Source organism: Alosa sapidissima, chromosome 5, assembly GCF_018492685.1.
Source record: "Alosa sapidissima isolate fAloSap1 chromosome 5, fAloSap1.pri, whole genome shotgun sequence".
NCBI classification, from domain to species: Eukaryota; Metazoa; Chordata; class Actinopteri; order Clupeiformes; family Clupeidae; genus Alosa; species Alosa sapidissima.
In genome coordinates this window covers 23,494,083-23,566,171 of record NC_055961.1, presented here as the reverse complement: position 1 = coordinate 23,566,171, position 72,089 = coordinate 23,494,083, and the positions used below count along the sequence as shown (strand labels likewise).

The window sequence follows — 72,089 nt, the reverse complement described above, 5'->3', positions numbered from 1 at the left end:
CAAGAGGTGGATTTTCCACATCACATTAGTGGTTGTTTTCTTGGCAACATACCACCTTATGGTATTTATCCTGGTTTGAGCCTGTACTTTGATATGGGCTAAACAAATTCTTATAGAATTCAGAGTTGCAACCTTCAGTAACAAAGTTTACTCTGTTTTGACAGAGAAATTACACTTTTTTTGTTTGTAAGTGAAAAATCCTGGTATCTTGTGGCAACCTAATCGGCTACAGAAATGTCTTTAAGAAATGCAGCTGAATTACAGCACACTGGGTTATTGCACTTGTCTGCGACATCCTGCATGCCACTGCCTCCACCCACTGGATGCTCAAGTGAATTACAATAAGTTGTAGGCCAGCTTATTGCCATAAACATTGACCTTACGATGCAAACATCATACTTCATTGGATTATACCTAATGATTAACTGAGAGAGATTTACGGAGAAGAGTTGGTGCTGTCCGTGGTGCTGAAGTACGACTACATCCCGCAAAACGCTGGAGGTTCATGCTGTTGACACAATTGAACTGGAACTAAATATAGTTTGTTTGTTTAATCTGATTTTTATTGAATAGCTTCAGCTCTCTCCATTAGTACCTTTGCAGTGTGTCCCACATGTTATCGTCTAAAAGTTCCTCCACCCTATGTCTCTGAAATAAAAGAATAACAGGGCTAATGTGGGGAAAGCTGAATTTGCAACATGATGAGTTTTGTGTATATTGTGTTGTGACACAGACACAGTAGCCTAAGCCAGTGGTTTTCAAAGTGGGGGCCGGGGACCCCTGGGGGGCCGCGAGGGGGTGCCAGGGGGGCCTCAGCAAGTTGGAAGGAAAAATAAAAGGAACAAATAAATACATTTGAAAATTTAAAATATACCTATTACTATGAGGGTTGTTATACAATGTCATTACAATATTGTGTCGCATATCTGGACATTATATTTTCCATGATAATGACTGAATAATAGTAGAGCGATAGCTCTCATATAGCAGAAAGCCCCAAATACAATTTTTACACACTGTATGCTCTATCGCGAAGTGCTTGTGGCTAAAATAATTATTAGGATTAGCTTAATGTATTTTTACATTTGCCGTAGTATTGTCGATGGGTTTAATAACACATTAAGGGGGTCCTTGGCCAGAACCTAGTGGTATTTGGGGGGCCTTGTCGTGGAAAAGTTTGGGAACCCCTGGCCTAGGCTACATTAATAATCCCCACAAGCAGTCGAAACGTATCAAAATGTAGTGCAGGTGTAGTTAGTTGAGTTGCGCGGCCCACCTCAGCCATCACAAAGACATCGCTGAAGCGTGTTGGGGCCCCTCTCAGAGGTAAAAGGTTCTCCAAGCTTATGGCTCCCCAAGCAGTCGGCTGGTAGCAGACCAACAGGTTGATTTCTTTAGCCTGTGTGAGAGGCCACACATACGAATTATAATTAAAAGGATAAACAGTCGACGTGTGAAAACAGCGAAATCGTTGAAAAAGTGAGCACTAGTAGCCTACCTTAACTTGCTGCCTGCGGAGTTTCGACATATGCATTCTGCTCAGTGCTTCCGCTGCTTTCAGCTGGCAGGTAATGGAGTCTCCCACTTTTTTCTCCGCCTCAAGTGCATTGCTAACAGGGACCTCTTTCGTTTTAAGCGAAGTTAACCGAGCACACACCCGCTGCCTCGACGCATCTATTTCATTTTGGATTTCTTTTGGTGGCTCCTCGTAAGCCATGTATCGCGCTCTTTGCTGCGGACACATTTTACGGATCTCACCTGGTGTAGCTTTATTCCGATTTCTGTAGGCAAATGCGTTATTTGTACGGCCAGAATCGCCCATATCACTTCATGTACGCTTATTTTATTATTTAGAAATAAGAATATTTTGCATTCGTTATCATTGTGGGAACGGCTAACTTTTCAGTGCAGCAAGTCCATATGACGCATTATGTTTATTATTGCGTAGTCTCTTGAAATTCAGCCGGCCTCACACTAGGCTACACACTACAAATGATCTTCTTCAGATCTTCAGAGATAACAGTGGATCTATAGTTTGAGTTTGAGTTTATTCACAATACCACTTCAAACATTACAATAAACCAGTATAGGTACAAAGACAGACGGGTAGAGTCTGGATAGGGGATAGCCTACAGATATTTCGTAGGTCTGACTGCAGGTCTCTCACTAGGCCAGGGGTTCCTAACCTTTTTTGGCAGGTGACCCTATTGATGATGTCAGAAAACGTTGGCGACCCCAATCCTTCACAACATAAGAGAGAGAGTATCTCATCTCTGCTGTAACAGCGGTATTTCCCCCAAATGTCCTAGCAAGCTTATTTGTTTGTTTGACTAACTCGCCTGGTTGTTTGGCATACCTTGAAGCAATCAAAGTAACAAAGTTGTGTTGCTGCTTTGAAGCAATCAAGCATTATTACCCATGATGATCTCATGCGGGATGTCTAAATTTAGGCTGATTCCTTTGGAAACCAATGGCTTACGCCTTACAGTATCAAGCGGACTTAAACTGTCATATCGTGGCGAAAAGTTGTAATAACATTCACGCAGCTCCATGAGTCAAGGAAAGCGCGAATGAAGTAGCCACTTCTAAATGGGACCCACTACACAGTAGCTTAAGGTGTTTTGCTAAAGCAGCCATAATGAAATGAAGGTGTCATTGTTTGGATACTTCACACACACGTGCTTTTTAATTTCACAGACTACAACTACCAAGCTGTAATCAAAGCACATCGATTCCCCTCTCACACCCTGCACGCACTTAAAACAAAATAAACAGGCGTCTCAGTCTCACGGATGTATAGGCAAAACTGTATCAGACCGGTGTAACGTTGGTAAATCTTCCATTGCACAGAATGATTTTGTAGCACGTGCAATAAATGACAGTCGAAAGATACAAACAGTGCTGCTATACATTTGCTTGGTATAACCGCATTTATAGTTTTCTACAAATGCAATAAATCAAATGCCTCCATCACTCAACCAACGCTAACGGTAACATTACCTAGGTCCTTATTGATATTACAAGATTAACGTACCTGCAGTAAAAACCAAGCATGTCCGATAAACATCCTCAGATTTATTTCGGCTTCAAGAAGAAATGGGAATTACACTTCATGTGAACATAGTCCTATCCTTATTAGATGTTCGCTGCGGTAAATTACAGTCCTTGTAGGAAGCGTCCATTGTTTTTTCCAACCCACTTTTAACTTCCAACAAAATTACGTCTCACTGCAACAATGCGCCATCTAGTGGACAAACGACTACTTCTCGCCAATACTGAAAATGCAGCCATGATGATGATGATGAATATTTATTTTGGCTTTCTTTTAATCCTACTGATTTTCATTTTTTCCGGGGGGGGGCAAATCACAAATGAGTGATTATGAGCCAGGTTGATGTGGGCCCTTGAGACCAACATACCATAAAAGATTCACAGAGAACTGTGTCTGCCCTACCCTCCTTTCGGGGGGTCCAGTCCAGCGGGGGGGCTGCAGATGAAAACGAAAAATGACGGTTCCATGCTATCCATGTGGGGGTACATGCCCACCAAGTTTTGTGTACCCCGGTCTTTCAGTGTCCCGGGAATCCTTGTTGGTGTACGTCACTAAATGTACACATAAATTATTTTATTGTAAGGCCCCCCATGAACGAAAGTACACAAAACTTGGCATGCATTCAGAGGGTGTCATAATGATCCTACACTTTTAATTTCGTGCAGTTTTGACCTTGTCAGCCAGAGATATTGAGATGAAAACACCTAATTTTTTGCTTTTTAATTTTTAACTAGGTGGCGCTATACATGAAATAAGTGGTAATGGGATGGGTTGACATGCCCCCTTAAGACCAACATACAAAAAAAAAGGTGGACCTCCTAGGCCCTACGGTTCTCGAGATATTCACAGAAAACTGTCTCCGGCCACCTACAGGCCAGTTGGTGTATAGTAACATAAATTAATTTATTGTGTGGCCCCCCATGAACGGAATTCCACAAAACTTGGCGTGCATACAGAGGGTGTCATAATGATCCTACACTTCCAATTTCGTGCAGTTTTGACTATGTTAGGTCACAGATACCTTCAATTACACCACCTCATTTTTACTTTTTTGTGTTTAACTAGGTGGCGCTATACATGAAATGAGTGGTTATGGAATGGGTTGACATGGCCCCTTGAGATCAACATACAAAAAAAAAATGGTCCTCCTAAACCCTACGGTTTTCGAGATATTCACAGAAAACTGTCTGCCCTACCCTCCTTTCGGGGGGTCCAATTCAGCGGGGGGGCTACAGATCAAAACGAAAAACGATGGTTCCATGCTATCCATGTGGGGTTACATGTCCACCAAGTTTCGTGTACCCCGGTCTTTCAGTGTCCCGGGAATCATTGACGGAAATTTGGGCATGCGAAAAAGAAAAAAAAAAAAGAAAAAAAATCTGACTAAACCTATATGACCGCCGCTTCGCTGCGCGGCGGTCATAATTAAATTTATTAAATGGAGGTTTTTATTATTAAGGTGGAAAAAATCTAAACCTACATGGTCCTGTGTAGAAGTGTTTGCCCACCTGTTCTCAATCAAGAAATCACTTAAATAGGACCTGCATGACAAAGTGAAGTAGACCAAAAGATCCTCAAAAGCTAGACATCATGCTGAGATCCAAAGAAATTCAGGAACAAATGTTACTCCAGTAAAAGTAAAAGTCCTCCTTTTACATTTCCACTTGAGGGGAAGTACAAAAGTACTTGCCTTCAAATTTACTTTAAGTATCAAAAGTAAAAGTCCTGAAATGTATTCTGACTAGCCAATCCAATCCAATCCACTTTATTTATATAGCACATTTTAAACAAACACAAGGTTCCCAAAGTGCTGTACAGCAAGATAAGAAACACATTAAGACACCACAGAAGCACAATAATAGGATAAAGTATTACAATTAAAAGAGATAAAAACTAACTAAAATAAAAGTAAAAAATAAAAGTAAAAATACATAAAAACTAAAATAAAAGTAAAAAGAGATAAAAACTAAAATAAAAGTAAAAGTAAAAAGTAAGTTGACTAATACAGTTGCATTTACTATTGTTGAAATGATTCAGCACAGACATAGGCATTCATTGAGCCTTTCTCCTCCATTCAAGGACAAAATCAGCTAATAATTGTTGTATGTAGAAAGAACTAAAAACAAACTGATGTGATATCTTATCTTAGATACTTCAAAGTAACCACATTTTTCTTTGTTGAATGAATTACACTTTCGGACCAAATCAAGATGTTCCCTTTTGTGTTTAATAGTGTCAGATTGTCTATCATTGTCTATCATTTGCTCGATGGCGTCAAGAGGCTAGTTATGGTAACATCAATATTGTAAAAAGGGGTCAACAAGGTACAGTAAATAGTGGATATGACAATAACATAGGTTAGACAGCACCATTATGTAAAGCCTAGCTCGCTTAATAGAAAATATACATGTAAGTACACATGTATTTGGACAGTCTTTTTTCCAAAAGGAACTTCAGCTGTACTTCAGCTGTCACAAAATGTAGTGGAGTAAAAAGTAAGATATTTGGCCTCAAAATGTACTGGAGTAAAAGTAAAAAGTTTAACAACGGATGGCGTAAGCCCATGTAAAGTGAACGAGCTGCGTCTCCAGCACTGCATTCAATGCAAGCGTGTGTAGGCATCATTTCATAGCATTTTTCTCATTTTATAGTGAGGTAATTGGTTATTTATTTTGCAGATATTATGTTTCTATTGCTAATAATCGACTTGTTTCCTGAAAATAGACAGTCAAATTAACACTTTCAAAACATAAATTTGATCAAATTCCTTGTCTTTTCTTTTTCGTGTGGAAAAGGAAAAAACTTGGCAATAAAATTATTCTAATTCTGATTCTGATCCTCATCATCTCTGAGGACCTCTCTTGGACCCTCGTCACCTCTACCCTGATCAAGAAGGCTCACCAGCATCTCTTCTTACTGAGGAGACTAAAGAAGGTCCACCTGTCTCCTTAGATCCTGGTGAACTTCTACCGCTGCACCATCGAGAGCATCCTCACCAACTATGTGACATTATGGTATGGCAACTGCTCTGCCTCCGACCGGAAAGCACTGCAGAGGGTGGCGAAAACTGCCCAACGCATCTTCGGTTCCTCACTCCCCTCCATTGAGGCCATCCAGGGCAAGTGATGCTTGCGTAAGGTGCCCATCAAAGACTGTTCTCACCTCAACCACATTTTGTTATCTCTGTGCTTGTACTCTGCACAATGACAAAAAAGTTCAATCTAATCTAATCTAATCTAATCTAATCTAATCTTTGACTGACGTGTTCAAAACTGTATGAAATTTGAAGTGTATGATCCTTATGACACCCTCTGAGTGCTTGCCAAATTTCATGGAATTACGTTCTTTGGGGGCCATACAATAAATTAATTTATGTGTACATAAATGCGCACACACACACACAGACACAGATGCACATGCGCACATAGTCTTTGAAACAATGAAGAAGACAAAGAATGCTACAAGACAACCAGACATTCCCTGACCCAAACACACAGTCACACACATACTCTCACACACACACACCCATGCACACACACACACACACGCATGCATGCACACACATAAAAACACAGGCACCCACACACAGACACACACACACACATGCACGCATGCATACACACACACAGGAACACACACACTCACATGCGCACACACACACACACACACATAAAGACACACGCATAAAAACACAGGCACCCACATGCAGGCACACACATACATATGCACGCATGCATACGCACACAGGAACGCACACACTCACATGCAAACACACACACACATAAAGACACACATGCATGCACGCACGCACACCCACATGCACACATATAAACACACACTCACACACACTCACACACAACCACAGACACACACGCACGCATTCACACACACACACACACACACACACACACACACACACCATCACCCCCCCCCCACACACACACACACACACTACACACTCACAAGCGAACACACACACACACTCTTTTACATACACAAAAGTTGCAAGAGTAGGGGATGGAGTAGGAGATGGAGACAAATTTATTTTGCATTTGGCGTGATTTATTTTTAGTTTTTATTTATTTCATTTTATTTATTTTTACAGAGATAATGTGCAGGACAGAGCGGCGGTCATATTTTGTACCACTATGCGTTACATCTAGTTGTTATTATTACTAATATGCTTAAAATAGACTTTTTCAACTTTTTTGATAACTGTTCATTTTACTGTAACTATTGTAATGTTCATATTCTGTAAATTGCTTTGGACAAAAGCGTCTGCAAAATACTATAACTATTACCAAAAATCTTTAAGCGTAGCGCTCTAGAATCTTTGCTTTAACTATATACAAAAGTGACTACTAAGTAAAAGTAAATAAAAGGATACACATGCAATGCAAGATACACATGCATTTTCAAGACATGGAGGTGGAGGTGGTGTTTTTACACATGTTTTGGGAACACAGAACTGTAATCGCTCCAGGGTAAAGGACAGTTTTTTGTATTATTATTATTCATGCAAAACCTTCTGTTACTGTAAACACAGAGCCATAGCTGCAATGGAGCCATTGGAGTTGCACAGAACTGCACTGGAGCCACTTTGCATCTTCTACATGACTCTGGTTCAGTATGGGAGATTCTATCAGTGGATTTAAATCAATACAAGTGGAGTTCTAGAATGTGCCTATTGGAATCTTGGAACATTCTTACTGTGCAAAGTAGAATACTGAGGTAGAACACTCAATCAGTTTGACCTGGCTACACCAGAGATAACACTGAGAGAGCTTTCTGCTGGCAATTTGACACATTCATCAATTCACCTGTTTTAATAATTACTTGTTATTGTTAATCCTGTGTTTTATCGACTACTACTGGAGGAGGAGGAGTTTATTTTTGGTACCTTTAGACCAAGCTGAGGCCGATTTCAGTTGCTGAAGATGGAGGTGAGGGGAGAGCACGGTTGCTTCATGGAAGCCATAAGAGTCTGCTTAGCCACCATTCGAGACCGGATCAGACAAAGGAGAACAAGACAGAGGACCAAAAACTATAGGATCAGTCGAAACTCGGCCATGGAGAAATGGAGAAAAGGGAAGAAGTCACCGGTACTGAATTCTGGGATGAACACCAAAGTGTATAAGCCAAAGCACGCGGCTAAAGTCACACCTGCTAACATGGACACTGCTCAGGGAAGGAGGCAGGAGGAAGATGGAGCTCCTGGAAAACTCCAGGACAGAATGAAGGCTTCTCTGCAGGCTTTTCAAGAGCGGCGCAAGCCATACTGGGTGCTCCAGAGAGGGTGGAGAGAAAAAACCCTGGATCAAACTAACAGGGTGGACTCTAAGGCCAGAGAGGATCTCCAGCCTGGAGAACCAGCTAGTGAGAACGCAAACATCGAGGACACTGAGGCTGGAGAGGATCTTCAGCCTGACGAACAAGCAAGACTGCAAATACCTAACACTGATAATTCATGCCCATAGTTGTCTTTTTATGGAAATATTATAGACTATAAACTGCTAAGTCACGCCCACAGTTAACCTTTTTCAAACTGTTTCTAAAAGGCTGGGTTGTTGCTAATGGCGAGATGTGGCAGAAAATGGCCCAAGATGGTCCTGTTGTCTGCAACATTCCCATCATGAACTGTAAGTAAAGATTTTAGGAATTATGAGTACATTTGTAGTGACAATTTAAAGTTGCTACAATTTATAGGGCCAGTTTCCCATACACAGATTTAGTCTAAACCTAGACTAAATGCCCATTTTTAATGGATATCTTCATTTGCAATAGACTGTGTTCATTCCACCTTGTCTTTTGATCGTACAGCACTTTAATGGCACTCTAAGCGATGCCACAAGTTTTTTAGGCTAAAACATTTTATGTCACTTACTGCAAACATCACCTAACCAACTAGCTGTCTGTGTCCTGAAATCACTGTAAACAAACGCGATCTCTGTGGACAGCCCAGGCTCCGGCAACAAAAACAACCTGGGCAAACCTAGCCCATAAAAACATAACAAACTGTTCCAGCAAATCACAGAAGAGATGCATGTTTAGGAGAGTTTCAATTGAACGGGAGCAGCATGGGAGGGAGGGGGATGAAGTAGCTACTGATGTTTTGTTTGAAAGTCAACAGAAGTGACATTACCCAGCATCGCTTAGAGCCCCTTTAATAAACTGCTGCTTTTAAATGTGATTTACAAATAAATTGAAATTAACAGTGACATTGACAAAAAATGCTGAATGTTGAATGGTGTTGCCTGTTGACTTGAGTGTTTTATTGTTTTTGTCACAGCTGACCAGGGCTCCAGTTACCCTGTCCCAGCTGAAAGGTCCCTTGACACCCAAGCCAGAGAGGATGTTCAGCCTGATGAACCAGCAAGTAAGACCGCAAATAGCATAGACTTCAAACTACTGATTCATGCCCAGTTAACTTTGTATGGGAATAGAGTAGATATAACTGCTAATTCATGCCCACAGTTAACCTTTTTCAAACCTTCTCTAACAGACTGGGTTGTGGCTAATGCTCAGATGTGGCAGAAAATGGCCCAAGATGGCCCTGTCATCTACACAATGCCCTTCATGAAGTTAAAGTTCCTTTGAAGATACAATTTAGTTGTCAGAATTCATAGGGCCAGTTTCGAGTACAGGGAGTAACCTTAGACCTAGTCTAAAAACCGATTTTCACTGGAAATCTTCATTGTATAGGACTATGTTCAATCCATCTTGTTTTTGGTCATACAGCACTTTGAACAGCTGCTGTTGTTTATACATGTGCTTTACAAATAAACTGACATTAATTGTGACATTGAACAAATGGGTGAATGTTGAATGGTACAACTTGTTTGACTTGAGTGTGTCATTGTTGTTGTCCCAGTTGAAGGGCTCCTTGTCACTCAGGCTGGAGAGGAGCTTCAGGCTGATGAACAAGATTTTTACCCTGATGAACCAGCAAGTAAGACAAATATCATCAACCTAAAACTGTTAACTTGTGCCCACCGTTCACTTTTTATGGGAATGGCATAGACCATTAACTGCTATTTCATGCCAGAGATAACATTTGTCAAACTTTTTGTAACAGGCTGGGTTGTGGCTAATGGCCAGATATATGGCAGAACATGGCCCAACAAGATGGTCCTGTTGTCTGAAAAATGGCCATCATGTACTGTAAGTTAAACACTTATAGTTGTTATAATTAATAGGGCCAGTTTCCCATACGGGGAGTAAGCTTAATCCTAACTAAATGTAAATTTTCAAAGGAGATCTTCATTGTATACTGTAGGTCTATCTTGCTTTTGATTGTACAGCACTTTGGTTAACTGCAGCTGTTGTTTTAAAATATGCTTAATAAATAAATTGACATTAATAGTGACATTGACAAAAATGGGTGAATGTGTACTGCCTGTCTTGAGTGTGATATTTTTATTTTCATTATAAATCAGCACACTATTCAAATTGAGGAGGAATACATTAAAGGTGCAGTCTGTGACTCTGATCATCTATTACTCCGTCAAATTCAGTGAGCTGCATCTCTAACACTCCATTCTGTGTGTGTACTGTGCTCCCAACATACTGTTCAGACACAGTCCTGGCTCTGCAAACGGGAAATAAAACAAAGTAGCTTGAATTGAGACATACACTATTCCTGCCCATACAACAACCTCACCAGAATCAGACTAGCCTGACGAGCCAGACCCACATTAAAATGTAGGGTCTAGGGACTCACCGTTTGCAGTACTCAGTCCGAGGGGCGGGATAATCGGTTGTCTTTCAAATTCCCTCTGCACGCAATAGGATAGTGCTACAACTCATGAGTCCCATGCGTTTTCCCTCCAGCGGAGCTAGTTGGCTAGTAGTAAACTTTTGCCAACTTAAAAAAAAGCTTAACTCGTGTCACGCTGTTTGCCAACAGTAACATCCATCTTCTTTGTTTTCAAGTAGCGGGGAATTCAGGACGAACCGTTTCAACTCTGCCATCAATCATTATGTTAAGCCCACCTAACGACTTTATACACGATGTGATTGGCCCTATCAAAGTTTAATTTTTCCAGCTCGCAAGCCAATTGAGAGTTGCTAGACTAGCCCAGGCAGCAAATTAAATTTGCTGCCGCTAGGGTGCGTCTAGATTTCTAGAACTTGAGTACGGACTAAAGTAAAACAACTCTGATTCTGATCAGCAATGAATTGATACAACCTATATCCTGATGGTTTTATCCACAGAGGATCCTGGAAGAAGGCCCTTCCAAATCTATATAGGACTCCATCCTAAATTACTGTGGACAGCCAAGAAATGGTTCAGCTAGTCAGCTACTATTCTTAAACTGTTCAGCTGCCCTTCAACTGAGCATTTCATTGGTATTCTACATCAAATAAATATATTGCATACTTTACTGGATGAAGCTGTCTTGGTGTGGGTTTGAGTGTGCATGTGTGTATGTGTGCCTGAGTGAGAGAGAAAGAGATTCTGTGATTGGCAGAGTGATCAACGCAACGTTTCCAAGCACAACACACACAGAACAGACTCTCTCAGAATCAAACTAGGAGCCTATCACCTTACTTACTTACTTTTTTGGTCCACTGGGTACAAATGTGTCTTATCTGCAGGGCTTCTGCAGGTTTCAAGGAGTTCAATTTAAGAGTTTTTAAGGCCATTTCAGGACTATCATTTCCCAGAATTATTATCAAAGTCAATACATTTGAACTTCTATAAAGCTACAAGGTTTTTATGTTATCAGTTCCACTTAAATATTGTTATAATCATAGGCCTATTACACTGTGACTGCACTGTGTAAACTTTTCTAGACTTTTTAATAGAGATGCACCGATATGGAAGTTTGGGGCCGATAATAATAACTGATATTTATTGGTTTGTTGTGGCAAATACCGATACGATAACCGATATACTGTATTACAGCATACCACCTAAGACGGACAGAACTCATAATAGGCCTGTCCTCAATAGTACAGCAGCAAAACTAGTCATCAAAATAGCAGTAGGTGTGATTACTTTAAGATTAACATGACATCAGTCAGTGAGGGAGTGTCTGCGGCCAGCTTGATACTGAATAGAGATAAACAGATAAGTTGGGGAAAAGCTGGTGACCAAATCAGAGTCTGTGATGAGATGTCTGTTTAAAACAGGTAGCCTAATACTAACCTTGTCCAAACCTTAGAACCCCTGTGTCCATGTAGTCCCAACAGAACAGATTGGCCACAAATCATGTCTTAGATTTTAAAATGATTAAACACTCAGAAGATCCTTTAAAGATGCTTGAAAGTTACACTACATTAACACTGATTTCTGAGTAGGAAAATGAAATGAAGAAAACATTTCACAAAGAATACACTGACAATGATAGAATGCTGTTGTGCTTTGTTTATGTTACCAAAAGATGTATTCATAAATGACTCGAGTCCCACATGCTTTACACAATGGGCTTTTGCTCCATGGGTTCAGTGTTCATTCATTCAATACCAATACACAGACCTCAACTCCATTAAAAAACAAATACAAAAACATGTGTGTGTGTGTACGGGAATGTGTGTGTGTGTGTGTGTGTGTGTGTGTGTGTGTGTGTGTGTGTGTGTGTGTGTGTTAGTCTTTGTAGCTTACAGAGTTGGCATAGTGTGATCGTCTTGTCAAATAGTTGAATCACATTAGCACTTAATCACTCATTTTCCGAAATGATTAATTATTGATGTATATCATTTCCTTTTTGGCTGTTGATCTGCACATCAAATTATGGACATCAGTATGTGTGTGTTGACATTTCCTCCGAGTTCCCCTGTAGATTCCCAGCCCCGTCTCTCCTCTGGTGTGTGGTATTGCTCTTGGCTTCACAAAGTCCTCCAGCCTCTTCATAGGGGTGTTGGGGAGCCTGATCGGGGTCCCAATGAAGAAATTTAGAATTAGAACATCTAGCTTTAGTAGATGTATTACATCAGGGATTCCCAAACTGTGGTACGTGTACCACCGGTGGTACGTGAGCTGCCACTAGGGGGTACGCGAGATGAAAAGGGCAATGGCGGACAGGTGTAAAATGAAAATTTTAAATCTTTTGTAATTAATTCATGAATAAATACATCATTTCGAATCAGGTCATAATGATATGGAAACATGAAATTAAAGGATATCATTTATAAACTCTGTATGTGTTCATCAAAAAAAGGGCAGCTTATTAAACATGACGCCTGGAATAGCTAATAGAATGCGTTACTTTTTAATGCGTTGGATGGTCCGTGGTGGGAAAGTTTTGCGGATATAACAGGTTTTTGATAACAGTATAACAGTAAACTAGGCTTTACATTTAACAAACTAAAGGTAGCCTAAGTTTAGCCTTTCTAGGCTGTATAGCCTATGTTGTCCAAACGAATACATCTTTGTCAGGCATTGTTGTAGGCCTATTATAAGATATTGTATGTGGATGTAGTTAGGCTACTATGCAGGCTACTTTTCATAACTTTTTAACTGACCAAATGCACACACCTAAAACCGGGAAACGGACAAATATTGTCGGGGGCGGGTTATAGAATGCGTTCGTACGTTTTTATGTGTTTATGTGCCGGATGGTGGGGGTTTGGGAACCGCTGTATTACATAATAAATTCATGGAACCATGCCATCACCTGTGTTAGAGTGTATCGGCTCCAGTGTATCATATAATAGGCACACTATGCAAGATTTTCACCTTTATGAAGCCAATTTGATGGTAAACGAACTTGTAATAGGCAAATCGTTCACCTAACATAGCTATACAGCATAGACGTAGCGAGTCCCTACCGAGAAAACCAGCCATGCAACTTCCAAGAGTGCGCCAGGGAGCTCTAAACTCGCCAAAAATACCTAAACCTGCATAGTATACCTTTTAGACCCAGGTGAGTCTTCAGTATTAAAAATGGATGAAGGTGACACTGATCTCAAAGTTTTCTTTGAGACCAGTGTGAAGGTGGATGTAAGTGTCCCAGCTGTCTGCTGTCTATCTGATTTACCAAATACAATTATGCTGCTCGTACTGTCTTGGTACAGTAGGGCCCATTATTTCTCAGCCAGAGTTCTTGTTGACACTAACATTCTTTAGATCATGAATGCAGACAATACAATCCCCTTATTACTGTAAACACTCTCCCCACACCTCTCTCTCTTGATCTCACTCATTCATTCGTTCCCTGGGTACCACTCACCACTCTCAGATGGGAAGACAGTGCGCAGCTGTTCGATCACCTGCTCCAAGTTGTAAGTCGTGTCTGTCTGCTGTTGTTCATAGTCTGTGGACAATCATTCCAAAGGGCAAAACATGGCCAATTCACCAGACCATTTATCAGGTTTAATAGCATAACAGAGGCATACTACTTTCCCCCCAAAATATACTGTACAAATAGAGTGTATGGTTGAAGGATAGGCATTCGTAGATGACAGTATTAAAGTTGCATGAGAAAATGACACACACACACACACACACACAATTTGTATCTTTCTCTTGTTCACAAACATTCTCTGTCTCTCTCTCTCTCACACACACACACACACACACTCATCATCATAATATTGTGCATGCATGTCTGCTTCCCTCTACTCTACTGTACCTGCCAGCGTCCCTCCAGCAGAGGTGCCTTTGCTTGGCTGTGTGCCCAGACGCTCTCTCCTGAGTGAGGGGGACTGAAGCGCTGACTGGCTGCCTGATGACACACTGTCCTCTGAGTCGTCCCTGGGCTTTGGGGGAGAGAGACTCTCAGAGTCAGAGCCAGTAGTACAATACAATAAAGTAATTTGGATCCACTCATGGTGAGCATCAGTCATACATCAGAGTCTCTGTTAGCCCCACCTCAGGACCCTGCTCATTTACTAACGAGAAAGCAGTTCATTATGCAATTCACACACAGAAAAATCATTCTACAGTATATAATTCTCAGATATAACTTCTCAATAGAAAAAAAGTTTCTTTAACTTTTAATCAATAACGTTCTTTTTGAGAATAAGCCTAACTTTAGTTTTGATTCAGTTTGGTTCATCTTGTTATTCAGAGATCCCCCTTCAGCAGCAGGCATTACTTCTCCATATATATATTTAAAAAATCAGGTTTTTTCTTAAAACTCTGGTGAAATGATTAGTTTGTCTTCCATGTCTATAGATGTTTGTCCGAGCTGTTGTTTTTATCTAAAAGTTTTACTTGTCTGCATTCCCTTCCTAACTGAGAGCGCCCCCCAGTGGCCTACCTTGAGCAGTAGTGTCCTGAGTCTGTGCAGCTGAGACTCCAGCTGCTGGTTGTGCTCCTCCAGGATCTGCATGCGTGTCTCCAGTCGGCCCCTGTGCTGCCTCAGGACCCTCGCCTCGGCCAGCAGCATCTCATCCTGACCCCCAGACGACCCTCCAGGGGATCCTCCTGACCCCGACGAGCTCTCCCCTCCGCCAACGTGATGAGCTGCCTGGGCAGCCTCGGCATGCTGCCATCTGAGGCGCCGGTACTCCCTCTGCAGGATTCTAAGGGAACAGCAGCTGGTAGATAAGTGCCACTGCATGTGGCAACAGAGCAGTAGCAGCTGTAATACTACACATTTTATTACCTGACCCATTTATTTTCCTTGCTTTGTGGGTCAAGACTTTGACATAATGAAATTACAAATTGGTTCTAGCACAGAAAAGAATCCTGGAGTGTCTCATCACCTGTTTTGGTCCTCCAGGATGGCGAGGGTTTGTTGGAGCTCCTCGTGGGTCTCCCTGCCGGTGTAGCCGAGGAGGTGGGGATGCTCCATCTCTGACCCGGAGCCCAGTGGGTACTGGTCCTCATCACTGAGGGGCATACGGACACTCAGAATCAGTCCAGGGGTGATGGAATACAATAACACATAGAATTAATAGAGTTTATAATCTGATGTAAAAGCAGCTCTAGAAACACAGCAGAGAATGAAAATTACATAGCAGAGGAAAACCCCCCCAATCAGACTCAGGATATAATCAGTATTTTATCACTGTATCCTTTGTTTACCAGAGGAGGCATCTAATGTAGCAGACATTTTGGAGAGGGAAAATCATTCCCTGGATTATAATTGTATGGCATTCTGTTTCTTGTTGTTGTTTAGTTTCAGGGCTACGGGGAAATTGCTTACATAAATAGAATTAAAACATGAGGCATATTTTAAGGCATGCCAGAATTACTGAAGGGCCTGCAGTGACATGTTTTGATCTGACTGATGTGCTTGATCGGACGTAATAAAACACAGCTGCATACAACAGACTCCTCTGATCTCTCACACTCTCAACAATGTGTATAAAAGAGCAGGCTATTCCATATCACACATACACTTCACAATATCATTCCCCTCATTTAGCATTCATTTAAGCCAGTAATTAACACTACAACAGTCAATTTTTACCAATGTGGATGTTTCTGACATGCTAACCATGGCAAATAATGCAGGTAATTAACAGGTGTTTAATGTGACGTTTAATTCATTGTCTACTTAACATATACACACTACATGCAATTGCCTAAGACTAAAATTCATGGGTTGTTGACGTTAAGTAAAAAATCAGACAATGCTGATTACAGTGTTGTTGGTGGGGTAGCTACTTGCTTTGATAGGAATGGGTAAAGTGACATTTGTACTCTGTACTCACAGGCTGTGGTTGAAGAAAGAGCAGTTTTGGTTTTCCATCTGAGCCAGCCTGAAGGAGAGCGAATGGGAGAAAACACTCAGTGGAAACACCATGCTCCTCACTGTCATGTCAAACATGTTTAATAACTGTTCAAATATACAGTACATGAAGAGAGCAAGAGAAGATATGGCTCAACTTCAATGGGAAGAACAAGATTACATTATTGGTGGGGGGGCTGTGGAGCAACTGATTAGAGTGTCCGTACCATATTCAGGTTCGAGTCCGACCCAGGGCATTACGTGATCCCACCCCATCTGTCCTACTTGCTTCCTGTCACTCTCCCCACTGTCCTATCTAATTAAAGGCATAGAAAAACCCAATATTCATATATATATATATATATATATATATATACACACAGTTAGGAACAAAATTATTCATACCCCCAGCAAATATTGATTTAATGTTAATGTAATTTTTCTCTTGACCAATATGTTTGTTCTGACTGAAAATTACACTGCCAAAAGGGCTACAAAAGGTTGTAAGACAAGCGTTTTCATCTTTCACAAACATATTGGTCAAGAGAAAATCAACAATAAATCAATATTTGCCAGGGGTATGAATACTTTTGTTCCTAACTGTATACGTTAATCATGGTGGCAAAGACATTGCTAGTCCTAACATTAGTGAAAGAGGGAGTACAGTACAGTACAAATATAGTCCTGTGATGTCCAAGGAGGAGTAATAGACAACTCACTTAGTTATGAGCATAATATTCAGGAGAATATCATCTCAGAATGTTTGATGCTAACTCAAACCCATATATGTCTTTAGTATGTTATCCCTTATGAGTGTAAGTATTTTCAGTCTTATACCAGAAAGCGGTCACAATGGGTCAGAATGAAATGTTAATTATCATTATGAAATTAATAAATGTACCTCATTAAGTTAAAGCATATTTAAGTTAATTAAGCTATGAGGGAGCTATTGGCTAAACTAATGGGTGACATATTTTTACATGACGCCCCTTAGCACAGTAAAAAAAAAGGCAAAAGGCTGCATTAATATTAATGAAGTCACAGCTCCACTTGTGTAGCACTTTTCTAGATGCCCACAGCTATGTACAGTACATACATCATAAGAGGCTCACCAACACCAGTGAACAGCAGCCATTCCTCAGTCTATATGGCTCTCACAGACAGAAAATAAAAGCACTCTCAATGTCTAACCGACTCCTCAGATGCCCACCCCTACTTTAGCCATGGGTGAGTGGCAGTGACTCTCTCTGTGTCTGTGCCAGTCCCCAGGCTGGTGCCGCTCTGCCGGACACTGATCTGAGCTGGCGTGCCCGCTGTGCCCGCTGGTCAGACAGCGGTGGCGGTGGGGGTGAGGTCCACGCAGAGCGCTCAGTGGGGCACCGCTTGCTCTAACCTCCTGTCGCCTTCTATTGCGTCCAGTCCGACTCTGCGTGTGCCTTCAGATCATTTTCACAGCTTGTGTGCCAGCTGAGGCATGCTTTATGACAGGACCCAGGCTGTGAGTGTTACATGAGATAGACAGTAACATTGAACTGTGGGACGGGGAGAAGAGGCTTCAAACCAACCTGCTGGCAAAGTGCTCAATTCTGGAGTGTGTGTCTGCATGAGGGAGCTTTGGGGAAGACATGGGTCTGGAGAGAAACAGAAAGAAGTAGACACAGACAGAGTGGGTTTAAAGGTGTGGAGATACATCTAATATACATTCCCATATACAAAGCTTACTGAAGAACATAAATCTGAGTGAAAGCATCTACACCTGGGAGATATAACCAAAGATCCTTGATTACTAGCTCCGCTTTAACCCTCTCTGATATACAGTAACTGTACCCCCGCTTCAGCACCATGGACAGCACCAGCACACCCAGTTATTGCTTGTATGGGGTGACTTTCTCTCTGTCTATGTATGTGTGTACCTACAGAGTAAACTCATACCAAATATCTGTGTATTTATTTTAAATTGTGGACTCAAATAAAGGCGTAATGTGTGTGTGTGTGTGTGTGTGTATGTATGTATGTGTGTGCATTTGTGTGTCTTACGTGCTTTCCCTCTCTGACCCCAAAGAGGACTGCACGGGGAGGTATCCTCGCTGTGGGTGTCTGCTGAAGTACTGCTTCGACCGAAACTTGTTCTTCAGAGTCTCTGCAAAGTCCCGCATCTTCTCTCCCGATGTGCTCTGAGTGACCACACAGGATGGCAACACACACTGGTGTTTAGACGCTTTCTGTTTGGCTCATGTACATATTATGCTCTCTGACTAGATATAGATGATGCTAAAAATACTATTGCATTGTATTGTATTGTAGATGTACTTTCACGTTTCATGTAATGTGATTTCACAGTTGTGTACTGCCCTATGATTGGCTTATGCAGAATCTTACAGGAGTGTAGTACTCAATGATTGGATAATGCGGAGTCTTGCCCTTGAGTGCCCGGCCAGACAGGAAGCAGGACTGGCAGATGTCCACATTAAACTGCTTTAGGCTGCGGTACCTATGGACACACACACACACACACACACACACAGCATTCCAAACACTGCAGTCCATCTAATAACATTATTCATAAATGTTCATCTCATAACAGACCATATAGGGGGTTTTCACTTGTATATACTGTATATTACACTAGATTTTTGTTTTATCACATATCTCTTACTTAGTCCAAGTGACAATCTCTGATGACTCTGAGCAGCTTAGTCTAAATAGCTACAAAGTTAGAGACAAACACTGTGCATCTTAATGATGGAGCCGTCTAGTTCCTGGTGTTTGGCTCTGACTCACAGTGACACACACACACACACACACACACACACACACACACACACACACACACACACCTGAATCCCTGTATGGGGCTCTGCTTGCAGACGTAGCATCGGGCCTGGTGCTGCGTGATCTCAGCCTGGGCCACGCGCTGCAGCAGAGGCAACCAGACCACAGACTGTGGCTCCAGCCCCATCCACTCCAGGAAGTCCGACAGCCCCACCGACGGCTTGCCTGGGACCTGCAGAGAGACCCATCATTTATCATCCAATTTCAGGGCATGTGATATTTTGGTGTAATTCTTCAGTGTGATCCATTTCACAGGAGGTCCAGTGTTTCTTAGAACTTATAACACAAGTCTGAGTATGCATATGCATATGCAGAGAGTGAAGATTATCATAATAAGGGACCGTACAGCTAAGACACACAAACACCACCAACATGGTGCATCAACTTGCAAACTTTCATCTTTTCAAAGACATCTTTGCCATGCAAATATTTCATACAATCAGTCAATTGGCACATGCTCTATCATTTGCTTTAATGCTTACCCCCCCCCCCCCCACACACACACACAGACACACACACACAAAAACACACACACACACACACACTCTCTCTCTCTCTCTTCCTACCAACGTAATCAGGATATTTTTCTGGTCTGACAGCTGACTAAGGCAAGACCAAAGCTGGCCTGTCATGTGATGGACACCTCAATAGTGACACTAAGCCATTTATTAGTGAATCATTCTGCTATAATTATGCCACTTTAATGGACTGCAACTGTCAAAGGGGAGTACTCTTCCTCTTCAAAGCTTTCATCATATGATAGAAAGAAAGCAATCTCAACTGCTTTACTCAAGAGATCCCAAGAAGTCCTTTATTTACAAGAACATTTCTTTTGACCTCTAGTTTTGCTATTAACGTCATAGGCAGATTTATGCCTGAAACCTTGGCTTGACCCAGTCACAGCAGGACACTTAAGATCTGACAGGCTGCCAGAGTGCTGTGACTCCGGCATTCCTTCTAAATCGTTGCAGTTCCACACACTAGGTGGCAGTGTGGAACATAATGTCTGGAAGAGGGCATACCTCATATGATTTCACACATGGATCTGTTCCAGAACCACTTAGAAAAAAGTTGTTCTCTCTCTCGTGTTTGTGTGTGTGTGTGTGTGTGTGCGCGTGTGTCCTGCACATAACAACCCCCCCCCCCCCCCCCCACACACACACACAGTTGTTCTCTCTCACCATACGGAAGCAGCTGGCCACACTAGGTTCCACGTTGCTCCCACCAAACGCTGCCACTTCTCCCAGCTGCCGCGGGATCAGCATAAGCTCGGTCAGGAGTGCCGCCAGGTGAGCACCATCACTGCGCCCGTCCCCACCACACACCTGCTGGAACAGGTCTGGAGCACAGTGGGGCCACGCTGGGGTTAAAGATGACCACGTCATACAGGTATACTGACTTAAAGTTCTTTGGGTTAAAGTAAAATAAAGTGGCTGTAAGCTGAATGTTTTTGAATAGAATCAGATGTTATGGCCTCTTTTTGCTCAATGGCAGTGACAGATTTCTCCCGGCTTTAAACAATAACAAACTATGAATAAAAAATTAAATCAAATAAAAAGGGTTTGGGCATTTTCCCCCTCTCTTTCTTTTTACTATTTACTTTATTCTCTATCAAACAGTCATCCACTTACATTTACATTTTTCTTTGATATCAGCATTACACAAGCACACCAGGCCAGTCTTGAAAGACAAAACGCGCAGCTTCCCTAGTCGGCCACTAGAGGGAGAGGGAAGTGAATAAAACAAGATCTACTTTCAGTAAACATGAAAAATGTGCATACTTTTGCCTGACACAAGCACACACACCATATTACAACAACATATGCAACATATTTGAGCGTGAATGACAACCCATCCAGGTGTTAGGCCTGAGGCTTTGCGCTAGGTGATTTAGGTGGAACAAATCATATGTAACAAACACATATGCTCACAAAATGAAATGAGCATGCAGTCATGCATCACATTGTCATTAAGATGAATAAAGACTCACATTAACAGAATCTTATACACACACAGCCAGGACATGTACACACACAGACAGCCACACAGATGCTTTGTGAAACACATTGCCTTTCTCTCTCTGTTACACTCTGTCTGTCAACCTCTTTATCTCCTCTGTTCCTTTACTGTCTCCGAAAGACACAGAAACACAAACAAACACAAACACACAAACACGCGCACACACACACACACACACACACACACACACACACACACACACACACACACACACACTAGCCTCTAGTGGCCAGTGATTGATCTAGATGTAGTTGAGGCCTGAGGTTTGATATGATCCCTGCCATATTCATCAGTGCAGGACAAATATTATTCAATGTGATGGCTTACTCAGAGTGAGAAACTAGAAACACATAGGGATACAGTGTGTGTCTGAGCATGCAAGTGTATACGCCTGTTAGCTTGTGCTATGTACATGCGTGCGTGCGTGCGTGCGTGCGTGCGTGCGTGCGTGCATGCATGTGTGTGTGTGTGTGTACATGCATGTGAGTGTGTAGGTCTGTGTAATGTGTTCGTCAGCACATGAGAGGCAGCAAGCCAGGGGAAGGGCAGGAAGATCAGAAGACAAGCCACAGCATCACTTTAAAAAGACAGAGAGAGCAAAAACACAGACAGCAGAGGCACGGAGAGCAGAGCCGCGGTGAGCCGCCCTTGTCTACCTGTCATAGACGTTGAGCAGCCAGTTCAGACACATGTCCACACAGAGCGGGATGTTCAGCTGCTGCTGGCTCTCCTCTTCCTGCTGATCGTACAGGGCGCCCAGAGTGTGGATGACCTCCAACACGTCCATGAGCTCTGAGCCAGTGACCTCTGCACTACCCGTCACGTCAATGATCAGATCCTGGGGCTCCGACTTAGGACACACAGCGGCAACAAAGCTGAGCTTCATCTGGTCCACTGACACATGTAGAGAACCAGGGAGGGACACAAAGACAAAGACAGGTTGTGAGGGTTAATAGGAAGACTGGTTGAGTTAGAGATGAAGTCTATCTCCACTATTTGAGGGAAAATTTTGGTTGACAGAGTTCAATATCTTCTGTGACTGTGTTGGTTTGTGTGTGTGTGTGTGTGTGTGTGTGTGTGTGTGTGAGGAGAGCAAGGTAATCCTCACGTTTTAAAGCCTTCTGCACTCGCCTCAGCTTCATTGCAGTTCTGTAGGCAGAGAAACGGATGTGGTTCAGATTAGCTACAGGAAAAAATAGGAAGAGAGAAAAAAGATGAGAGGGAAAGGAAGAAAAAGAGAGAGAGAGAGGTTAATGCAGTGTTATATGCCTCTAATAAAATGGCTGAAGGCAGCAAACACAGAAGATGATGGCCATGAACATACAATTTGGAAATCTGTCACATCCAAGACCGCTCTTGGGCAGAGTGACTGTAACTGCTTGTTACAGTTAACTACAATGCAGTGTGCTGTACTCTTAGCTCTTACGAAGTCATTTATTTATGGTAAGAGCTTATTGTCACAATGTATGGGTAAAAGCTGGAATTTGAATATTGAATGAAACTGCTTTATATTCAATATGATGCTCAAACGCCAACATATGGATAGTCTTTGTCATGTCCATCATGAGGAAAGACCAAGTACCATGTGCACATTTTCATCTTTGCTTATCATGCAATAAGTTCAATGTATAAAATTATATGCTTCCCAGGACTGTAGACTATAGCAAAAATCAAGTGTTTTACAGCAACCCCTGCCAGACCCTATTTCAAAACAAGAGTGTCAGACATGTGGCAGCTTTCTTACCCATAGCCTGATAGAGCTCTGTCATCTTTGGGTGGTCCCAGCTGGTGGTCTGGGCTTCATGGCTGTGAGAGATTAAACAAATATAGATGGACAGACAGAGGGACAGGGAAACATACAGACAGACAGGCAGACAGACACAGTATAGGAATAAGAGATATGATTAAAAAAATGAGAGCTTAATTCAATTCAGACTGAGACTAAGAGCCATGCACTTGGCTTTTTTTCTTCATAGTATAACAGTGTCCTCAGGCAGGTCTGAGTGCTGTATGTGGTAAACACAGGAAGGCTTTCACACAGAGGGCAAAAGCAGTTAAATCAAAATGCTATTTCTGGGAAGCATGCCACTATACAACAGCAGTTCATTTTATCATGTCTCTCTCTCTTTCTCTGTGTGGTGTGTGTCTGTGTGTGTCTCTCTCTCTGTGTGTATGTGTCTCACATGCATGTGCTCATACTGACTTGATGTAGTATGGGACTCTGTTGGGTGATATGGCTCGTTCCCATGGTCTTTGCACTGATCCTGGAGAATGATTTATCAATGAAAAGGATGGGTTAAATTAAACAGCAGATAACGTTTGTTATGGTAAACATATGTTTACATGTAAACATATGTTTACATGGTAAATTCCCAGACATACATTGTGTACCACATAACATAACCAAGTTTAGAAAATCAATACTCACTGATGTCCCTGTTTAGTAAGTGTATATAGATCTTTCTTAAGGGGGTTGTGCTAATGTTAATACACCATGCACTTAAAATAAAAAAAAGTAATTGACCTGGACTTTTGAGTACACAGTTTCATAAAATGTCAGAGAAAGGAGATGGGAGAATCAACAAAATCTATTTATGCATCATTAAAGGCATTAGTTCATGGAAAATCAGTGTCTATGCCTTTTTATTTGTATTATTCAGAACACACAGTGGAAAACATGGATTTAGGCAGTCTCTCACCCGAGAGAAAGTGCTGGGATTTTGGACCAAAGCTTCTGTGAGCATCCTGCAAGTCCCTCAGTCTGACATCTATGGAGTCCTGCAGAATGACATCAATGTTTAAGGTACATAATGCAGAGCATTACTACATTTGACATTTCAGTCATTAATGTAAAGCTGCACTGAAATGTCACACAAAGTGGAATGTATCAAAAGTTGGAACAAGGTTTTTTTCACTTGTTTCTTTGCAGTTGATTTATGTTAGACATATTTAGTTTTAAAGCATGTCAGAACTATTTGGCAGTGTTCATTTACTGTAAATGTGAGCCTAAATGTTTTTAAATTGATCAAGTAGCCTACAAATTGCCAGTGTAGATCAACAAAATTGATTAATACTCATGCAAAGTCATACAAAAATACAAAGAGCACACATTTTAACTAAAATGTATTTATTTGAAAATATATTACCATACAAGATTTTCCATCAAAGTCAAGTCAAAATATTAATACAGGCCTAGATCTATCTCATCCTGCTCTCCCTATAAAAAAAGATGTTAATAAAAATAAGCAGGCAATTGGTAATCAAGACGTGTCACTGTCTGACTCGTACGCCGACTCGTCCTCATAATCAGATGAGTATTCTGGGTCTGACTCGGAGGGTGACGCCTGCCGAATGCTATGGTCTCTCCTGCATAGGGAGGTGGGACAGCACACGGTGGGCAGGGTCAGGTGGATTTTGGCATACGGGTAGTTTGGCAGGTGAAGTGGGACAGATATCTGGGAGAGGTCCAAGCCGTTGGGGTCAGGGCGCCGTGGGACCTGAGTGCGACCCTGCAGCGTGAAGGAGTTGTGCCTCTGCCTCACCCCCTTCCTTGACAAAGCACGGTTCAGGAGGTTAAGGGTGGGCGTGCTTGGGCGGGTGGACTCCTCCCAGCGGCTGGGGTTGGCAGAGGTGGGCTCGGAGGAGATGGGCATGAGCCAGTTGTGGTGCTTGAACGATTTTGGGTTCTCCTCTAGTGGTGCCGTGAGCCCAGCCCTTTGGCCCCTGTCACCCCTCAGCCTGCACATACATGGGCTGGCTGGCTGCTGCTGGTACCCCTCAAACGAGCACGGCTTAAGACGGGGCAGCAGGACATCCCTTACCACCGTTCCCATCCTCCAGGGCGGTCGTCTCATCCGAATACTTTCAAGTAATAGATCTCTCCTGCCAGCCTTTGGTTGGGTCATCACTGCAGTCTTAACCTGCTGCCCTTTGGTTCCAAACGGTCTGATTGTAGTTGAAGACGCAGAAGCATCAGAACACATCCTCAATGGCCTGTGGCTTAGATTAACAGATTGAAGTGTCTTCAAGGGTCCTCTCAGAGCCTGCAAACTGCTTTCTTTTACCAATGGCCTGGAGAAAGTTCTCTTCACAGTGGATGCCTGCCTTTTGTCAGCTTTCTCAAATTCACAAGCTAACACTCTATTGCTAGCCAGTTTAGACACATGTACTTGAGAGTTAGCAGAGGTTTCAGCGTTAGGGAGCCTTGTTCTGGTGAGAGATTCTGTTGCTGATTTTGTAATAGGCGCTAAGGAAATCCGGTTGGTTGCTTTGGTCACAGTTTTCTGAGAGGATTTCTTTTCTGGCACTTCTTTTTCCTGAGGTGCGGGCTTAGAATCAGCACTACTCTTCCCGTTATTCCCCATTCCATTCATTGTTTAAATGAATGTATTTTCTAAAACGGAAAAGAATACGTATCGCATTAAAATCACAACACAATTAATAGCAGAACGGCAAGCTTCCAACTAGTGCAGTTTTGTTTATTTATTTATTTCAAAGAATACGAACTGGCTACAACCTAACGTCTTGGTTCAGACTTACCTATCCGTGACTGTCTGAAAGTTGAAATGTTCATCACCGTTACGATATACCTGGATCTGTGTCAAATAGACGTTGCGTTTTCATAATCATCATTGATGCATCAGTTCATGACAATGCGATATATTTTGCACTTAAGTAAAACGGAAGATGCCGCGTTGACAGTCTTCTGAGAGATTTAGAATGCTAAATACAAGCGAGCAGTGGAAATTATTATGACGTTGAGACATACAAGAGCGCAGAACTCTCTAGAACCTTTGCTTAGGGACTTAACGGGGTAACCCAAGTCGAACGTGTTAGCAAAGCAAATTCAAATTTGCTAGCAGGTTCGTCTGGGTTATTTGGAGCTGACCGTGGTGCTGAAAATGTGAACTTGTCTGTGGCGACACTATGGTATTGATTCATAATATCCAGCTATAAACTTTCACCTCGTAGTTTATAGGCTACCAAATGCATTGTGAAATTTGTCAGATGTGAACACAAAAAAAGTAAAGGATAGGCTGATTGCACTTTTGACTTCTCTGTGAATTTTGGTGCTTACCTTTTAAATTGACTAACAGTAGCCTACCCCATGGCATAGTAATTAACATACAGTTAGACTCATACGTTTTTGAACCCATGCTAAAGTTGACTACAAAGAGGAATATAAAATCATCTTTTGGAAATTAATGCCTTAGGTTAAAAAATTTGAAAATATCCAACCTTTAAGGACACCAATTTTCTCTGTGAATAATGTATCGTAAATAAATAAATGTTTTTCCTTAAAATATAGGGATCATAAGTATTCACACCCCTATGTTAAATTCCCATAGAGGCAGGCCAGTTATTTCATGTATCCAGGATACTATGCATCCTGATAAAGTTCCCTAGGCCTTTGTAATTAAAATAGCCCCACATCAACCCTTCACCATATCTCACGATTGGCATGGGGTACTTGTCATAAGATTATCTCTCAATGCAAATCAAACCAGCTATTAGGCTAACTGAAATAAAACCATGCCAATTTCTAGGTATGGTGAAGGGTATGTGATGATGTGTCCTTAAAGGTTGGATATTTCCTCGTTTTTTTACTTAAGACATTAAGATCAATTTCCAAAAGATGATCTAATATTCCTAACTTTAGCATGGGTTCATAAACTTATAAGCCTAACTGTATATTGCATTGGCTATGGCATTTCCTTTGGCTGACCAAATTTTTGAATGTCACTGTATGTCATCTTAACCTCAAATACACAGTGATTAAACTCTCGCTTACTTTAACATGCCTTAAAAGGCTCATAAAATATTTGATTCAAACACACACACACACGCGCACACACACGCGCACACACACACACACACACACACACACACACGTTTGAGGCCACTCTCGCAAAAGTAGATAACTGTGTTAGCTAGGGTGGACCCATCACGGGAAGTAAACATGTTTCCCTGGGGCCATTGCAGTATATCCGTCATGTGGTGAGGTATTCAAAGAGAAGTGTCTGCCATTTAGTGTATGTAATGGATGTGTTGTGCATTCAGCTGTATCTGGAATTAGCTATGATTTAGTTGTATAACCTCATTGGCTGAACAAACTATGGATGGAAACTTACTCAGAGAGTGTTCAGAGGGTAAAGTGCTGGTGCAAGTAGCACAGGTTTTTGTGAGTAAGCTACCAATGCGTTGCTTTAGATCATATACTGTAGAGATGAATGGAGAATGGACGATCTGGGCTTTTGAGAAGTGTATACAGTACATGCATGCATTGAAGATTGAATTTCACTTAACAGTTAACATGTTTCTCCTTTAAGAGTACTGCATGTAGGGCAGGAAGAGTTTTGAAATACAGCTGCTTGCGGCAACCTTGTTGGGAGTGGGGTGGGGGGTGATGTCACCTGTAGTAATCTCCACTGGTCGTTGAGGCACTGCAGGACCTGGGTGTTTTCAGGGGACAGCTTCACCCCCGACACGCTGAGCAGCTGGGCCTGCTCGTTGGCCCGCCTCACTCCCTCACCCACGGGCACCAGCTCCTCTTCAAACAGCTATGCAGAAAACAGGAAGGACACCATGGACGCCTCCAGAAAGTGACGGTCATAGGCCCCCCCTCTAAGGAGACACTTCATAGGCCCCTCTGGGGAGTGTGTCATGACCACTTTCAAGAATAAACTCTGGTTAGGCTCCCACTGGATAGAACTGTCTTTGAGGTTCTGTGTTTTTCTAAGGCTGCATTAAGGCTGGTTCATTGTACTACACTTTTCAAACATGGAATACATTTTCACACCTACAGTAAAAAACATCTGCTGTCTAATTCCGGGTGAAATTCATAAGATTCCTAAAATACAAGGATTTTCTAGACGTATAAAGACTAGAATTCCCTCTCGAACTGAACTATATATAAAAAAAACTACAATGTTTGCAATGAATAAAAGACAACAAGTCAACTAACCCTTATGGCATCGATATGGTCCTGAAGGGCATCCACCAGAAGTTCCCCCAGGGGTTCCCAGGCCTCCTGCACCCCCAGTGCCTCCTCCAGCTCCACAGCCAGGGAGCTCATGGAGACCTGCAGGTCCTCCACTTGGGTCAGCGCTGCATCCAGACGTCTCTCCCGCGCTGAGCACCGCTCCATCACCTGCTCCCAGAGCGCCCCCACCACGCCGGACTGCTGCCACACGCGCTGGACCTCCGTCTGCTCAGGGTCCCCCTCTACAGAATATCAGTTCACATTCACATACACAGACTTAGGGCTCTATCTTGGCGATCAGACACGGATGGTCAGAGGTGCAAACTTTAAAGACACTGGGCTCTATTTTGACGATCAGAAACGCGATGCAAAGCCCAATGCAAAGCTTATTCTTATTTTACATCCAGTCAGTGGTGGATTTTGCGCCATGCGCTTCACTATTATTGAGCCTCGCGCCCAGCGGTGTGGCAGAAGGTGTGTTCTGGCGCATATAAAGCACAGCTGGCGAAAGGCGCATATAAAGCACAGCTGAAGATGCACTGTCACGAGATGCAAGCAGCAAATCCTCTGCAGGATAAATATCCTTAGGATTTTTATTCAGCAATTTGAACAATTTTGGGGTAAGTGTTGCTTTTTCCATAAAAGCACTGGGTATCAATCTACAGTATATGTCTGCTCCCTGGGTATCAATTCTCTGTCCTTAGCATTGTTTACACTTTGGTCTATGAGCTGAGCTGCAGGAGCATTCAGTTCATTGTCAAGACACAGAATCACGCAAAATCTACAAAAAAGATATTTATTGGAGGGATGGTAAATTTATTGTTGAAGACAGAGAACCAGGGCTGGAGAAATACTCTGGAACCAGAGTGGAGAAATAGCCCAAGGATGCAAATCAGTGTGACATACTGTATATGTTTGTTGGTTGTGCTGCATGCACATTTGCGATTGGGGCTTTCAGCAGAAGATAAAGGTTGGTACTAGTCTGGGGGAGTGTGGTCAGTGATTACTTTTCATCATATGAACATGTCATTGTGATAATGAGCAGCATACTACCACCACCATTACCAATGGTTGACTGCTTTTACACGTGCTTTCATCAGACATTATAATACATCTGCCAATTATGATAAGGACAGAACAGAACAAAAAAAAGAACAGGGTTTTGGACCCAATCAAAGAGGTTCAGCTAATTAACAAAGTGAAAAGAAAAGATTCCTTTAATTGCAGATGACAATGTAGAATGTACTCTCCTTTTTGATCCTAAATGAGTGAATCCCTTGTGGTTAGAGGGAGTCTGGAGGTATTGTGTCTTAGTTCTCTACCATGGTTGTTGAATGCCTCCTCTGAGTCCGGCATGGAACACTGTGACAAGAACTCCTGGGCCGACTCCAATACAGAGTAGATGAACGGACCTCTGGACTTCACTTCTTCAACAAAGAGCTTTGGAAAAGTAGGACCAGGGAGTTACACACAGAATCCAAGCAACTAAAGTACATTAGTTTCAACTAAAGCCAAAGCCAAGCGAAGCACAGCAAAACATAAAACAAAATGGAGCCGGTTGAATTAACTATAGCATCCTCATTTCCAAAAAACTTGAATACATTGGATGACAGATCAGAATACAACATAGAAATTAGCTTAAACGCTGAGGAAGAACAATTGCAGTAACATATGCGATTTATTTTCAGTAGCTATAGAAGCACATATTTATGTATACAGCCGTGGCCTACTGGTTAGCGCTTCTGACTTGTAACCGACCAGTAGGCACAGCTGAAGTGCCCTTGAGCAAGGCACCTAACCCCTCACTGCTCCCCGAGCGCCGCTGTTGTTGCAGGCAGCTCACTGCACCGGGATTAGTGTGTGCTTCACCTCACTGTGTGTTCACTGTGTGCTGAGTGTGTTTCACTAATTCACGGATTGGGATAAATGCAGAGACCACGGGATTAAAAGAGTATATATATACATACTTACAAAAAGGTATCACAGTATCTATTTCCCTTGTCTCCAAATAAGCTAAGAAACCTCTATTTTTGAGACTGCGATAGATTTCAGAGTTCATAGTTGTTTGATAGGGGGAGTCTGAAAGCCATGTAATTGAAACTCAAGCAATTACATCTTTTGTCTTGTATCCTAATCAAATTAGAAACCCCAGTGAACTGGCAAATGTGGCCAAAAGCAATGGAGGGAGGGAAAATATTCACATGCTGTATTGTCCTGATCAAATTAGCCACGATTGGTCCTGACTTGCGACTCGCAACGTTCCCACAGGGGTTAACTCCTGCGATCAGCTCAGCTCTGTTTTTTTGGGTCACATGAAGGATGTGTGGGTTGCGGCTTCAGCAGAGGGAGGGGGGCAATGGGGGTGACTGGATATTAAATGAATTTCATACTACCGATACAAAGAAGGGTAGTTTTACAATCTCATAAAAGTACACAAGGCTACAGGATCTTCACATGGTCTGTGTTCATAGAACATCATATTTCCAAGCACAGTGGCATTTACAATTGATGAATATTTATTTTTTTACTGAAAAAATATGATTAACAAGTGGCAGTGAGGTACATGATAGCATGCCTTACCTAGGCTGTGGAATTTACATGGTGGTAACATGCTTAGTTACATGCCAATGACAAATCACAGTTGTTTACTTTTACATTATATTTATTCTTAAATGATATATATATATATATATATATATATATATATATATATATATATATATATATGTTCTGTTCGTGTTCAAACATATGTAGCGTACAGTGCCAGTCACACATTGTGGTCGTCACACTGGAGGCAGCAGTATGCATCAGGCAGTCTGTATCACTTTGTGGATGTGTCGTCTAAGCCTGAGTCCAACACTGACAAGACGTGTTCAACTGGCTCACAACAAACTTTGAACCGATATCTGACAGCATCATTACACTTTGAGTGCTGGGTGGGCAAGTTCAGAGTATACTGACACTGTGTCACATTTAGCATCATATCAGTAAACAGTGGTTTATGTATTCCATGTATTTGGCTCCTTTCAGTAACAGGTGGTTTAGCTCACCTGGTCGCCTTCTCTCTGCTGTCGCAGCGATGCTCCATTGCCCCCCAGTTGCAGAGGCTTGGCCAGCTCCTCCTCCTTAAGTGAGAGCCAGGTGACGGTGTCTTGAAGAGTGTGCTGAAGGCAGGAGCTGTACTCACAGTCCTCACACAAGGACCTACGTACGAGAGCAGAGGTGAAAGAGTGGATGGGACTATCTCAGTGTGTGTGTGTGTGTGTGTGTGTGTGTGTTATGGCTGGTGCACATATGGTATGTTGAGTGTTCAGGCATGTCCCATAGCTACCCCCTTCCATTTGTCAAACCGCACACCCATCACCCATCACCCATCACTCTAGAACCCAGCATTCTAGAATTCTTCTTTGCCTCTGCATCACCCATCTTACCCCCAACATCAACATCTCAAACAGGCTGGGTCTCCAGGGTAGGCGCGATGCGAACATCTCTGAGACTGAAGAGAGGATGGAATGGAACATTTCTAGTGCTGCTCTGGCACAGATATGAAGCGATTCTGGGCCAGCTCCATCACAGAATCGGCTGTTCTCAGGGTGGTGGCATGGTAACAAGCATGAAAACGGGAACACTTCAAATCATCTGCTAATGGTGGCCTCAGGGGTAGCCTGAACCCTCATTCCTCTCTCTCTCTCTCTCTCATGCAGTTTGTCATCATTCATGCCTCGGCGTCTTGATGATGACGTCGGTTAATGATAATAACACTCTCCATCATGGTGCAGCGGTGCACACAAAGAAAGGGCATAAACTGCCACGCCACAGCATTGTGTCACATAGAGAAAACAGCGCCAATTTCATCGAAGCAGCGATGCTTTGCGGTACAACCTTGTAACAAACGCTCTCTAATGCTTTCGAAAGCGAGGGCTACAATACGCATCAAAAAGGTGCGGGGCGACTATTCCATTACACTATGCAGGCAATCAAAGTAGTGGACATGCGTTAAATCAGTGGTCTTCAAAGTGGGGGCTGGGGCCCCCTGGGGGGCCTCAGCAAGTTGGAAGGAAAAATAAAAGGAACAAATAAATACATTTGAAAATTTAAAATATACCTATTACTATGAGGGTTGTTATACAATGTCATTATAATATTGTGTCGCATATCTGGACATTATATTTTCCATGATAATGACTGAATAATAGTAGAGCGATAGCTCTCATATAGCAGAAAGCCCCAAATACAATTTTTACACACTGTATGCTCTATCGCGAAGTGCTTGTGGCTAAAATAATTATTAGGATTAGCTTAATGTATTTTTACATTTGCCGTAGTATTGTCGATGGGTTTAATAAGGGGGTCCTTGGCCAGAACCTAGTGGTATTTGAGGGGCCTTGTCGTGGAAAAGTTTGGGAACCCCTGTGTTAAATAACCAAAAAAAATACAAACATGGATCGTCCTAGCAATAACCCCAGGAAGTTTTACCAAACACAGTTGAATTACACAAGGACACAAACGTTAAACCTCCGTGCTTTATAGAATTATTGTACCGGCAGGAATCTACAGTAGGCCCGCTCCATTCATTCACCCATAAACAAAACAAGGTGCGCGCATCGCGCCAGCAACCCCAAAATCCCCACAAAACAACCCACAAAACAATTTGTCCAGTATATTGTCCAATAGGTCAAGACCGTGGAATAACTAAATGTCCGAGCAAACAAAACAATGTCCTTTTAGGAAGTGGCAGCCTCTCCGCGAACGCAAAAAAATAAGGAAGGACACGGCGGTCCGGTTTTAAAAACCCCGCGTCTCACCAGCCTGTCCTTGTTGGCAAACGTCCGTCCAGATTAGTAATCCCCATATAGAAAAAATAGGCAAAGTACCCAACAATGTCCTTTAGAACAAAAAAGGGTAATCCGAGACCGTGCGACGATACTCCACACTCACGTAGTCCAACATGTCAAACACATAGGCCTGTTCGCGCTGCCCCTACCTAACGTGATAGCAGAACATAAGAAAACTTTGAACCTGTCCCACGAACGCCTCCCATTGATTGACAGGCCAATTGATGGGAGTTCCTCATTATCAGTGTGAAAATCAGTCCTATACCCATGTGTTTACTTCATTTCTGGTATCCTATCTAATGGACTCACATAATTACTATTATACAAACAGTAACATTCAAAACCATACAATGAGTACATGCTCAAAATAAAACACATAATTTTAATGGGTGACCATTACATTCCACCCCCCTCCCCCCCCAGCCGGCGGCATATCTGGACCAAAGAAGGGTTTCATGTCCACCACATTGACTGTGTCTACTTTTGAATTATCAGACACCCAGCGCACATGGTAGTTTACTGGACCTAATCTTTTTTCTACCTTAGCAGGTCCCGACAAGTGCAAGTGCAAGTTTGCAAGTTTGGCGGAAAATTTGACAGCTGCTTTCGACAGTGGGTGCGCCCTAAGCCAGACCAGATCACCGACCATAAAGTGTACATCCCTATGGCATGCATTGTAGTATCTGGCTTGTCTGGTTTTGGGTAAACCTGCATGTCGCTGAACCTCTTGATGAATGTTTTGCTGTCTGTGAAGTGTTGTGTATGCAGGTGAGGTAGGTGTTGGTGTTTTGGAGATGAGACGCTCAAATGGCCCCTTAATGCTACGCCCTAGCGCCAACAAGGCTGGTGTCACCCCAGTTGTCTCAAGTGTGGCGCTGTTAATGGCCAGGCGGAATTCTGAGAGCCACCTGTCCCAATTTTTTATGGTGCTGCTCCACAAAAGATGCTATCATGGTTTTCATGGTTCTATTCACCCTTTCAGTCATGTTCGTCTGAGGGTGGTACGCTGTTGACAACTTTTGCATAACCCCCCATGACTCACACAGAGAGGACATGACTTGACTGGTGAACTGAGGTCCACGATCCGATACCATGTAGGCAGGCACTCCCCACCTAGTGAAGACTTCATCCTTCAGGATTTTACAGACCCGTGGAGTCTTCGCATCTTTCATTGGGAACAACTCCACCCACTTGGTGTAATAATCCACGACAACCATGAGCATTGTGTTCCGGGCCTTACTGAGTGGGAATGGACCCATGAAATATACTCCAATCATCTCACCAGGAATCTGGACGTTCGTCTGTTGTAATTGGCCAGCAGGTCTTTCGTTTGTTGCTTTATACTGCTGGCATTTCTGACACGAGCGGACATGATCCCACACATCTTTTCGTATAGATGGCCACCAGGCCACCTCCAAGATCCTGAGGAGGGTCTTCATCCTTCCAAGATGGCCTCCGAGAGGACTGTTATGAAAGTAAGCAAGGAACTCTGGCACCATCTTGCTTGGGACCACCAGCTGGTAGTTAAATCCAGTGTATTGGGATGGCACTCCACGATACAGAACTCCCTGCTGGTCTTGATAGTGGACTCGGCCTGGGCTGGTTCTTGGTTCTTCTTGCCTCAGCTCTTCACAGACAGGATCTGTCTGCTGTGCTTCTTCAATCTCCTGTAGAGTTGTTGGCAGTTCAGCCCAGTGTGTCTTGGCTACAGCAATTTACATGTCCCCTGCAGGTGAGCGGGACAGGGCGTCGGGGACAACGTTGCAATACCCTTTCTTGTAATGGACGTGGAATGAAAAAGGCTGCAATCTCAAGGTCCACCGTGTCCAGCCTGGATGAGGTTTTTGGGCAGTTAAAAACCCAGGAAAGAGCACTGTGATCAGTGAAGACATCAAAAGTGCTTCCCTCTAAATAATGCCTCCACTTCTCCACTGCCCACACTACAGCCAGACATTCTTTTTCTGCTGTGGAGTACCTCACTTCTGCATCCTTTAGCGCCCTAGATGCATATGCAATTGCCCTTTCTTCACCATCAACATTCTGGGTGAGAATGGCACCCAACCCCACATCACTCGCGTCAGTGTGCACCTGAAATGGATGATGGATGTGGGGATGCGCCAGGACAGGCGGAGCCTGCAAAGCCAGCTTAAGCTGCTCAAATGCTGCTTGGCAGTCTGCGGTCCAGTTCCAAGCAACCGCTTTCTTTTTCAGCTGGTTCATCGGAGCAGACACATCAGCCAGATTCGGGATGAATTTATGATACCAGCCCACAAGCCCCAGGAATCTTTGCAATGACTTCAAGTCGGTTGGTGCTGGATAATTGCTAATAGCTTCCACTTTAGAGGAATCTACCTCAACTCCCTTGCCTGACACAACATGTCCCAGAAATTTTAACTGGGTCTGCAACAGGTGGCACTTCTTGATATTGAGAGTGAGATGAGCTTGGTGGAGCTTTTGGAACACTGCCTCCAGGTCACTAAGGTGCTGTTCTAGGGACCTTGAAAAGATGACTATGTCATCGATATAAACAAAGCAAATTGTTCCTCTTAGCTCTCCTAAGACATGTTCCATGAGTCGCTGGAAGGTGGCGCCGGCGTTACGCAAACCAAATGGCATGACTTTGAAATGATACAGGCCCATGTGTGTTATCACCGCGGTCTTCCGCTTGCTGTCTTCATCCATCTCTACCTGCCAGTATCCGCTTTGCAAGTCCAATGAACTAAAGACACTTGCACCCTGCATGGACTCTAGGATTTCATGCACAATTAAGAGGCATCGGATACGCATCATGGTGGGTTTTGGCATTTAACTTGCGAAAGTCGACACAGAATCTATAAGAGCCGTCTTTTTTGATGCTTTTCTGATGCTTGAGGACATTAGTGACACCTTTGGTCTCTGTCCAGACTGAAGACCATCTCTGCAGCAATGGTCTCACTACTTCTGGCTGCATTTCCAGCAGTGGGGTGATGTTTGAGTTAATGTCTGTGGCCTCCGTGACAGCAAGATAAAAGTGGACTCCTGGCCCATCTTGGCCCCATTGAAGAGCGTCCCGGGACTTCCGTGTGAACTTATGTTCTTTGCCACCGGGCAAACTGAACTTTCCCATATGCGACTTCAAAACCATCTGACTGGCACATAAGAAGTCCAAACCCAGCAACAGTGGCATATACAGGTGCTTATCATCCAGGACAAATACAGCGGCAGAAAGTTGCAAGTCATGCAGCCGAAAGAGCAATGTTGTTCTCCCAATAGCAGTACTCTCCTGTCCATTTGCCATAACAAACCTCTGACCTAAGCCTGTGCTTAATGGCTCAGCTTTCTTTTTTATCTTTTCCCACAGGCTTCTTCTCATAAGTGTGAAGGTGCATCCTGTGTCTACAACAGCATCTCCTACAATGCCTCTAACCTCCACAAGAACCACCAGCAGATCTGGCATGCCTTGAACCACAGCTAGATCTGCATCCCTGCTCTTTTCAGGCCCCTTTTTTGCAGTTTTTTGGATTTTTTTGTCCGGCGGGCTGGCCTGCTGCACACGTGTCCAATATTCTTTTGTGTTACTCCACTCCCTCTCTATTAAAGACCCAAGCTTTACAAGTTGTTCCACTGTCCGAACAATGCCTCGTAATCCACTGGCTAGCCGTGGGTTACAAGCATTCAAAATACGCCGCACAATTTCCTCTTCCGGCATATCAGAGCGCAACTTAAGATACAAGGCCCGATAATCATATGAGAAATCTGGCACTGTGATGGGGTTGCACCATGGTCCGTAACTGCTCTTCAATTTCTGATTGATAATCAGAAGACAGAAAGGCTACCAGGAATGCTTCCTTGAATTCAGCCCAGTTTGTAATGTTTGAACGAGTAGCGACCCACCAACTATGTGCTGAGCCTGTTAAGTGCGCAAATAAGTTCAATGTCACTCAATGGTCTCAGAGACAAAAAGTTTTCACATTGCTCTACGAACTCTGTGGCATCCACTGAGCTGGATTTTCCTGGCGTGCCAAACTGGGAAACTCAAGGTGGATGGGCGGTTTACTGCAGACAGGCTGAAGGCCTAAGTTCATGCCATCGGCATCACCCACTGTGAAAGGCGTGGAGAAAGACGTGGGTCGCCAGGACAACCGTGATTTATTTATCATTTTCGTAATCTGCTCATGCCACATTTGGTCCCGCCGTTGTAACAAATCACCTTCTTCAAGTACATCTGTAACTACCTGATGCTCACTAATCATGTTGAATGTTATGTTGTATGTTGTGTATGTTAATGTTTAGCAGACAATGTGTAGAGTATTGCAGTGTTTAACTACAAACAAAAATTATTGTATAGTAAATTCTTAACAAACATGTACACTTTTCATATGCCTATGAAAACGTTGCATGGAAAAACAAAATAAAGTCTTAATAGTTCCCCATACGGGCCACCACTATGTAACAAACGCTCTCTAATGCTTTCGAAAGCGAGGGCTACAATACGCATCAAAAAGTGCGGAGCGACTATTCCATTACACTATGCAGGCAATCAAAGTAGTGGACATGCGTTAAATAACAAAAAAAAAACAAATACAAACATGGCACGTCCTAGCAATAACCCCAGGAAGTTTTACCAAACACGGTTGAATCACACAAGGACACAAACGTTAAACGTCCGTGCTTTATAGAATTATTGTACCGGCAGGAATCTACAGTAGGCCCGCTCCATTCATTCACTCATAAACAAAACAAGGTGCGCGCATCGCGCCAGCAACCCCAAAATCCCCACAAAACAACCCACAAAACAATTTGTCCAGTATATTGTCCAATAGGTCAAGACCGTGGAATAACTAAATGTCCGAGCAAACAAAACAATGTCCTTTTAGGAAGTGGCAGCCTCTCCGCGAACGCAAAAAAATAAGGAAGGACACGGCGGTCCGGTTTTAAAAACCCCGCGTCTCACCAGCCTGTCCTTGTTGGCAAACGTCCGTCCAGATTAGTAATCCCCATATAGAAAAAAAAGGCAAAGTATCCAACAATGTCCTTTAGAACAAAAAAGGGTAATCCGAGACCGTGCGACGATACTCCACACTCACGTAGTCCAACATGTCAAACACATAGGCCTGTTCGCGCTGCCCCTACCTAACGTGATAGCAGAACATAAGAAAACTTTGAACCTGTCCCACGAACGCCTCCCATTGATTGACAGGCCAATTGATGGGAGTTCCTCATTATCAGTGTGAAAATCAGTCCTATACCCATGTGTTTACTTCATTTCTGGTATCCTATCTAATGTTCATGACTCACATAATTACTATTATACAAACAGTAACATTCAAAACCATACAATGAGTACATGCTCAAAATAAAACACATAATTTTAATGGGTGACCATTACAACCTGACTCAAAAATGAATATGCCAGGGCAACATTATACCCCAGGAGCAAACACCCAGATACCAGTGCATGTGATCCTGAAATCACACCCACCAGTCAACGCAAGTCACTGTAGAACAAGGCACAATGCAACATGGTAGACTTCGAGGATTCTTGGCAAAGTAAAGAATTCCACCAACTTGCATGGCCCCACATGTCCAAACCTCTTTCCAAAATCTATGGCTTAGAATATTTATGTATGAACACAGTTGGTGCACAGGAGGATTCCCTTATCATCTACCTTGAGCACCAACGATTTCCTCTCTTGTGTGTACATCCTACAGCAAATTCAAATCCCCACAACTCCACTTCCAATGTCACTGATTCCGACAGATACAGTACGCCCGACACTTCTGCTTTTTATCTGGTGGTGGAGTTGACCGGACATCTGAGGTTTCAGACGTTACCAATTTATCATCATCCATCGCGTCTGGCCTCTGAAAAAACTTTTTAAGGCTAGTCTGCCTGGGCCTGGCCATGTTTGAACCGCCTCACTCATTTGTTCGTTGTTTAACATGGACGTTTTAAGCGTGAGCTTCCTATTTGAAATGCAGCATAGGGTATGCGTGTTGTTTAATAGCTTACTTTTCAAACGGTAGAGCCTGTTCATTTAGCCAGAGGACGTATAATATAGGCTTACATATTAAGGCTTATTCTCAAATTCAGATTGCGTTAGGGGACGGGATCATTAGCCAATTTCAATCGGACAATTTGACCGGAGAGATTTAATTTTGTCGGACATTTCATTTTTTTTCCGGCCAATGTCCGGTAATTACGGACAACGGAAACCCTGGTATAGAGGAGATTTATTTCCCTTTACACCTCCATTCCATACATACATACATTAATCTACCTACAGCTCTCCCATGCATTTGGAATTGAACGTACAGTATAAGCATACCACACACAACTATTGAAAAATGCTTTCCTGTCTGTGACCAATTAAAACGCATTTGTATTCATTTATTCCTCGTGCCTTGTGCTGCACATCTTATGGACATGATTACATTGTTAATGTGTCCGCCTGCAGCTACTTAATGCAGATACGCTCACACACTGTACCATGGCCTGCCGCACAGCGCCAACAAAACACACCTCTTTATATCTCCCCAACAATGAAACAGCAGCCCCCCTACTATATGAACAGACCAGCATCAGCATCTTACAGTGATGTGTCTGACAGCACAGACTCTACTCTACAGCGTTCACTCTTTGCGTCTCGGGAGCGGAGCTGGCATGGAGAGGCATAAGATTACACAACAGATTTGCGTTCTCAGCCGTGACCAGCCGAGGAGAAGCGAAAACCAGATGGTGGATGACATGGCACTGAACCACCGAGGCAAGTCAAGCAAGGGAGAAAAAAAAAAAAAAACACAACAAAATGAAACAATCATCTCACCGGTCCATGGTCATATATATTTGTACAAACACCATGAGCCGAGAGCCGCCAATGACGATGATATAATTTGAGGGAAGGGGGCAGTAATTAGGGAGAACTGATAGAGTAGGTGCACATGTTTTTTTGTGCCTGGTGCACATTTAGTGCGAAAGGGGCTGTCTGTGTGTGTGTGTGTGTGTGTGTGTGTGTGTGTGTGTGTGTGTGTGTGTGTGTGTGTGTGTGTGCATGCAAATGTGTTAGTGTGTGTCTTTCTGCCTGTATGTGTGTATGAGAGAGAAAGAGAGAGAGAGAGATATAGAGAGAGAGAAAGAAAGAGATTTAAAAAGATTGTGAGTGTGTCTGTGTGTCTGTGTGTGAATGTAAAAATGTGTATGTACAGTACACAATGTCTGTGTGGACACTTGTGTTGAATATGGTACAGTATGTAAAACAGAAGCTTTGACATGTTTCATCTATAGGAAGACTCTGGTAATTACACGCCGTGTGCTTCCGCATCACTGATTTTACCTACCCTTTTAATTAACCCACATACAGGGCATCAATTCCTAAGGACCTATTTATTTCTCTCTCTCTCTCTCTCTCTCTCTATCTCTCTCTCTCTCTACCTCCTCTCTGTTGTGGTCTTTCATGCATTCATAAAAAAAACATGGTAACATGGCATTCATACATTCTGATATTTCACTTTGATGCCTGTAATATTGTACGTACTGTATATACTTGAACACACATGCGCACACGCACACGCACACACACACACACACACACACACACACACACACACACACACACACACACTTCTATTCCATTCTAAATGCACATTACATATTCATGCTTATCATCATGGTTTATTAACATGCAATGTGTTACATTAACTTCTGTACATGTGCATTACATGTGAATACAGCTACCTTTACATTGTAGAGTGCCTTTAAGTTCTCTTTTGATGCAGAAGTCTGTAATTGTCACATATGGCAAGTAACTGTATATTTATCCTTTTGAATCCTTCAGAGACTATAGCAAATAGGTGCATACATATGTATGAATGTTTGTACTTGGTCAATCAATGCTTTGTTATGTATTGAATGCTAATCATGTCATATTTTTCTTGATGACAGGGTTGTTGTAATTGCATGATGAGAAAACAATAGGGTTTCGTCATGGAGTGCTTCTACAGTCTATATTTACAAGGGTAAGATACAGAATTGACGTACCCTCAGTTTAAGGAGGAAAGCAAAATGCCCCTCAGATTAATTTGTTCTTGTGCTTTGCGTTCCCAAAATCAAATTAATTTGCTTGCTTTCAGTGCTGTTTAGTGTTGTTTACTTAAAGAGCTTTATGGCTGTTCAAGCAAATTGTTGTTATCACTGATTACATTATTGAGCCTAATGTGATGCACACATTAACTGAAGCCATGGTGTCTCCCTACCAAAATACACAGGGTGAAGGAAGACTTGCTCAAAGCACAGCTAAATACAAACTGATATGGAATCATTGGAAAGAAACGTTTAATTTGGACCACTTTGATATTTCAGCCACAGTGCCCTCCAATTAAGTAAATAAAATAAAAAATCAACTAGCTTTCTAATACATTCCATCCAAAACACTACTTTGTTTTTTTATGTTTATTTATTTATTTACAACTTGTTTGTAAACAGTTTACCTTTCTTCCACAGTGGACTCACTGGTATTCAGGCTGCCTCCACAGCCTTGGCAAGGTTCCCAATATCGCTTCTCGAGCTGCCCATTCAGCTGCCCGTCAGAAAAGCTGCTGCTCCGGCTCCACTCCCGTTCCTCCGACCTCCGCACATGCTCACTGTGAGGAGAGGAGAGCCATCCAACTGCTGAGAGAGAGGTGGAGAAAGATACATACAGTAGAGATGGAGAAAGATACATAGAGATGGAGAATGATACAGTACATAGAGATGGAGAAAGATACATAGAGATGGAGAATGATACAGTACATAGAGATGGAGAAAGATACATAGAGATGGAGAAAGATACAGTACATAGAGATGGAGAAAGATACATAGAGATGGAGAAAGATACATAGAGATGGAGAAAGATACAGTACATAGAGATGGAGAAAGATACATAGAGATGGAGAATGATACAGTACATAGAGATGGAGAAAGATACATAGAGATGGAGAAAGATACAGTACATAGAGATGGAGAAAGATACATAGAGATGGAGAAAGATACAGTACATAGAGATGGAGAAAGATACATAGAGATGGAGAAAGATACATAGAGATGGAGAAAGATACAGTACATAGAGATGGAGAAAGATACATAGAGATGGAGAAAGATACAGTACATAGAGATGGAGAAAGATACATAGAGATGGAGAAAGATACAGTACATAGAGATGGAGAAAGATACATAGAGATGGAGAAAGATACAGTACATAGAGATGGAGAAAGATACATAGAGATGGAGAAAGATACAGTACATAGAGATGGAGAAAGATACATAGAGATGGAGAAAGATACAGTACATAGAGATGGAGAAAGATACATAGAGATGGAGAAAGATACAGTACATAGAGATGGAGAAAGATACATAGAGATGGAGAAAGGGAGAGAAAGGAAAAGTGAGTGTCTGGTTTTCACTTTTAGGATTCTCTGCAGGCATACTCACATCACCAAATAAAAACAGGGACTGGAAATAGAGAGGTAGAGAGAAAGACAGAGAGAGAAAGGTAGAGGAAATATATGTGTATATGTGTGTGTGTGTGTGTGTGTGTGTGTGTGTGTGTGTGTGTGTGTGTGTGTGTGTGTGTGTGTGTGTGTGTGTGTGTGTAAGACTGAGAGAGAGAGAGGTGGAGGGGGGTTGGTAAGAAGGAGATGAGGGATGACAGAAAATATGTCCACTGGATAAATGTGTATTAATTCTGACTGACAACTTGGCCTATTCCATGAAATCTCTTCTGTCGTGTGTCAGCGATGATGAAGGGGTTAATAATTGCTCTCTGGTGCCAACAGTGTAATTGCCAGCCGAACACTAAATAGCTGGAAATATCCGAGCCAAGACTGATTTTCAAGTAAGCATAGAAAATATGTTGTGTTAATCATTAAGTGAAACAATGAAAAGATACAACATTTTTTCTAATACTTTTGTACTCTTCCTCATATTGATTAGGCACATCTAAATTGTCATTCACCAATAGAAATCTTTTCATCCAATACACAGTAGACAACATGTCATACATTTATGTACGTATGCTGAATATATACTTTGCAGATATGTGGCATGATATAAAGTAGACTAGAGTATTATGTATAATTTATCTAGACCTATTTTGCATCACTCAAGTTGAATTATAAGAATATACTGTAGGCTATGGGCCTGGTGTGGTTTTTCCTCTGGGAGAAACCAATCATACTCAGTTAGACTCCATAGTAAAAGAGTCAGAGTGCCTTTACTAAGCAGCCCCACTTACAGGAGATGGAGTTGATGTCTCTACCATTCTCGATATTGCTTGACGAATATGTCAGTTTATGTTTGGATTGCTTTGCATTATCCCTCTAAACTACAAAACACCAATTTAACTGTTAATTAATGAATAAACTGAGAGAAGAGACACAGAGAACACATGCCATTTGGCATGTTGGCCCACATTTCCATAAGGTGGATTCAAATATGCCTTGTATAATATAAACGGCACACATGCATCACCTTACGAGTGCCAGATATTTGATGCAAAAACACCAGGAATAGACGTTAACATCTGTATATTCTGTAATGTTCATCAGAGCGTCTTTTATTTTGGAAGCTGTGACAAGACTCTCTGCTCTATCTCGCCAGAGATCTACTCTCATCATATAATAGTGTTGGGCTTTGAAGGGAAGAGCACACTTTAGATGTGTTACAGCGGCATTGGCATTTATGAATGCATTTATGTTCCCCAACAGTATTGGAACAGGGGAAATAAGAAAGCGTCTGTCTTATTCATGAGAACATTAGCACCACCATGTGCTTCCTCGGCCCTCCACGGACCTGGCTTTCAAAGAAACGCGGCCACCATGGGAGTCCAGTATCTGAACTGTCTCAGCCAGAAAGAGACGTGTGAGAGGCTGTCACATGCACATGCACACACACACACACACACACACACACACACACACACACACACACACACACACACACACACACACCATGTCATCATCCTCTCTTGTCTGAGTGTGTGAACTCTCTTTGTGCTTCTGTCACAATTCAACAAACTGGTGTCAGACACTGAAGCTGTACAGAAAGAAAGTTTTCTGCCATTTGAAGCACACTCCCCCTTTATGACAACAGCTGGATGAGCCCATATCTCTCAACCAGTCGGTCTTTAACTAAATGACCCTGAACATGAACTAATCCTGAATATAGTTTTTTTTATTGACAAGCTATATCAGTGGAGTCACTCTTTATGACTGTGCTCTTCTGCAAGTCTCCAACATCAAATTAATCTCTCATTCCCTGAGCAGTTCCACAAGCATTTGCAGCTCTTTGCCACATCTGGGAATCACTGAAGTGAAAATATTCAGAGTAACATTCACTTTTACTGGACTCACATTAGCCAGAGCTGCAGACACACAGCGGCTAACTCTGCACTGATCCGGCCCACAGCTGGTCCAGCTTCACACCATGTCTGCAGTCTGGCACTGAGTCGACTACAGGCTCAGCTGCTATCGAGGAGAGCTTGTGTGAGTCTCCTTGTGTCTCTTTAATGCCGTTGTATTCTACTGCCATTGCATTCTATTCACATTTGCAAGCAGCATGCACACACAGATCTGGCCTTAAACTAGTGCAGGTCATAGAGCCAGATCCGTTCCAGTCTTAGTGGCGATCTGAGTGAGCAGGTAATAGCAAGTGTACTTCACCATGGTCAAATTCTCCAAGCATTAGCAATGGATAATGCTTACATTGGCTTACATAAGGCATGAAATGAGCTAAATATACTCTGTTCTAATGTGTCAACATGATGAATGAATAATTCACAGCTACAATTCAAAGTTGGTACCTATAGGTTTACACAGTAAATTAGTCGCACAGCGCCCTTGTGAATGCTGCTGCATAAGACCACTTCCATGTCACATTTTTTATTCTGTCTCTCCCTCTCTACTTCTGTGTCTTTTCCCTTTCCGCCTGTTTCGGGAGAAGAGTGCATCTCTTAAATAATCATCTGCACCAAACGGAAATGAGTAATGTGCTTAGCCAAGTGGATCATCTCATTAATCTTGTGTTTCAGGCAGAGAGGAGTGCAAACAGACACCTCTGTTTCTGAAAACCAACACGTGGCAGAATTATGCATACAAACACTGACACACACAAAGACAGACACACACACACACAGACAGACACACAGACAGACACAGACACACACACACACACACACACACACACACACACACACACACGCGCACACACACATACAGTATGCACACAGATATACACCCGCACACAAACACAGGTACACAGTCACAAACACATGTATGCACATACACACTTGTATACATTAAATTCATATTCACATGAACCTGAGCAATAGTGTGCATGAGCTCAAGCATAATATATGCTGACACAACTACCACATGCATAAGCTAGGAGACAATAAGTGAATCTGAGTAGAGAGACATTCCTGAAGCCATTTCAGTTTTGTAAATTCGATTGAACTCTCAAGCACTTTCTCTTGTTTAACTGCAATTGGAAATATGATGTGGCAGCACACACAAATAAACAAAGGCGTGTGTCACGGATGACTAACAACATCAATAACAAACAACATAACAAAAAAAATAGTTTTCACCCACAATAATCTCCAGATCCATACCAAAGCTAGTCACTTTAAGAGTAATAAGAGTAATGCACAGCACTTTCTTGAGTCTGTGTGCTCCAAGCCGGGATTAAACCATTGACCTTGGCACTGGCTGCACCATGCTCATGCTTGACAAGGCGCGCCACTCACCCCCCCTGCTCCTGCCATCGCTCCATGGTGCCCGCTGGTGTGCCCTGTGCTTCATGCCCGCCTCCTCCACATGGTTGGCAGTACACGGGCATCTGTGCGTCTGCTGCAAAGGCAAGGAGATGGAGGCATGGTCAGTCCAAAGTGTTGATGTTGTGTTTGATGCAACATCCGAATGTGGAGGCTTTTGCTGTATTTACAGAGGGGATGTGAAAAGTGAGATGAGAGATGAAACCATGGAGACAGATCTCATACTCAGTCTTATGCTCTCTCAGTTATTTATTAGACACACATTAAACAAACTTAAAATGAATGCATCAATGAATAAACTGTTATTATCTACGTTGTTCCATTATTCTCATTAAGTCTAGAAGTTAGAGCACATTGCCCATTTATATTTTTAATGAAAATACTTAATTGGTTTATGGAAAACACACACACACACACACACACACACACACACACACACACACACACACACACACACACACACACACACACAGAGATACGTACAGTAAGAAACAAAGAGGAGAAAGAGAGAAAGACAGCATTTGACCTTACCATTCTGTTGGGATGAAATCAAAGATGAAGCCACCAGTACAAACAAAAGTTGAAGATGAGGATGAATGAAGTTCTATTGTAGCTTAGTTGATTGGAAGACAGGACGATTAGAATGAAAGAAATGGTTTGTGGTTGAGGAAAAGTGAAAGAAGTCAGATAAAAAAAACACTCAGTCAGCCTTTTTCCTCAGTTGTGAGACTTCACAAACCCCCAAAAAGCTAAATAAAACAGAAGACATGCTGGAGGAAGACTGGACAAAGAAGCGCTAGAGGGACAGAGAGACAGAGAGAGAGAGAAAGAGGGAGAGCAGACGGCAAACGGACTGTGCGGAGGTTAGAAAAAGTGTGCAGGAAGCCTACGAGAGCAACTGACTAAGAGAGTGCAACGGCAGTAGGATCAGTGGAAGAGAGGGTGGGGATGAGAGGGAATGCATTTGAGTGTGTGTGAGGGAAAGGCAGAGAGAGAGAAGGAGAGAGAGAGAGAGAGAAGGAGAAGAAGAGAGCGTAGCGCCACAGAGAAGCACTGATCAGTCGGCTGAGTGAGTGAGAGAGAAGCTAAAAAAAGAGAGACAGACATAGAAAGATGTGGGGAGAGACAGAAAGAGAGAGAGAGAGTAAGTAAGTGAGTGACTGAGACGGTCGAAGACGGCAGAAATAATATGAGAGAGATTTAGAGAGAAAGAGAGAGAGAGAGAATGACAGAGTGTGTGAGAGAAAGAGAGATAGACAGAGCGCTAACAGGAGGCATACAGCGCCGGTACCCTGGAGCGGTGAAGCCAGTGAGGGGACTGCCACATTGACTCAGCTTCATCTCTACTCCGCTCCGCTGGGCCTCCAGAGCACAGCACAGCACAGCACAGCACAGCACAGCACAGCACAGCACAGCAAAAGACAGCACATGACTGGACAAGGCTGTGCAGCACAGCACAGCACAGGACAGGACAGGACAGGACAGCACAGCACAGCACAGCACAGCACAGCACAGCACAGCACAGCACAGCACAGCACAGCACAGGACAGCACAGCATAGGACAGGACAGCACAGCACAGCACAGCACAGGGCAGCACAGCACAGGGCAGGACAGCACAGCGCAGGACAGCACAAGACAGAACAGGGCAGGACAGCACAGCACAGCACAGGGCAGCACAGCACAGGGCAGGACAGCACAGCGCAGGACAGCACAAGACAGAACAGGGCAGGACAGCACAGCACAGCACAGCACAGGACACCAGAGGACAGGACAACACAGCACAGCAGAGGACAGGACAACACAGGACAGCACAGCACAGCACAGCACAGCACAGCACAGCACAGCACAGCAAAGCAGAGGACAGGATAGGACAGGATAGGAGGGTCAGCACAGCACAGCACAGGAGGCCCAGACCAGGGGAGCACAGGGGGGAAGCACAGCAGAGGACAGAGGAGGAGGATTATGATTATGTCTGCTGTTGTTGGTGATGGACGGAAAACGCCGGACCAGCTCAAGCCTTCCTTCTGGTCTCTGTCCCTGTCATATGGTGCAGCAGGTTCAACAATGATGTAAAATATTTCTCTTCTGCTATTTTAGGAAGAATGACTGCAAAGAGTGTGAAGAGTGACTGCAATTGCAACTGCAAGTGATAGCATGCAATTATCACAATGCATTATATGTCTATCTCTAATGCTGTGTGGAAAAGGAAAAGGCAAGTGCTACTGTACATTACTGTTGACAGAGAGAGAGAGGAGGCATGTGAGAAAGTAAGCCACATAAAAAGCTGAAGTTAATCTCCCATTGACCTTGACATATAACCTTTGTGTTTATTACTGACTGTATAATAGTTTCTCCCATCTTTTTTATATGAATATGAATAATATGCACTATATTTACATACCTTAAACACATTAAAGGTTATACTTTTGGAACTAAATTTGATCATCTGTCTTTCTACACACTGCACAGTGAATTTTTATGCATGAATCAGAATTGTGACAAATGATGAGATATGCAAAGGCACAGACAAGGCTCTTGCTTTATATAATATTCAGTTGAATGGAAAAAGGTATATTCTGTGCCGTTAAAAATACTACCAATGTCATAGTTGGTAGTAATACAGAACCTTGCAAGTCCCACTACTCCCTCTAGTGGCAAAAGTAGAAAAGTCCATGTACAAGAGAACATAAATGTTCAATCTTGGCTGACAGGCCTGTCACATATTTTGACAAAGTCATGGCATGGCAGAGACAGAAAATATTTAACAGGCCCATATCACCATAGGTATGGAGGGATGCCGATATAGAATGAGCATTCACAAACAGCAATTAATTGTGTGTGTGTGTGTGTGTGTGTGTGTGTGTGTGTGTGTGTGTGAGTGAGAGAGAGAGAGAGAGAGAGAGTGAATTGATTATAACCTACCCTGTGCCCTTTACAATCAAACTTAAATAAATAGAAGCAGATACTAAGATGATAATGATGGCTTTCAGCCGTTCCCACCACTCCATGTTTTTTTGACCTACAGTATATGTAACACTCCTTCACACTGACTGAGTCATAAAGACTGCTAGTTACATATACAAAGCTGTTCAAGATTAGGTTTACAGATATGTTCATCAGGAAGTCACCCTCAGTGCACCACCCAAAACATCCACTTTCTGTTCCTGTTTCTCAACATTACTTGATGTATTCACAGCCACGGGGTAAACCGGCGCATTTTTTAACAAAAATTAAAATAAAGAATTGGTGATGATGATGATGATGGTTTTAATCATCATTTCAACTACATTGAAAATGACCAAAAAAGTCACGGGGCCAACCCCCATGAGACCACTATGTGAGAACCTTGGGTCAAAGTGTATTTTTAACCTTAGCCTTACGATGGGCAGAGTGCAACAACTGTGAAAAAACATCCTGTGACTGTCTGCCAAATGCCATAAACATAAACAAATTGAAAGTATTTTGTACAGTGCTTTCGATTTGTGTGGCATCACATGCAGTAGGAAGGAAAGGTGTGTGAGGCTTTGGTTCCGGGGGTGTATGGTTTCCTCAACATTTTTTTTTTAACAGAGTGTCTATTTACACCCCTAGCCTTGGCCACACAGCTGAGCTATTCACACCCTGTGACATAACAACAAAAAGACGTTGCTCACGTGCACAAAAAACATGGCAGACTGCAGGGGCGGAGTTGCAATCGGGACGGTCGGGAGTTTTCCCGGTCGGCCGGTTGAGGACTGTGCGCAGTGCGGGCCGGCCCATAGAGCTTTTATCGCGGCCGTGAGTCGTACAGTACATGTACTGTAGCCTGGCGGGCCATCCTATATCATTGAAATGTATAGTCTGGAATCGAACCATTCACCTCGCTTAATCCAAGGGGCGGGCAGAGAATTGTCTTTCGAACTGCCTAGGCATGCAATAGGCCAGCGCTACGACCATATCCGTATCCGGTCGGCAAGGCAAATACATCCTTCTTCGAAAGGAATGACTTAAGTGCATTGTGTTGCTCAACTTTCAAAGAAAAGCACAAGTCCAACTCCTTCAAAGTTGACTCCAACGCCGATTCAAACAACCGCTCTTCGTTCGCCATAGCCACCTTCCTTGTTGTTCACTGTCGCAGGACTGTCGTTATCCTGTTAAGCCCGCCTTAAGACTCTCTAACAAAATAGAGCGCTGTGATTGGATGACGTCCACAACGTCAGCCAATAGAAATCCCTATGGTTTGATACTAGACGTACAGGCTTAGCAAATTAATTTGCCGCCGCTAGGGTACGTCTAGATTTCTAGGCTATCGTACATGATACAGTAATTACATGAAGAATTTTCTGCGAAAATCTCCAAGATCTACACTTAAGTTTTGAGAAGTCCAACCAATATTTATACCACTCGCTCACTGTCTATATGTCATCCATGGTTACCCTGCACACTCATCTCTCCCATGCTGATTTAGGCTATCCTTACTTTTGTATCTTAATTCATTTTTGTCTTATTCAGGCGTTACAGAACTTTCATGGTCACAAATAAAAAAATTACAATTTAATTTGTTTGTTTGTTCTTAAATTAACGTAGGCCTAGGCTAGAGCAAAGGAGCAAAGCCTCCTGTGAATGGGGAATGTGTTTCTGGTTTATCCAATGAAACGATTGCAGGTCAAGTCTATTTACAGAAATGTAGGGGGATAAATGAGCGGCCACTCGTGTAATGCCATGACCCTACAAGCGATCAAGTTCGAGGACTACAGGAAATTTGAAACTACAGGAATTTTAAAAGTCGACGGATTTGCGTGGTTGCTTGCTGTTTTACACATGGATGGAAGGCAGAGAGAAAAGTTAGCGGAGCTAAAGCATTGACGTTATTGCTAGGCAGAAACTAGCACAAGCTAGTCTTATGTTGATATGTAGCCTAGGCCTAGCCTAATGAGTAATTAATAGGCCACTCAGGCTGATAAATGGTTTGTGGAACTCGTTGGAACTGTCTATACTATGTATGCAAGCCTATATAGGCCTACTTTAATCATTCTCTACAAACCTATTCAAAGTGCCTGGTTTTTCAATTATTTTATTACCTGAGTTATTAGGTTGACATTGTCTGTAGGCTAGGCCTTTTTTTAAATTTATACAGGCAACTATTGGAGTGCTATGATACCCAGATATGTCCTTGCATGATGCTTGATATTTCCATCCACGCACAAAGCTGTTTTCATACTGCACTTAAAGGGACACCAGGCAACGTTTTCGTGTTAATTAATCATCTTCGTAAGTTGGTATATGGTTATGTAGCAGGTAGACCTTCTCTGCCTGCTATTTCCCCATAGCACCTGCCAGTGCTAATGAAGGGGGCGGGGCATAGGCATTTAATCAATCTGGCACCAGTGGAGTGCTACTTAAGAGGGGCAGTAGCCAGTAGCAATGTAGACTCCACTGGTGTAGCCCCTGTCTGTGCTATCGTCAGGGATGCTGTCTCCCCATAAACATTTGTGGTTTTATGTTATGTATATTGTGGTGTTCTCATTGTTTAATCTTCTGTGTTCTGTTCTTTTAGGCAGCACAGTCATGCTGCTGTCTTGTCTTGTCTTGCTTTGGTTATTTGTTATGTTTGGTTTTTGTTTTGCTTGTCTTGTCCTTTTGTTTGTGTAACGTTTATGTTTATTTAGTAGGGAGGTGGCTCTGAGGGAGGTCTAGTCTAAGCACATGTGTGGTGTTTCTGGTGTGCTGCTTATAGCTTTGCTGTGTGCCTTTGCTGTGTAACAGGTGAACCTTTAATGATGTTTGCATGATATTTGTGTGGACTTCCATAGCTGCCACACCCAGATCTCCACTTCCCAAAATCTGTGTATTAATAAATCTTTTGCTTTGCTGGACTTCATGTCTCCACCGTGTAATTTTCGAACCTGTGAGCGCTGTCTCGGTTTAGAGGTACGATCTCTTAAAGATTCCCTGATGCATTAGGCCTCAGGGTGGCGTAGTCAGGCTACTGCGATTGGCCCTTTGGCCCTTCCTATGGATCACCCTGTTACAGTTAAATGACTCATTACAGGGCGAATGAAGGCTCTCTCGCCCGCCCCTACTGCCTGTAGGAAGAATATCCCACTTGCAAGTTCGGTATATCCTACCCGCCGACCGAAGCAGGTTCAGTTTACAGCACAGAGGCAGGCCAACGAAAAGCTAGAGATGTGTGTATAATGGAAGAGCTGGCGAAGAAGCAGCGAAAACCCTTGACGGAAGACTCAAAGAAAAGAAAAAGAGCTAAGTGCGCACGTGTACCAACGTCTCTGGAGAGAAGGCACGCAATTTGAACAAGAAATCGGTTCTCAAACTGAAGTTTTGATTGCAACAATTAGCTAGTTCATGCACCAGGTTGTAAATAGCATATATTATACACCGGGGTACAAATAGCATCCTCTAATGATGCAAACAGCATAACTTATTCGGAGTGTCTATTACACAGCTGAGCTATTCACACCCTGTGACATAACAACAAAAACATGTTGGTTGTTGTTTTTTTATTATTATTACATTGTGTGATCAATATGCCAGAGTAAATGCACAGGGGTGCAAATAGCATACACTGTTATTTGTACCAGACAGGGTATTAATAGAACACATTGCTGTGTGCACCAGGATACAAATTCACTTCTAATTGCACCAGGGTACGAATAGCATACACTGCTAATTGTACCAGGGGTGCAAATAGCCTTATAGTCAAGTGCTATTTTTGAGATATGTGCATCCTAGAGGCATTTTTTAGTAAAAGTTGGGAACAGGACTTTTTAACATAATTAAGGTGTGTTGAATCCAACTAGCCCTGTTCCCAAGCTGAATTTTGAGTTTTTGACCGTCTAACTAGCATAAACAAAATGGTTGCCAAAATGGCAATTTTGGGCACTTTCTTTTGACATTCATGACCATTATGTATGGTGGGGCACACCATTATGAATTATGATTTATTAAGCATGATCATGATTTATTTTTCTGCCACAAATGTGGTCATCACTGCTCAAATTCTGATTTGAACACCACTTTGCAGTTCTAAACACAAGTCATTATTCGCTACTTCAGTTGGGAGGCAACAGACATGATGAACGCATGATGATCATGCTTAAGAAATCATAATTCATAATGATGTACCCATCGCACCTAATGCTTTAGTTGATATGTTGTTCATACATGAGGTCATGAGAGTATCTGAACTCATGTCAATTCCTGATGATTCCTAAGATATGCTGATAATTCATGTACCTTTACCGTAAAGTGTTACCCATATTTCATCATAACCGTTGTGTTAGTAAAATGATTGAATGTCCTGTGAATCAATAACTAGATGAATAACTATAACTAGTGCTTCAAGAGCCTGGTCCTGGCCCACCTCAAGACCAATTACCACCCTCACTGGACCCCTACCAATTTGCCTACCGTCAGAACAGGAGCACAGAGGATGCCATCTCTACGGCAACCCGGCACCCTGTCCCTTCTTGACAATAGCAACACCTGCGTGAAAATGCTGTTCATTGAACTGGGCATCAATACCTCCCTCTGAAACTGGATTCTGGACTTCCTAACCAACAGACCTCACCTCCTCAACCCTGAACACCGGCATCTGCTGAGCCCTCCTTTACTCCCTTTTCACCTACAACTACACCATTGTCAAGTTTGCAGACGACACTATAGTGATTGGTCTCATCAGCAACAATGAAGAGACAGCCTGCAGGGAGAAGGTCCAGCACCTAACATCGCGGTGCACCGACAACAACCTGGCTCTCAACACCAAGAGGACCAGGGGTGTAGTGGGAAAAAAATAGGTGGGTAAACTATATTCTGTAATCAGGCGGACCATGGCGCAGTGACCGGTAAGGCTGACCGCGGTATACCGGTGTGTATCCTGACCACATCGCTATAGGGTACCATTTGATGGTACCAAAGACATCAATGGGTGCTCCCTCATAGGCCACACAATCACTATTCAATTCCTACATTAATATAAGTTCATTGTTAACTTCAGAAGGAGTAAATATGGTTAAAGTCTGTAAAGTTTATTAAATCACAATAAAGAGAGCAAAAATTTCAGGATGTAGTCAGTATGTCAGAATGACACTTCAGAAATCGGTGTATCCATTTAAAAAAAATCCATTCATTATCCAAACTCATTTACATGACATGCGGTGTGACTAATCTTTGATGCTTCTTGCTGACCTCTAACTCTAGGGAGAGACGGTGAATAACCTAATTTTATAAAACGGTGGCATGTTCCTTTAAGTAGACACACTCCTCAACCACAAACACTTAAAAGCCCCATTCGTTTCTTGGTACTGTTTGCACCTGTTAGTCATCAAGAACTACAACAAACACACATGCACACACACACCACCTCTCTTTCACACTCACACACACACACTGCACCTCAAACGAAGTGTGATTCTTTGTAGGTTTGATGGATGTGTGAAGGCTTGCAAGTGGCTCTGGCCAAAAAAACTCAGTCAGAGGAAAATAGAAAAAAAATCAAGCAAACCACAAACACATGCTTCTGGTTCTTAGCAGCATTAACTGTGTAGGAATCCAGTCTGAATGCTATAGTAGCATCATCCACAATTAGTTGTGATGACTTTGTACCCAAGATTGTATTTTATTGGTGAGCTGCTTTATTGGTGAATTATGATAAATTAAACTTTCAGGTTACATCGCAAACACGGTTTCCTGTGGTTGGTTAATATTATTATAGCCTAACATTAACTAGCTGACTAACAAAGGGAGCTTATCACTAGCTTTCAGTGGCTAATAATAGTCAACGCCGTGTCTCAGTGGCATAAATGTATCGCGCACCAAATTAACCTCAATTGTATTGTTTCTGGGGCTCACCCAGGGCTAGTCGAGGCTGTTTTCTGGCATAATCAGTAGGAGGGATGTTGTCTTGACGCTTCAGAAATCGGTGTATATCCATTTAAAAAACATTGATTATCCAAACTCTTTTACTCGTGTGACTAATCTTTGATGCTTCTGCCGCAAGACGATTAGTCACTGATACCATAATGTAGCGTAATATGGATAAACTGTGTTGCGCAGGCCGGATTCAACAATATGAAACTAACAATATGACACTATACACAATTGTAAAAGGACATAAGCTTAATTTAGAATTGTTTAAGAACTGTATGTAATTTAAAGGTGGATAAAAGCAATTTATACGTGGATAAACACAATTTAGGGGTGCGTACACGCTATTTCCGCAATTCAGGAGGCGCGTAAACAGCGTTTACGTGCGTTTAGCCTCCACTACATCCCTGAAGAGGGCCAAAGAGCTCATTGTGGACTTCAGGAAGTCAAAAGCTAGCACACAGACACACACACACACACACACATCCTCATCAACTGAGGAGCATGTCACCAGCTTCAAGTTTCTGGGTGTCCACATCTCTGTGGACCTCTCTTGGACCCTCAACACTTCTACCCTGATCAAGGAGGCTCACCATCGTCTCTTCTTCCTGAGGAGACTAAAGAAGGTCCACTGTCTCCTCAGATCCTGGTGAACTTTTACCGCTGCACCATTGAGAGCATCCTCACCAACTCTGTTACAGTATGGTATGGCAAATGCTCTGCCTCTGACCAGAAAACACTGCGGTGGTGAAAACTCCTCAACGCATCACTGGTTCCTCACACCCCTCCATCGACATCACATTGCACCTTTCTGCTTTTTTGCACTTCTGGTTAGACGCAAACTGCATTTTGTTGTCTCTGTACTTGTACTCTGCACAATGACTATGAAGTTGAATCTAATCTAATCTAAAATAATCTAATCAAATGAAAAGTGTGACTGCTGGCCATCTTTCTCATTCGGAATCAAGGATATGATGCTACTTTGTTAGTTCAAAAGAACTCCAATGATTTTAAACTTCAAACAAGTGTCCACCCACCCAGGAAGAAGATGTTTGCCAATGAAGCCAGGCCAGACTCTTTGCCAAAGAGGAGCGTAAACATAGCCAAAAGTATGGTTCACAAGGCTTGTGACAGTAAGGCTACTGTAGGTGACAGTAAGGCTAATTAGCATAATAATAGTTATTTTTGCATTTTTATTTTTTTCATAGCCTTTACTTTTTATTTACTGCCTACAGGAGATTTCTGTGATGCACACAAGTGAACAATATTAATTTATTTACATGATGATTTCTGCTCGAAGAAAGTGACCCAAATCGCCATTTTGGTAGCCATTTTGTTTATGCTAATTAGATGGTCAAAATCTCAAAATTCTGCTTGGGAACAGGGCTAGTTGGATTCAGCACATGTTAATTATGATAAAAAGTCCTGTTCCCAACTTTTACTAAGAAATGCCTCTAGAGCCATATACAAGTAGCCTGACGAGCCAGACCCACATTAAAATGTAGGGTCTGGGCACTCACCGTTCGCAGTGCTCAGTCCGAGGGGCGGGATAATCAGTTGTCTTTCAAATTCCCTCTGCACGCAATAGGACAGCGGCAGCGCTGTGAGTCCCACGCGTTTCCCACCAGCGGAGCTAGTTGGCTAGTTCAAACGTTTGCCAACTTAATAAAAGCTTAACTCGTGTCAAACTGTTCGCCAACAGCAACATCCATCTTATTTGTTTTCAAGTAGCAGGGAATTCAAGCCAAACCGTTGCAACTCTGCCATCAATCATTATGTTAAGCCCACCTAACGACTCTATACACGATTTCATTGGCCTGATTGAGTTTCGATTTCTGGAGCTCACAAGCCAACGGAGAGTTGCTAGACTAGCCCTGACAGCAAATGTAATTTGCTGCCGCTAGGGGCGCGTCTAGATTTCTAGGCTAATATACAAGGACTTTTTCTTAAAATAGCACTTGCCTATTACCCATTTTTTAAATATATATTTTTGACATCATTCGTATGTTTGACATCATTTGTAAGTCCAAAACTTTTACTTTATTGTCCACAATGTACTGATGATTTTGTATGCTCATGTAAATGATCATTAATCTGAAAGATCCATTTGTATCTTTCGCCTCCAGACACTATATTTAGTAGAACGTGGTACCATCTAACTCTTATTAATTGCTTGCTGGGATAAACAAAACATGTTGAAGTCCATAGTTGTTTTCAACTATGGACCTGGCTGTTATCTTTAGAGTTTCTCATGACCCAAGCAAAGAGGCACTGGGTCTGAAGGGAGGCCGTTTATTATCAAAAATATGGATGATGAAATATCCTTTCACAAAAACCTGATCTGAAAGCAATGTCACAAGGCAAACACTGTGGCAAAAACTGTTACAATATTTGAGCAAAGAGGTTATATGCAATATTACATGAACCATACTACATAACTGATGAGAACAGTTTGATACTGAGAAGGTATACAAAGTTGAACGTTTTAAGCCAACTGTCCATTCATGCTGTGTTTTCTGTTCTGCTTTTTCTGATGGGAAAATCAGTGCTGAAATTTAAGTTTTCATAAACCTTGTTGGTGTACACTACGGAGGCATCTCATGATTCTTTCTCTTCTTACCTGCACCAGAAAATTGAATGCTGTCAGATATTGAATGCATTTTTTTAAGTACATTAAAAAGTAATTTGTAAGGCAACAAATGCAGTAGTCTGAAATATGCACCAAATCACACATAGTAGCCTACATCCTACATCACAGGGGTGGTGCTAGGGCATTGCTTGCTGATGTGGCTTAGCAACACCGATAAGCAACACCAAGGCCATCAAGGCCAAGGCGGTATAATTCTTATTATGATGCAGCTGTAGGATCCAGAGTGATCGCTTTTAAAATGTTTAACATTCAAACCCTACAATGAGGGTTCAAAAGACGACATGCACTTCATGGGCCTCACAAATGTCACATTTAGGTAATATTTACATATGAATTCTTGAAGTCCTTTTTTACTCCAGCTCACATGAAATGCCTCAGAATGTTCGTCAAAGGTCGGCTCACAAGGTAGTTGAACTGAGCAGCCTCTGGCAGCTTTGATGATTTCCAAAGAATCTGCAAATTGGAAGTTGACTGATTTAACTGTTTTGTCTTTTGGAATGATGTTAATTCTTCAAAAACAAATTAACCTGGAGTGTTCACAACATGTAGAAAACAAAGACTGAAAATGTTCTTATAAAATGTTATATTCTTGATGAATTGGTAAATTTTAGGTCACACTTTACTTGGATGATTAGCTATAGACTCTACTATATTATCAATAAACTATCTGTTGACGCTTTGAACAAACTATGGTTAGGTATTGGGTTTAAGGTAATGTTCAGTAATTGCTCAACAACATTCTTGAATCTTAATAACAAGATTAACAACAATCTTAATTTGAACAAACCATCTAACCTCTATACGAAGACTATCCAAATAAAGGTTCATGGAAAGATGGAAATATGGAAAAACATTTCAGAGTAAAACAATTATAACTCTTACGTGTTATGGTAAAGAACATGGATAAAACCCAGAGAGGACTCATTCTATGATGGCAGCTACTTTGATCTTTGAGTATGCCTCCGATTTGTGTCACTCACAACTGCATATTCAGTGACGTGCATCACAACTTCCTGGTTAAGGCGGTGACATGTTGGGTACTCACAACCAGTGCTGGTTTCCTGCTTCAATCAAAAGTTGTCATCCAATCATCATTTCACAAAATCAGCAGACATTACATACTTGTCATAAAAGTCTAAGGACTCATACTGATGTATGTGCATTTCTACAGAACTGTAATTAGCTGGTTTCTGACATTACAGGAGCTGTTTGCTGAATTCCCCATCTGTGGTTAAATTCACATGTTGACATTACACAATCATATTCTGTCAGCTGGTTCCTTGAGACCGCAAAGAGTTCCACTATTGCATTTAGATTTAGTTGATGTGTTGTTTATGTTCATTTACCAGCTAATAAAGATAAAATATCTTGTTTCATGTGCCCTTTTTTGAATTTGACCCCCTGCCCCTCAAAAGGTCTCTGCACGGCCCTGACTAGCTCAATTGGTAATTTATGAAAAGGGTGTTAATCAAATTACATGAAAATGAACGCTCTGGAAATGTAGTGCTTGGATGAGTACTGTGCTGGAGCCTACTTTTTGAATATGTGTGAAAATACATGGTAGTTAACACCAAAAAGCAAAACCATATTGTTTGTTGTTGTGACTACTTGTCATAAGGGCATTGCCATGTTTATACACACCAATTTTGGCAACTAAATACTGAATGGCAGTGACATTCTGAACACAAATCTCTACAAAGACAGTCAGAGACAAGTTAAACATATGTTACTTTAATAGGTGTTCAAGGAATAATTGCGTTGCGTCAGCAGACAGTGTTATGACATACAACTCTGAGAGCAATGGCAAAGGGATCCCTTTCTACACAGGGTGTCCAGTAAGGCAAAGCTGCATTAACATCTAGGCTGTAACAATCAAGTCCATACATATAATACAGTACTATTGACATAAATTAGGTCAAGCACATATTTTATAACCCCTCAAGGAAACAAGACTGCTTCACAAATACTTTACATGAACAGATTGTTGGTCACACTTTACTTGGATGGTGATAAAATTTGTCGTGGCCAAGCCCAATTGAGCTACCACATTTCCTTTCTGGGAGACAGGGATTTCGTCACCCCAGATACTAGACTCTTCCCCTACGCCAATTCGTTATGGATCCCAGAGCCACCAGCAACATGAACCACACAATAAATAAATAGTTTTTAACAGTATTTATTTGTACCCCCTATCTGGCACTTTTTTTTTACAATTCCTTCGCAGCCATAACAGCCAGCATAAATATCAGTGAACACACAGGAGGAAAAGCTCTCACTTCAAGTACAACACTACACACAGTGATAAGAAAGTCCCATAGAGCTGAACATACACAGCAAAACACACTTCTCTGGCTGACGGGTCCCGGCTGCAACCTTCTCTCGTTCACCAGCAGGGGGCCACCCAACATTAAAGACAGACACAGAAAAAGGCAAGAAAAAAAATCAAGTTCCTCTAGGGGGTTCAGTGGCTTTTCCCAGCTGACCCACGAAATCCCTACCCCCAGAAAGAAAATGACAAACTGTGTCCAGTCTGGATGCCTGTCAGCTCTGCCAATGACAAGCAGCCCTTGTTCACAGTCTCATATCCACACTGTGCGCCTCCTACTGACCCCCAAGGTTCCAATCACGCGTTCCTTGCAGATTGCCGTCGCTCCACCGGCTCGAACGTGTCCTAGGCCGTCCACCGCCAACTGACGCGCAGCTCCCGACTCTCTCGAACACACCCTTGCTTCCGGCTTCCTCGTTCACGAAGCAGCGTTGCCTGGGGAATAAGCACACGCACCTTAAGCGTCTACTTCAGCTCTAGCGTCAGCTTAACATAGCCACTTGAACACAAGGCAAAATCTTACGTCCCTTTTAGACGATTTAAGAGCGCAGGATCACCATTGAAGTTTCTGTCCAGGTCAGCTCCACAACACTCGTCCGGCCGTCCTCTGAGCCCCGCGGATTTCCTCAGCTGTCCCGGATTTGGATCCTCCGTGAGCTCGTGGGGAAGGAAAACAAAGAAAACCCAAGAAAGCACACACACAAACCGATGGCCCTGCTACCTGTAGGTTTACACACAGTCCCCGCAGTCCAGTCTCTCGTGTGTTTCCCCACAAAACCACCGCTCTCAAACATGGATATGGCTCCCTATTTAAACTTACCGGCGGCCAATCAGTGTCCCGTCCATGATCAATCCTCTGGCCGCATGGCTGTCATCAATCACTAATCACAGGTAAAACGCAGCCACACATCATTGAATAATCACAGCCCATTTACCCTGCATTCATTCCTGCTACATGTGTACATCAGACACAAACCCATATGCCCTCTGTAGCCCCGTGTGTTTGGTGAGGGTGTGACACTCCCCCCCACTAGACCATTGGTCGTCCCGACTATCTAGGGCCGGTACCGGGCCGGCTTCACCCCAAAGTTTGCCCTCTGTGATCTCCTTTGCACATCTGGCTGGAATTCTTCTCTCTCAAGCTCAGGGACCCCAGCCCCCCCCCCCCCCGACCTGGCAGGGGCTCAGGACCCATCTCCTTCCTCTTCTAAGACAGCCTCTGGCGGCTCCCTGGGCCAACCCAGTAACCGCCCTTCCCGCCCGGGCCCTACCTCCATAGCTTCCCCACCCCCACACTCACCTGCTGTCTCCGGAGGTCGCAGTTCACATCGAGGGGGCAGACACGTAGATGGCGCCGATGGAGGGTTCGCAAGGGCCCCTCAGCACTTTCCAGACGCACTTGGTATACTAGTCCCTGTGGGTCAGGCTGTCTGACTACTACCTGGGGTCGCGGATCCCAGTAAGGGCCCAATTTGCCCCGGGCCCGCCGTCGGAAATTCCGCACCAGGACTCTCTCACCTGGGACTAAAGGCAAGATCCGCACCCGTTGCACTGCATGAAAAGTGTGATTTTCGCCCCCATTTTCGGCAGTTACCGACAATTTGCAACCCACGAATGTCGCGTTTGTCTGTGCCACAAATTGTCGGAACCATACTATGACGTATGTGGAGAGCTCGCAGAGTGCTAATGGCTCTAATTAGCATATGAATCCAGCGAAACCACGCCTGGCTTGAATATCCTTACTCAGTATTGGATGAAACCACAACTTTCAAACAAGAAAAATCACTCGTAATTGGTCGGCAGATCTGTCACTATTGGTCACCCTGGCTCATAATAAATGTAAACCCCAATAATAAATTATAAATTTATTTATTTATTTGTTCATTCATTCATTCATTCGTGATATGCTATTATGCTGTATATTCATGTCATTGTTATCCTATGTAGGCTACTACACTATTATTACCATCAAGGACATGAATTTGAGGTAAAGGAAAAATTGCCAGGAACATGTTTATGCAAAGAAAGAGCTTTATTAAAAACACACAACTGTGTACAAAGCTAGATCTGCCCACACAACATATGGGTAGCTCACAAGAAGCCCCAAATCCTAGCTACAGCTCCGTGAACTGGTTGTTTGCAGCCTCGGGGCTGCAAGTAACAGGCGGCGTTTTGTCTGAGGTAGGCCGGTTTTGCAGCTATATGGTGCGTTGGTGTATGGTGCAGAATTCGGAGAGGTCCTGGCTGCGAAAGGACGGAGATCTTACAATCCATCCAATGCCGTCTCCCTCATCAGACATCAGGCCCATGGTAGCGGACTTCGTCCTCTGCTAGCACACTCGGTCTCGCTTCCAGCAGCTGTAAAAACAGTCAATAAAGACAATCAGTACTGTGCGATGCACTGCGTATGGACACAACACATCTATCAATGCACCTGAAAAATAGTCACCAAAAAAAAGTCTTACCCTCTTTCTTCTCGATCGACTCCGAGCTGGAAGCTTCTGCGTAGGCTACTGTCTCGTAGTAAGTCTTACAGGCAGCTGGCAACAGACAATTAATTGAGAGTGGTATGAATAAAAGGCAAACGTAAGTCACAGTAACATTAAACAAGGAAGGAGAAACAGTAGCCTACAGTACAAAAGTTGTAAGGCCAGATTAGTCTGTGAAAACACAATGTAGGCCTACAGTTAAGATCGGTATCTATTAACGTATCTATTTCCTTATACAGCAGAATGAAAGCATATTCTTTAAACCTTACCCTTGCTCCGGATCGTAGCGCCTGCAATTTGTCTCCGAGTTGTGAAGACGGCGTAGGCTAACTGCTTCCTGTAAATTACAAGACAAAGAAATACACTTTAATAAAGCAACTTACACTGGTTCTGATCACTTATTCTTTTGCAAGACTACTAACTGTTAGGCTACTTTTAGCTTGGGCTACTTAAAAAAAGCTTTGGTTTAGGCTACTTTTAGCTTAGCTAGCAGTCATCGAACATATTCTTACCGCAATCTTGGGATTGTGCACCTGTCTTCTTAGAGTTCTCTCCCACACAGTTTTTCGACTCCAGAGCAGCCAACCTATCCTCTGGACAGCAACCTGGAGTTTACTGAATTGCTTGAATTCAGCAGTTGAGTGAACTGCTCCTTCATATCGGCAGCAACCCGATTAAGCTGACGAGACAGTCCACTTATAGCAATCAGCAGTTTCTTCTCGTCGGCCTGCAGACTGGCTGAAAGTTGTTGATCGCGTCCATGCAGAGGAGTTGAAGGGGAGTTGAATGCGAGACGCCGTCCAGCCATCCAGCCATTGTAGATCACGAAGCAGCAAAAACACAGTAACTGGGGATAAAGGTTTGAGTACAGGAATACAAACCTGTGCTTGTCTTGCAAGCAAAGATTGTTGCATGACCTCACACGTGATTGGACGAGGAGTAGGAGGCTCGTTGGGCTCCTCCAATCACATATGAGGCCATTGTTATACAGAAGGACTCGCAAAACAAGCTCGCGTCTATGATATAAACAAGCACGGTGTAGCAGATGGATAGCCTACCTGCAGACATTTCAGAACAGACACGTCATACCCAGCATCATTTCTGCCTGTTGAGCGCATTGCTGAGAGATGTGTGGTTAATAGCTTACATGCACTGTGCATATAAGTAAGACCAAAGAAAAGGTCACTGTAGTCATGCCACTATGCACAGTTGTTGAGCTCTAGGACATGGGTTCCCAAAGTGGGGGTCGCGGGACGCCACGAAATGATTTCCATAAATCAAATAAATTTGGGAAAAAATAAAAGAGCTGTCACTTGACCGCACTTTAAAGACAGATTTTAATTCCAAGACGCTTGCCGAGTTCTGGATTTCTATTCAGCTATTCAAGGCCGCGATGGACGTACTGACCAACTCCACAATTAAACCAAGAATGGACTTGCTGTGTTCCGCGCATAGTGTGGCCTTATGGAACTCCTGCCATACTGCCTGGCGCTCACTCTGGGGGACAACCACCACCGATCCTTCTTCTCCAGACAGCCGATATACCAGCACACCCTGTCGCACTTCCAGCTGCTCCCAAACTTTCAACAGTGCCTGGCTGGCTCCTGGCAATGTTCTCCGGGCCTCCTCAGTGGGCGTTATCCCAGCTAATTTTCCCCGTATCACCTCAGCCAGTACAGGATACCTTCCTTGCCTCTCCACCCAGTCGACCTCCTCATGGGCACCCACTTGACCCACTGCTGTAGGGCCAGCCTGTCTGGACAGGGCATCGGCATTCCGGTTCTCCACGCCAGGCCTGTGGCGCAGGTCAAAGTCATAACAGGCCAGCTGACCTGCCCACCGCTGCTCCACAGCCCCAAGTTTTGCAGTCTTCAGGTGGAGGAGCGGCCGATGGTCTGTGAACACAATGAAACTCATACCCCACAGGTAATCTTTAAACTTTTCCGTTATGGCCCATTTAAGGGCCAACCGTTCCAGCTTAAAGGCACTATAGTTTCTGTCATTTCTCTCGGCATCATGCAGACTCCGGCTGGCATATGCCACGACACGCTCCTTACCACCCTCCCTGTATCTGCGTCAGGACTGCCCCCAAGCCCTGAAGGCTGGCGTCAGTATACAGACGGAAAGGCTGAGTGTAATCAGCATAGGCCAACACTGGGGCCTCCACGAGGGCCTGCTTCAAGCCGTCAAAAGCCTCATGGCACCCCTCTGTCCACTGTATACTTGCTCGCGACGGCCCATTAGTCCCCTTCAACAATGCATGCAGTGCGGATGCCCGCTTGGAGAACTCTGGGATAAACTCATGGTAGTACCCCACTAACCCAAGGAAAGACCTTACTTCTCTCACAGTAGTGGGTACCGGCCATCCCCGTACCGCTACCGTCTTCTCTGGGTCCATGGAGGCTCCAACCTGGCTGACCACATGCCCCAAATACTTCATGGAACACTGGAGTAGACTGCACTTCACAGGCTGCAACTTCAACCCATGGGCCTCTAAGCGCTGGAACACTTGCTCCAAGTGTTCTAGATGGGAAGGAAAGTCAGGGGAGAAGACAATTATGTCATCAAGATATATCAACAAAAAGTCATGTACCTTATCTCCCAGGCAACGCTGCATTAGCCTCTGGAACGTGGCGGGTGCGTTACAGAGGCCAAAGGGCATCCTTTCAAACTCATAGAGGCCCATGGGTGTTGCGAAGGCAGTCTTCTGTTGGTCCTCTGGGTGCACTTCCACCTGCCAGTATTTGGCTGCCCCTTTCAAACCAGTCAAGGACTCTTCAATCCGGGGCAAGGAATACGCATCCTTTTGGGTCACGCCGTTCAGCCTCCTGTAATCCACGCAGAACCACCAACTGCCATCCTTTTTCTTAACCAGAACGACGGGGGCGGCCCAGGGGCTGAAGCTTTCGCGGATTATGCCACCCTCCAACATCCCTCGCAGCAGCTCTCGGATTTCTGGGTATAAACTGGGAGGCACTGGCCTATAGCGCTCCCGAATGGGAGCCGCAGCACCGGTCGGAATGTGGTGGTAAACTGCATCCGGCCATGGTCTTCTTCATTCTGTGCGAAAACCCACTGCCACTTCTCCAGCAAAGCGTGCAGCTGTCCTCTTTCTTCAGGTGTCAGGCCCTCACCCTGTCCGCTCAGCGTACTGGTGCTGTGGGAGCGCATGGCCAACAGGTCGGACCTCGACTTCCACCACTTCCTCACCTTGAGGTTGCAACACCAGCTCGTTGGGCAACTGCAGTGAGTCAGGCTCCAGCTTCTCCACATTAGCTAGAGGGCAGCGGGTAGGTAACTCGACTGGATAGGAGTGGAGATTGCAGACCCGGAGTGGTACCAGTCCTCTCTGGACAGTTGCCAAAGCCCGACCAACACAGCATTCTTGTTGGCCCCCCCGATAGCCTTCAACCAGCACTTGGTCTCCATCTCTCAGCAGTCCTGGTGGCACCTCCGCCCAAACCACAGACTCCGTCTGGGGTTGTAGCCTCTGGGGGCCTGCCGTCCGAAGCCTGGCCAAAGCGGTCTCCTTTGGACCACTTGTTGTCACTTGCAGGTGCCGGCATGTTGCAAACGCCTGGATCCATGCGATCCGTGCCGGCCTAGGGAGAGTGGACACAAACATAGAACGATGAGTCCCCGCTTGCTACTCTAACACTTCCCAGCACTGATGGATTATATTCATACCCAGGATATGGGGCTGGCAAATGTTCATCCTCCACGATCACCACACCTCGCTGGGGGACCAACACTCCAGCCACGGTGAAATCTATCACTGCATAGCCCACAAATGGTATGTGTAGTCCATTTACTGCACAGAGGGTGAGCCATGGGACTTCTGTGGCACCCCGCATCTCAACCCCCTTCACATAGCGTTCAAAGACAGTTCGGCTAAATAGTCACTTGAGAGCCTGTGTCAATTAGACATGGCACAGGCCTTCCCGAAGCCAGGACCTGGATTTCAGGGCTGTTCCCCACTAAGGCCTCTCGCAGCGCAGGTTCTACATACCCAGCTCTCACCTGGGGCTGAACCTCCCGGCTTGCAGCAGGGTATTCTCGGGCTGAACCTTGCAAGTCAGGACATTCCCTCCGCATATGCCCTGGTCGTTCGCACTGTAAGCAGATTTGCCGTCCCTGCTCATCCCACCTGGCCACAGCCCCGGCACTCGATCCACAGCCTTGTCGCCGCTGTTGTTGGGGCATGGGGCTGGCCAATGCACCCCCCCGATCTGCCACTCCATCACCCCGGAATTCCCTCAGCCAGCTATCTTGGAATTCTCTCCAGGCTGGGTGGGGGGTTGCTTGGAGGCGTGTCTTGACCTGATGGAGGCGGCAGGTAGGTCCTACAGGTCCCAACTTCTCTAGACCCTCCCTCAGGGGTCCCGTCCCGTTCAATTTCCCGAGCTTCTTTACAGGCCAAGGAGAAGGAGAGTGTGGGTGATCGTCACATCATGCGCTGAAGTTATTGTTTCACTGGGCCACCTAACAGACCGGTCACTAGCTGGCTCCTAAGGGCTTCATCGTCGTCATCTGCTGACTCCTTCTGCCTCCACCTGTAATGACACTCACGGAGACGCAGGATGAATGAACCCACCCCCTCCCCTGAGTGCTGCCTACAAGTGAAGAAGGACCCTCTCAGCTCAGCCAACCTAGCCTTACGCCCATATAACCCCTCTAGAGCCTGAAATAGGTTTGTTACAGTGTTTTTTCCTTCTCCTTAAGCAACTCCACCTCCCTCTTGGCTCCACTTGTAAAGCCCCCATTACAAGATCAACCTGTTGCCTATTATCCAACTTTAGTGCCCTTAAACAAACCTCAATGTTCTTTTTCCACTCTAGAAACTGTTCACATCCCTCTAACCCAAACATTGGTATCCATGGCCCCCCCACAAACCAAGGAAAGACTCCTGGGACCAATCCCCCAGTGGCCCCTTGTGGCTGTTGCTGTTCTTGGTCCATGTTGCTGTGGAAATCAGGGATCCGAGCCGACTACGCCAAAATTTGTTGTGGCCAAGCCCAACTGAGCTACCACATTTCCTTTCTGGGAGACAGGGATTTCGTCACCCCAGATACTAGACTCTTCCCCTACGCCAATTCGTTATGGATCCCAGAGCCACCAGCAACATGAACCACACAACAAATAAATAGTTTTTAACAGTATTTATTTGTACCCCCTATCTGGCACTTTCACAATTACTTCGCAGCCATAACAGCCAGCATAAATATCAGTGAACACACAGGAGGAAAAGCTCTCACTTCAAGTACAACACTAAACACGGTGATAAGAAAGTCCCATATACAGTGGGTCCCCGTTAAGTTTGGACGGGTTCCTTCATGAATCACGATCCCCATTTTCTCAGCAGAAATGGCACAAACTGCAGTTGACACAAACAACCACAAGGTGTCACTTGGGTGCCACTACTATTTTTGATGCGACTGACTTACTGCTTCCATGATGCAGCGGGGGCACGGGAACTTAAATTGATCACGGTAGTTTAAGCTTACACTTGACAAAACATTCTAATATGAAAATGTAGATGCAATTGTTGTAAAATGGTGCAGCTCCTTTAAGAAAGCACCGTGTGCAGGGATGGAGAGAGAGAAAGCGAGAGGGGATAGGCCTATGTGTGTTAGAACTAAGCGTGTGGAAAAAGTACGTGCTGTTGAGACTGGAGCGAGTCATATTCAAAATAATGCAAAAAAAAAGCAATTATCCTCATTCATTGCAACCAAAGCATGACTGCTTGCCGATGTTCAAACGAAAAATATATCAAAGCACCTTTTGCGTTTGAATGTAGCACGAAAAAATGTTTAAACAGCTGGACAAATGATTTAGCTAATTGATTATATAACCTGTACACCAGCAATTGTTGAACATTTACCTGTACAAGTACATTGACAGTAGCCCAGCCTAACAGCATGTTGTAGGCCTACTGTAGAAATTTCACTTAAATTGCAACCGCAACATGCCTGCTTGCCAACGTTCAAACGACAACGAAAAAGATAATAAAACAACAAGAGGGTTGAGTCTGAATGACACTGAGTTTTTAGACACTGAGTTTTTGTAGTTAAGAAATATTTTCGTATAAAAAAAATGGTCATTCTTCAATCTCCTTCACTGACGCCTATGGAAAAGGCTTAACGTCCCAAAACAACGATCAATGATCATCAAATTTCTCTCTCACATTGCTCCTCATAACCATCTATAAAAAGTGTTTTTTCTTTTCTTTTTGAGCACATCCGAATCCCAGGACATAACGCACTGGACCTTATAATAGGCTCGAGATATAATTCCAAAGGGGGCAGATATGGGCCACTGCACTTAAAACTTAAAAAGATGAAGCTTTCCGAACTTTGAAATTGCGATCAGTGACTGGCATCGGGTGAACGAAGCTTTTCGAAGTTGAACAGGCTATTAAAAACTATTTACGCACCTCCATGTCACAGGAGAGACTGGGCTCTCCCTTCTATGAAAAAGACGTTAGGCTACCTGCAAACTGGCCTATGATTTCATTGCTGAGTTTGCGGCAAAGCAAGAAAATGTTTTTTTTCCTGAGTCAGGATATGGCGAGTCAGTGTCATTTATTTGTCCAATGTTAGCCTATAGATACAGACCAGTACATCTTATCAATAGTTTGAATGTCGTGTGTGTTTCTGCACATTGACAAATACCGTTCAGCACAATGATTCATGCCCAATGAATTCCCCCTGTTAAAGTGTTCGCCTTTGTTACACTATTTGGTTTCGTGATGTAGCCTATGATAAACACCATATGGCCAAATATGTGACTCAGCTAATGTTATAGGCTATACAATTGAATTTCCCCTCTTAAAGGCAAGCTGGTGTAGCTTATTAGACTAGGCTACTATTAAAATACACCGACGGTAGCCTTGGCTATGTGTAAAGTAAGCTATCGCATGATTTCATGCACGTAAGTGAAAAGGGCCTTGCATCTGTCAAGTTCGCACAGGGCCTCGCATCCCCTTGCGACGGCCCTGCAGCTCCTCCTAAGACAGGGAGGAAAAAGTTAAAATACGCGATAAACCCGGGAAAAGTTGACAGGTTTGTTTCGGTCCCGGTGATTATTTGTGAAATTGTGCAAACGACAGCCTTTTCAAGGCATTTCAAGGAAGGAGTCGTAGCATGCAAGCTCCCAAATTGACCCAGTAGCCTAAGGCATCAATACATTGTTGGGACTGGGGAGGATCATGCGTTTTTTCTCAATCACTTTGGAGGGTCATAGAAAAAATTCTTGCTGGCGAGGGAGGGTCACGTCTTTTTTGACTAACGCTCCCAAAACTCCTCCGGTAGCCCCTTAATTAAATAAATAACGAACAGTCCCTAATTGATTAATAGCCTAGGCCTACACCAGCAATTGTTGAACATTGACCTGTACAGGACATTGACAGTAGCCCAGCCTAACAAGCAAATGTTGCAAAATACATCAAAAGACGCAATTAATCAGAAATAAATCATGTAATCTGCATCGCTTTATTTAACAAACTGCAAGCAACAAGAGCATTGAGTTCGCTGTAAGGCCAAACCCAAGAGCAAAGCCTATCTGTTAAGGCAGTCGATAGGCTTTATAACGAGCTGTGTGCCTGGAAAGACGATAGATGACGGCTCTGGTCATCCCATACCCTCCCCCCACTTCCTGTAGCCTACCATTATGAAGGCCTGTAGCCTAAAACGACTCGTTGCCGTTTTGTGACATTAAGCTTTTTCACGTTAAGCCCCCCTCCCCCATCCCCTTCTTTCACAAGCAGTGGGGGAGCGCGGGGCACAAAGTAACACTTTTTGGAAGACAAAGGAGGGTTCTCCGCGCTTCTGTCGTTTGGCCACAATCCGTTGCAACCAGGCCAGGACAGATATTTTAGAGAGGAGAGACGCCGGTGCAGCTCAGATGTCTTCTTAATTTTCTTTATTCTTCAGTAAAAGCTGCAGAACATTATTAAACTTTGACTAACATTTCGATGTGTCGATGTTTTTGACTAACGAACATCGAAACGTTAGTCAAAGTTTAATAATGTTCTGCACCTTTTACTAAAGAATAAAGAAAATTAAGAAGACATCTGAGCTGCACCGGCGTCTCTCCTTCTCTTTTTGGCTTTGGCTAAATATTTCTAAAATCATTTGAGTTTCACTAGTCACATGTTTTAACAAGCAACACTTGTTATTGAACTAATAACAGACGTGTGTCGAAAATTGACTTTATTTTCCATACGGAGAAATAACATATGCAGAGTCTAACCAAGGTCAATCTTGCCAAAAAAGCTCTCAAACCTGAAAACACATGAGGCAAAAGTGCAAAACATCACAAAACTAACTAAACTAACACGCGCATATTTTTGTATTGCAATCATTGTAGCCTACAGTTGTAACAGCGCGTAACAGTCGTTTTACTCCCCGGATGCGCTCATTATAAAGAACGTTTAACGTGTCCCAAAAACAGCTATCAATTAATCACCAAACGTATTATAAACAAGTATTGCCAGGAGCAACACCTTGCAAAAAATTATAACAATAGGCCTAGGCCTTTATATGGCTCTGCTCCTGCCTAGATTCGAACTCAGAACTACCTGAAAGTTGCAGACCTGTTCTGGAAATACGTGCATTAACCCACTCGACCGTCAGACAACGCTATCTGCTTCGAGTAGGCCTATTGGGTAGGACTGTAGCCTACACTGGTTGCTGTGGCACAGTCTTGAGTGACCGAATTCGTTTTTCTTTGTCATATGAATGCTGTCATTTTGTTAACATTACTGTTAAGGAGATGCTGTAGGCAAAGTCTATATTTCAACCTCGTTAGTGTAGTAAAAAAATCAGAACTATTCACAAGGTTTCTGGGCAGCATATTTATGTTCTGTTAGCAAGCCAACTTCTCATGACTACCGACAAAGTAGCCTACTGCCAGCTGACGAAGCTCTCATTTTAAAACATTACTGAGAGACAGACACTGTACAATCAAGAAATCTTGCCACTGAATCCAAAACTATGTTTAACATTATGTACAAGGCTTAGGCTACAGTGGACTAGCATGTTGCAGGGGCTGCTAAAAACACAGAGAAACGCACTGAAAACTCGGCCAATCACAGCCCTTGCTGTCGAATGCGCCGTCTGGTTCGACCGTGGAACTCCACAGCGGACTATGCTGCCCCCAAGCGGCTGCAGTTGTACTTACATTTCACCATTCACCATGATCGTGAATGAAGTGTCAATTTTTAACTGGGACCCACTGTAGCTGAACATACTCAGCAAAGCACACTTCTCTGGCTGGCGAACACAAGGCGAAATCTTACGTCCCTTTTAGACGATTTCAGAGCGCAGGATCACCATTGAAGTTTCTGTCCAGGTCAGCTCCACAGCACTCGTCCGGCCGTCCTCCGAGCCCCGCGGATTTCCTCAGCTGTCCCGGATTTTGATCCTCCGTGTGCTCGTGGGGAAGGAAAACAAAGAAAACCCAAGAGAGCACAGGAAAGCACACACACAAACCGATGGCCCTGCTACCTGTAGGTTTACACACAGTCCCCGCAGTCCAGTCTCTCGTGTGTTTCCCCACAAAACCACCGCTCTCAAACATGGATATGGCTCCCTATTTAAACTTACCGGTGGCCAATCAGTGTCCCGTCCAT

General features: G+C 43.4%; 2 protein-coding genes and 1 long non-coding RNA gene across 3 annotated transcripts in view; 1 reads left to right on the top strand and 2 right to left on the bottom strand.

Moving 5' to 3' along the window:
- Window positions 1-12,456: 12,456 nt before the first annotated feature.
- Window positions 12,457-55,108, bottom strand: LOC121709588 (dystrophin-related protein 2-like). Its single transcript, XM_042093084.1, has 24 exons — window positions 54,979-55,108; window positions 46,104-46,206; window positions 41,812-41,964; window positions 31,561-31,714; window positions 29,833-29,950; window positions 28,493-28,752; window positions 27,942-28,088; window positions 24,228-24,306; window positions 23,732-23,792; window positions 23,273-23,334; window positions 22,637-22,711; window positions 22,185-22,422; window positions 21,141-21,226; window positions 20,691-20,848; window positions 19,515-19,681; window positions 19,057-19,168; window positions 18,715-18,851; window positions 18,243-18,308; window positions 16,661-16,708; window positions 15,707-15,832; window positions 15,259-15,523; window positions 14,629-14,755; window positions 14,227-14,310; window positions 12,457-12,924 (listed from the first exon to the last, which is right to left on the bottom strand). Exons 1-24 carry the CDS (start codon window positions 55,058-55,060, stop codon window positions 12,905-12,907), a joined length of 2,928 nt encoding a protein of 975 aa, XP_041949018.1. The 5' UTR covers window positions 55,061-55,108; the 3' UTR covers window positions 12,457-12,904.
- On the bottom strand, window positions 24,678-26,229 carry LOC121709587. The gene is made up of 2 exons (XM_042093083.1): window positions 26,068-26,229; window positions 24,678-25,921 (listed from the first exon to the last, which is right to left on the bottom strand). Exon 2 carries the CDS (start codon window positions 25,899-25,901, stop codon window positions 24,789-24,791), a length of 1,113 nt encoding a protein of 370 aa, XP_041949017.1. The 5' UTR covers window positions 25,902-25,921; window positions 26,068-26,229; the 3' UTR covers window positions 24,678-24,788.
- Window positions 55,109-67,148: 12,040 nt separating the features above from the next.
- LOC121709589 overlaps window positions 67,149-72,089 on the top strand; it is an 8,335-nt gene continuing 3,394 nt past the window's right edge. The window contains exon 1 of the long non-coding RNA XR_006031990.1: window positions 67,149-67,160. This is a non-coding gene — a long non-coding RNA (uncharacterized LOC121709589). The remainder of the gene's footprint in view (window positions 67,161-72,089) is intronic.

What these genes read in the sequence shown, in the direction of transcription:
- LOC121709587 (XM_042093083.1), bottom strand. Translation starts at nt 25,901, where the DNA reads ATGAATGGAATGGGGAATAACGGGAAGAGTAGTGCTGATTCTAAGCCC.
- LOC121709588 (XM_042093084.1), bottom strand. Translation starts at nt 55,060, where the DNA reads ATGGATATACACCGATTTCTGAAGCGTCAAGACAACATCCCTCCTACT. An exon ending in AGAGTCCCATACTACATCAA is followed by an intron (nt 23,335 to 23,731) that starts GTCAGTATGAGC and finishes AATCTCTCACAG; the next exon opens with CCATGAAGCCCAGACCACCA. An exon ending in TGCTGGAGGGACGCTGGCAG is followed by an intron (nt 14,311 to 14,628) that starts GTACAGTAGAGT and finishes GATTGTCCACAG; the next exon opens with ACTATGAACAACAGCAGACA.